The sequence below is a fragment of the Neltuma alba genome, unplaced genomic scaffold, assembly GCF_004799145.2.
Source record: "Neltuma alba isolate B1F8T4 unplaced genomic scaffold, ASM479914v2 tig00000609_pilon, whole genome shotgun sequence".
NCBI classification, from domain to species: Eukaryota; Viridiplantae; Streptophyta; class Magnoliopsida; order Fabales; family Fabaceae; genus Neltuma; species Neltuma alba.
In genome coordinates, this window is record NW_021632112.1 from 227,176 (window position 1) to 299,264 (window position 72,089).

Genomic DNA, 72,089 nt, shown 5'->3' on the forward strand with positions numbered 1-72,089 from the left:
TTTCACTATATATGCGACAATTTTGTTAATAAACATTATATAATAAACGTCTTCTGGGTTGAAGACTTCGATGAATTTTCGGAACTCATCCATTTTATTTTTTCACAATTTTTTTGAAAACCATTATGTTTAAAATGACCATATAAGGATACAAATATGGTATTTAATTTAATAAGACATGTAATTCAATTTCTTTTGTTTGTCTTTTATTAATAAATAAATAAATAAGGTTTGAGTAGAAGATGCTATATCTTTTTGACCGAAAGTAGAAGATGCCATATTGCTACCTATAGGTGACGTTATGTTCACCACCTGAATTAAACTTGGATGGCTTAATCTAATCTAGTTAGCTATACTTGGCTTGGTCTTAAATAGGATGGAAACAGACCAAATCAGGTCAGGTTTTGTTTTTAACAGGCCAGGTTTGTTTAGTAACATACTGGCTTGAATCTGGCTTGTGACCTATAATAGGCCTTTTTTTTTTTCTAATCTAAGGCTCGCCTGTGTAAAGGCCTAGTCTACCTGAACCTATTAAAAGTGCTTGTGATTTTAAAATTTTTAAAATACATAAGCTAATAAAAAAAATATAAAATATACAAACTGCATAATAATTATTTTTTATTATTATCTTTTATTTGAATTTTAATGTCATAAGTAATATTTTAAATATTAATTACAGTTAATATTATTAAAAACAAATTATAATTATATATTAAAATTTAAAATAAGACTATATGTAAGTATAAAATTAAAACTAAAATTAAGATAAAAAAAAATAGGTCCGGCCAACCCTGACAGACCTAACAGGCTTTAAAAAGAAAAAGGCCTGAGCCTTTTTCTATTTTGAAAAAAACCAGGCCAAGTTAAATACAGGTCAGGACACAAACCTTTGACAGGCCGCCTGGCCTATTTTGACCCCTAGTCTTAAATAACCAAGCCAAGATCCAAATATTTTCATCCAAAATTATATTAATATTGGGGTAAAGCGTGATTTGATATTCACCTATGTGTTATTTTCTTTTGATTTTAAATATAACAACTTAATTTATTTTATCCTATATGTATATGCATGTATATATATTATTTTTTCAAAAATTAACTATTTACCTAATTTATAAACTGATACTAGTTCTGATCTTTAATATAACAGCTAGTTTAACATTTAATTTAGTGCTAAATATAAAATCCCAATAGTCTTTATAATAGTTGCACACGCTATTAAAAAAAGGGCTTATTACTGACGAATTAGCGAAGAAAAATTATTTCGTCATTAATTTTTGACGAATTACATATAGAAATTTAGTCACTAAATTTAGTGACCAAATTTTTTTGTCGCTAATGAGCCAAATTTCATTGCTAATTTGTTTAAAAATCTGTTGATAAATATTTAATGACGGAGTTAAAGATGAAATTTTTCCTTTAGAAATTTTTGTTACTAATTCTATCACTAATTTTAATTATAAAATTTTGAATAAAATATTCTGATGACCCTTCTATTTTGTTTTAATTACACAGATCTTTCTTCTATTTTGATAACATATATGTTAGTCCAAATTATTAACATCGTCAAAGAATATTCTGACAACATTCTTTAAAGTATTTTTTAAAATTAAAAACATAATAGAATAAATCTTGTTTACTACTTTTCCCCATTATATTAAATATCTACTTTACTTTTTTAACATTTTATTTATTAATAATCTATTTAATATTTTTACTAAATTTATTAAATTAGGACGTAACTTTATAATTTAATTGAAAACACATATATACAATTACAAAATATTTTCAGCTAATATATATTTAAAAAATTACATGACAAGTAAGTTTTAATAAATAGTCAAGGTTAAATATTTAAATTTACTGTAAAATAAAAATTTGAATTTATACAATTAATTAAATTTATGATATGGGAATCGATTTAATAGTATAACAAAAAATATTAAAATATGTATTAAAATTATTTTTAATTTCAAATAAAGATATATCATATGTAATTAAATAATAATAATTAAGTAATATTTGCATTAAGGAGGGCCATTTTGATCAAAATCATGAGTCAACCCTATGACTTATCAGTCAATGAATGGTTACATAGATGGAAGTTGAATTTTAAAACTAGAAAGAAAATTTGTACAACATATATTTTGATTTTAAGAGAGGTCTATATATGTTTTCAAAATAAAAGCAATGTCTCTATAATTTAAGTCAAATAAAGGGGAGGTTGACCTATTTTACCCTAAAATTTTTAGTGATGGAATTAGTTGCTAAATTGTTTGCTACTGAAATTTCCGTCACTAAGTCTATTTCATTGTAATTACGTGGCTAATTTTAAATTTTATTATTTTATATTATAATCTTACAAAAATTTATATAATAATATATTTAAAAATATAACAATTTAAATATATTTTGAATTATAAAATGAATTAATATATTTGTGGAGTTGGTGTTAATCAAGGTATCATCATCATTTATCTCATTATCAGATACATACTAAGACAGGAAAACAATTTCCGCTTATATTTCATTGAAATCTATTCCTCTTGATTATTGATAATAATTAAAATATGATAAGAATATTAATAACTTTCCTATGCAAATTGATATAAGAAAAAATAATTCTATTATATATACAGTATATTGAAAGATATAATTTATGACAAAAATTCAAACCAAAAAATAAATTTATATAAACACCTCAATTTATGATTATAGATCAAACTAATGTTGAAGTGAATTTTGAATTTTAATCATTAAAATGAAATTTAATCATGATGTAATTAATAACTCATAATATAGATTGATTTCAATCTTGAACACAAAAACAAATAGTATATACAAAACTTTTTAAGAAAAAAAATTATATAGATACACATATAAGTAGATGAGTATATTGTTTATTATAATCTATTTAAATCTTTTAATTTTTTTAATATAGAATAATTCATTAGATTTTATTATAATAGTTTTTTTTGAACAACTACAATTTTTTAAATAAGTATGAATTATTTTCATCAAATATATAAAATATATATATAACATAACATAATATATATAATTAAATTATATATCTTATCAGTTTTTGTTAAAAATATTAAATTAAAAATTTATATTTGTGAAAAAAATTATTTAAGATTTATAGTTCAAAATTAGTTTTCATTGAAAATTAATATTATAATAAAAATATTTTTTAAAATAATAAAACATTATAAATTAAATAGTTAAAATTAAAATTATCATATAATTTTTTTTAGTTTTTAATAATATATATGTGTATGTGTAATTGTTTGGATAAAAGAATATTATATATATATATATATAAAATTTTGGATAAAGGTTTAGTTAGTTCATTGCATCTCAATTAATAAATATGCACACAGGAGTACATGAGATTCCTGATTCGAGCTTTGAAGAAGTCATTTTAAAGAGGAATTATGTAGTGGCATAGGTGAGAAAAGACAATACTTATTTATTTACAAATAATCAACTTAATATATTTATTTAATCTATTTGAATTACTTAACTAATTCTTATATTAATGACTGGAAATAATAGATATAATCTATTGGTAGATATATAAATTTTTGGTAGATTATGTCACAACTATTATAATTAACTAGATTTTTTGTTTTTTTAATTTCTCCAAATTAATTAAGCCACTTTTATATTAAGAATAAGAAGTACTATAATGATAAAGTGGAGCCCTACTACTATATGCATGTATAATTATTCAAACTGTGATGATGACAAGCACGCACATATATGCATGTATTTGTACTATTAAAAGTTAATGGATTCAGTAATTAGTAATTTTGCTAACAAACTTTCACCAAAACATGTTATCAGGTGAGCTTTGCATTTTGGGGATGGATGTAGTGACGTACCAAACAAATATTGATTTTAGACTTTAGAATTTATGGTTCATTATCCTGCTCATATATTAACAAACAAAAAGAGTAATGATATTTATACATAAGTGTCTAAAACTGATTAGCTTGCTGTTTTGGTGATAAAATATCATATGATTAGCAGTTTACCAAAATTTGAAGCTATAATGATGTTCCTCTAGCAAGTCTTTCATCAAATTAAAAATTACTGCATAAGATAAGCACACTATTTCACCTAACAAATTGTCACATTTTTCTCACCAGAAAAAAGTCACATTTTCATGATGATTTGAAATTGTCAAATTAAAATTTTTTATTTTCTTTTGCGAAACATTACAATTTTGCTGTATAAATTAAGTAAGGTGTTTTGTTTAAATTATATGGTTGAATTACGATGTGTTTAAGTATGAATTCTGTTTTATTTTAATTTAGAATATGAAGAAAGTAATGAAATTTAAAATGGAAGCAAAATTCTTCTTTTTCATAGCCCCTTTGTCATAGAAATTTAAAAGAAGACAAATGTACTGGAAAAGTAACGATGAAAAATTGAACAAAGGCAACCCAATTGCCAATGAAATAACATGAAATAAATATACTTCACTTCACTCAAAATAAAAGAAAGCTAAAAAAATTATACTACCTCCGATCTTAAATATAAGAATAAGTTGATTAATTTGAATAGATTAATAAAATAAGTTAAATTAGTTATTTTTAATAAATAAGTGTTATTTTTTCTAAAATATCCTTACTAATCAGGTTTATTGGCTAGAACTATCATTATTAGAAGACTAGTTTAGAAAAAATAGATAAATATGAGAGATAAAAGTAGATTGAGGTTTTATATTTAGGACCAAAATAAAAATCAAATGAGTTCTTATATTAAGAATTGGAGGTAATATATTTTCTTCAAACATAAAAATATTTTTTAATTTAAAAATAATATTCGTCATCAATTTTTTATTCATGTCTAACTAACTTGGCCTAAGTCTTTTTTTTTTCCAATTAAATTAGTTTTTAGGTTCATTTTTAGTTTTGATGTCCGAATACTTTAAGTCAATATACTTCAGGAAAGAAACCATAAAAAGGAAAAACACATATGCATGTAATTTTGAATGCAGAACTACTAATCATTTTATCTAATGATTTTATATCTGAAGTCCTTGCAGATATTACATATTTTGTAGAAATTTCCAGTGTCAATCTATTAGAAGGCCAAAATGCTAATCACAAAAATTAAAACAAATGCAGAGAGAAGGACAAATAAAGAGAGCAGAAATTACAAAATTTCACATCAGCATTTGTTACAATATTTTTACAGGTTTTTGACAACAATTGACTTACAAATAATAATGTGAAAATACCTGATTTGAGATTTTGTGATTTTTACGGTCTATTTTGTCATTTTACCACAAATATATTATGAATCAATAAAATAAAAGTTTGAAAAGGCAATGAGGTAGACAAAAGAAATGGAAAATGATAAATAGTGACCATGTCAGGCTCACAATGACGATTTTGGCCTTCAAATAGGAAAATTCAATTTAATGATCAGGATCTTTAATTGTAATTTGAAAATGTTCCCGCTATCAATAATATATTAATGTGATCGACGGAGACTTCCCAGCGATGATCGAATCGTCACCGGAGACTTAGCCCACCATCGCCGGCCGAATTTTAGTAGCTGGCTGCTGAAAACCTATTGACAACAAACTACTTCTTTTAGATAAAAAATACTTTTTGTTTTTATGTTTTTTAAATAATTTAGTTATGAATGCTAAAAAAGTCTAATATACGGGTGAAATTCTTTAGCTTCACTTGGAAATTGAATTACTTCAGATTTAGACTAAATTGTTGGTAAATAAAAATAGGACTACTGAAAAAACTTAAGATGAGTTCAAAATTTTCTTCACCGTTGAAAAGTTTTAACCTCAATGAAAAATTGATTGATTCTGAAGAGGGACTAGATTGTTGCGAACTGAAAGTACACCTACTGAAAATGTTTAAGATGAATATGAATTTTTCGATCAACCAAAAAAAAAAAAAGATTATGTATTTTTCTTAACTTCGCTATTGAAAATCTGTAACATTACTTGGAAATTGACTTGTTTGAAAATGTGAAAAAAATTTTACAAACTAAAAAGTTAAGACTATTAATCTATTTCTAAGTGAGGTTAGAACTTTTCACCAGCGTGGTTAACCAAATTTTATTCTTATCCTAGACATTTTCAGTAGTCATAATTTTAGGTACCAACATCTTGCCAAAATCTAAGGTAGGTTAATTGTCACAGGATGTGAAAGCTTTAAACTAGTTAATTTAAGAAAATTTCATACCTATTTTAAACATTTTTAATAGTCGTTTTTTCTCAATTATCAACCATCTAGTTTAGGTCTAAAATAGATCAATTTTAAAAGTTAAGCTTTTTATTAGTGAAGCTGTGGAGTTTCTTTTAGATTTTCTTTTCATAAAACATGGCTTGTCCCTAGCCGGTTTTTTTGACAACCGACCATTAAATTTTAGTAGTTAGATAGCCGTCAAACATACTCATCTGGTCCTATTTATAAAATAGAAAGACAAAATATTTTTTGGTTCTATTTATAGGACATTGAGAGAAATTTTTTGTGTGAATATACAATTTTACCCCTTATTTATTATTATGTTAACTTTGTTTATATGAGATATAATGTATATTAAATAGGGATAAAGTCAGAAAGTTATTAAAATTTAAATGAGAATTAATAAAATTTAAAATTTTTTTGGTATTTGTGAAACATATTGAAAGTGTCTTATAAATAGAATTATAGGAATAGTGACTATCGATTGATCCGTGGGTATGTGGTGAGGGTATTTTTGACCAATAAAAAATTTTAAATTACAATAAAATACCTTATTTTTAAAATTGAATTTAACTATTTTGAGAGTTTAAATTGTAATTTTCAGCCTTCCATGGTCTTGCTTATCATTTTCTCCAAAAGAAAGCCTTTACCCACGCAAGTGTGAAGATGTAAGACCATGGACGAGATCCCAAAAGAAAATAGAGAGAAACTTCAATGATAAAAGGTAAAATTTTTAATATAATTTTAGAATAAAAAGTTGAAGATAAAATGTTATTTTGTGCAATTTAAAAGTTTTAATATAATGATTTAAAAAATTTATTAGAAATATTATAAATTTAAAATTTATATTATACTACCTCCGGTTCTTAATATAAGACTTTATTTATTTTTATTTTGGTTCTAAATATAAGATTTCAATCTACTTTATCTATCATATTTATGCATTTTTTTTCAAGATAACCCTTTTAATAATAATAGTTCTAATCAATATACTTGATTAGTAAGGATATTTTAGAAAAGACAACGCCTATTTATTATAAATAACTTACTTAACTTATTTTCTTAATCTCTTTAAATTAGTTAACTAACTCTTACAATTAGGACGGGGGTAGTATATTTTTAAAATAGGCATATTATACATGATTCACAAAAGCGGGATTTATTAAAATTTTTTTATGTTGCTACATGTCTAGATTATACTTTTTTTTTTTGGCCAAAAATGTCTAGATTATACTTAACAAACAGTGTTTCTATCATAATTTTATATTAAGAAAAATTGCTGAAAAGATTTTCTCATTGTAAAATTTATTACTCAAAGCATCTAAAATTTGTTTAAGAATTGCGGTGCAACTCATTTATGTATAATTTATTTTCAGCTGTGTACCAAACCGAAAATATTTTGCCTATAGCTGAAAAAAATATTGCATAGAAATAAAAAAGATTTGCATTCAATCAAAATAACTAAGCTACACCAATTTAAGGACTTAAGTCGTTGCATGTATTTGAGCAATAAATTTTATAATAGGAGATTTTTCTCCTTATATTATTATATATTTTTTAAAACATAAATAAACAATAAAATACAAAAATAGTGCAAAAATCACGAAACTTGATCTGCGTATGCCAAAACGAATGCCCATGGGCGTGCGTGCAAACCACTTTCCAATCAACAGGAGGTGACGACCATCCTCGTCTTCTGCGTTCTTACGTGGGACTGACTTCCCGTGTTACCTCGTTGTACCTCTTCACTTCTACATCCCTGACAAATGTCCCCCACGCGCAGATCTCCATCCCGTAAAAGCGCGTCAACTTTCTCAGCCTAGTGCACCTTCCTGGCTCTCAAAGTCACTCTCTCATGGAGTCATAGTCATAGACTCATACTTTCCTCGGTTCATGTTCATACTACAATCACACCGCACTACTCCCATTCTTCTTTCTCCTCCACATTCCCAAAATCTGTTTCAAATTTGCGGAGAATCCTTATCAGATCAACCATCTCCGCCATGGAAACCCACCGGAAATTCAAATTCCGGCCGTCGCCACCTGTGTTTCCCGGTTAATGCACCATGTTCGTCCCCGTTTCGATATAAGCATTGAATCCTGGAGGGACCATGACGATGGCGAATATGTTATCAAATCGTTCCTAAACTTAAAAAAGAAAAAAAGAAAATCAGAAGTTTCCATTTGGGTATTTAGCAAATATAAATAGCAATGGCTGCCACCACAAACACGACGACTACTACTCCGGCCATGGACTCCCCCTCGGCCGACGAGCTTGCCGCAAAAGCAGCAAACAAGCGTTATGAAGGTCTGGTCATGGTTCGAGCCAAAGCAATGAAAGGTAAAGGGGCTTGGTATTGGACGCACCTTGAACCCATGCTGGTTCACAACACTGAAACTGGGCTTCCCAAGGCGGTCAAGCTGAGATGTGCTCTCTGCGACGCCGTTTTCTCAGCCTCCAATCCTTCTCGGACTGCTTCAGAGCATCTCAAGCGTGGAACTTGCCCCAATTTCAATTCTGTAGCAAAACCCATCTCCTCCATTTCACCCACGTCTCCCGTTTTGTCTTCTTCGCCTTCTTCTTCCGTTCATCACCACAACCACCGTAAGAGAACTTCCGCTTCTTCTGCTGCGACGTCGTATCAAGTTCAGCCGCTCGCCATCGTGAATCCGCCGAGGTTCCTCGGTGGTGACCTCCCGACGACGTACCCGTCAGCAACACCGTCTGCTGCCACGCCAACATCGTTGGTCACGGCTAGACAGCAGCAACAGCATTTGATGTTGTCGGGTGGGAAGGATGATTTGGGAGCTTTGGCCATGTTGGAAGATAGTGTTAAGAAGCTGAAAAGTCCTAAAACTTCTCAAGCACCATCTCTTTCCAGAACCCAAATCGACAGTGCGATTGATTATCTCGCTGATTGGGTTTACGAGTCTTGCGGGTCGGTGTCGTTGTCCAGTTTGGAGCATCCAAAGTTTAAAGCTTTCCTTAACCAGGTGGGGTTGCCTGCGATTTCTCGCAGAGAATTCACTGGTTCTAGATTGGAAGCGAAATATAGAGAACTAAAGGCAGAGTCTGAAGCAAGAATCAGAGATGCTATGTTCTTTCAAATAGCGTCTGATGGATGGAAAGGTAATCCCAAGAACTATTCTGAAGAAAATGTGGTGAATTTGAGCGTGAATCTCCCCAATGGGGCAAGTTTGTACAGAAAGGCTGTGTTCTTCACTGGTTCTTCTGCTCCTTCTAAGTATGCAGAGGAAGTTTTGTGGGAGACAATCACTGGTATTTGTGGCAGCGCCCCACAGCAGTGTGTAGGGATAGTTGCAGACAAGTTCAAGTCCAAGGCTTTGAAGAATTTAGAGGATCAGAATCATTGGATGGTTAATCTTCCTTGTCAGTACCAAGGTTTCAATTCTTTGATTAAGGATTTCAACAGGGAGCTTCACTTGTCTAGGACTGTCACAGGGAATTGCGTAAAGCTCGCGAGTTTTGTTAATCACAAGTCTCAGATTCGGAATAGTTTTCAGAAGTATCAAATGCAAGAGTACGGCCACGCCTGGTTGCTACGAGCACCATCAAGAGAGTTCGAAGATTTCAACTTCAGGCATGTATATACAATGATGGAGGATATATTGAGTTCCAACCGTGCGTTACAGTTAATTCTGTTAGATGAATCGTTCAAGTTGTTATCCATTGAAGACCCCACTGTGAGAGAGATTGGAAATATGATTCGTGATGTGAATTTCTGGAATGAATTGGAGGCAATGCACGCGTTGGCGAAGTTGGTGAAGGACATGGCTCATGAGATTGAAACAGAAAGGCCACTGGTTGGGCAATGCCTTCCACTTTGGGACGAACTAAGAGCCAAAGTTAAAACCTGGTCCTCCAAATTCCATATTGCAGAAGAAGAATCAGTGAACAACGTGATTGAGAAACGTTTCAACAAGAACTATCACCCTGCTTGGGCTGCGGCCTATATTCTGGACCCTCTTTATCTGGTAAGAGACACAAGTGGAAAGTACCTTCCACCGTTCAAATGCTTGACGCCAGAGCAAGAGAAAGATGTGGACAAGCTCATAACCAGACTTGTTTCTGGGGATGAAGCTCACATTGCATTAATGGAGCTCATGAAATGGAGAACGGAAGGGCTCGATCCGGTTTATGCCCGAGCTGTACAGATGAAGGAGAGGGATCCTATCACTGGGAAGATGAGGATTGCCAATCCACAAAGCAGTAGGCTTGTGTGGGAGACTTATCTGACAGAGTTTAAGTCTCTGGGGAAAATTGCAGTGAGGTTAATATTCCTTCATGCAACTTCATGTGGGATCAAATGCAATAATGTTTCTTTGTTGAGATGGGTTTGTGGTGGCCATGGACGTTCTCGGATTGGATTGGACAGAGCACAGAAGATTATATTCATTGCTGCTCATTCCAAACTAGAAAGGAGGGATTTTTCCAGTGACGAAGACAAAGAGGCTGAGGTATTCAGTTCGCAAAATGGTGAGGATGATGTGTTGAACGAGGTTCTTGTAGATACATCCTCAGCGTAACATCTTTTGTCTCTTTTTTCTTCTTTCCTTCCTTTCTTTTTCTGGTTCAATCAGTTAGGGATTTTAATCTTAGGATTGATCGAATTCTTTCCACTACCCCTTTCCCCTCTTCTTCTTCTTGGCTTTGGTCCTAATATTTTCTTCTTTTTTTGTGTTTGTCCTCCTTCTGTATTTGTTCACTGGGAGGATTTTGGGACACTGGTGGAGATAGAATTCCTCAGCCTCATGATTTGACCATGGAATGGTTTTAAGGTTTTTAAAGGGCATATCTATATCCATATATATTATATACATATATACATACATATATATATATATATATATCTCTGTGTCTCTGTAAAGTTAGAACAGAGAGATTGTGGGAAAAAGAAAGGTACTTGTGAATTGACTTGTTGAATGGCTAAAGCTGCATCAGTTAATCTTTTATGCAAGAAAACCTCAGATAGGGGAAAGCTTTGCTTTGGCTTATGAGAAATTTAAAATCTTGGTCCATTTTGTGATGCAGATACCTACCTACCTTGTTTTAGAATGTTTGAAACACACACACACACACACACACATCTGTGTCTGTGTGTGTCTCCGTGAAACTGTCCTCACATGATTCTACTCCGTTAAGGTTGACCAAGTCTTCTCTCTCTCTCTCTCTCTCTTTCCTTCTCCAAAGGCAATCAGCTTTCTGTTTCATGTCAATGTCGTCTTCTTCTTCTTCTTCAGTTTCCTTCTCAACTCACAGATTAATGCATAACATATATATTTCAGTTTATTAGTCATGTTAATTAGTGACTTTAACTTGAACCCCACCACGAAACCAAGTGAAAATGATGCGGATAAAGATGAAAGAGTTTTGTTCAATCAAATCAGCTTTTTAGGCAGAGAGCTTTCCTTGTCTCTGGAAAAAAAAAAAAGGAAAAAAAAGGGAGAAAAAAGAAAAAAGTCCTGGAGCTGGTCTACGTTATTCTTCATGCAGACTCATTTAAAATTGCTGGTAATGAAATTGTAAGAAGAACTTAAAATTGCTTCATGTGAGTTCAGAAAAAGAATATGTAAAACAAAATATATACACTTCTTGTGATTCTTTAATTATGACCAGATTTTAAATTCAAATGGTTTTTATTTTTTGAATGATAGTAGCAAATATAGGGGAATTGATAGGGCACTTATGATCCTCATGAGGTAATTATATTTAGGTATTGAGATGGACCCTCCTCTTCTTTTTCTTTTCTTTTTTTTTTTTCCTTTTTTTTTCGCTCTTTAATTTAATTGGAAGATGCTTCAGCCCTCAGCCTCCAAGTCAGTCAGTCACCCGCCATTTTCTTCTCCAGAGCAAAACAGAGCTTGCCAATTATGGAAACCATGTCTCTCTTTTATTTCCCTCATATATGTCCTTAATAATAATTTCCTTGACATCCCAACATTTTCTACTTATTTTTAAACTACATAAAGTATCCTTCCAGTCTTTTTCATAAAGCTTGAATTAATTATTTTATATAAATTAAGAAAATTAGTTATTTCATGTAAAATATCAAAATTATCTTCAATGTAAGTCATTAATTAGAGTAGTTAGGTTGATTAGTTAGAAAGTTCTAGAGTTGGTTAAGATTACCAGATAAAAAAATTAATATTTTAAACAAAACATGATATGTTATGAAACATGCAAGAGACTTTTATAATATTACCTCCATTTCTGAATATAAGGGCTAATTTCTAGTGCAATAACTTTTATATTTAGGGCACCGGATAAAGTACATATAAAAATAAATAGAAGCAAAAAAAAAAATGTAACCCTAAATCGAAGGATACATATCGAGGAAGGTGAGGGAAAGAAGAATATATGCTGCTTGTGATGAACATGGGTTTCAGATTGAGAGAGACCCACCAAAATGCATTTTGTAAACAGTGAAAAGGTTAAAGATTAAATTAAGTGGAGGGTGTTTGGCTTTTTGGGTAGAAAAGTAGAGAGAGAAAGAGAGAGAGAGTATTATTATTTATTATTATTATTAAGATGAACAGACTGGTAATTTATAATAATAGTATTAAGAGACAGAGAAATCATTGTCGGTGAGGGCTCAACAAAGCTGACTGCTCACCAACTGGGGACCCCATCATCATCTTCTTCTTCTCTCTCTCTCTCACACTAGCTTTCTCTGTATATTTCTTTCTGTTTGTCTCTCTCTCTCTCTCTCTCTCTCTACAGGTTAATGTTAATAAGCTCTTTCTTTTTCACCAGTATGGTATGGAGTCCACCTCTACACCTTGATAGGGTTAAAGGCAAAAAAAGGGAAAGGCAATTATAATGATTAGTATAGGACGACACTTTCTTCTTTATACAACCAGAACAAGAATCTTCACCTCTTCCTATGCTCTCTCTGTTTCAAAATTCTTCTTCTTCTTCTTCTCTACTCTAACAAACTTTCCTACCTCCTGTTTCAACTTCAAAATCTTCTGGCTCCTCTCTCTCTCTCTCTCTAAACACACACACACACACGCTTATTTGATTATTCATTCATGTTGTTTTTTCTTTAATTTTCCGTACACTCAAAAAGATTAGAAATCATTTAAATATTAAGTTTGGAATAAGCATTGAACTATAGGAAGGCTAAATTTCATAGAATTCTTTTCTAAACTTAGATCATGCACAGATAATCTCCTTAAACTTTAAAATTTTTAATAATAAAAAACCCCATTAACTTTTAAGTCTATGCAGCTAACTTCCTACCAATCAATTTTATACCCTCTAAACTTTATTTTTGTGTGCATATAGCCCCTTCAGATTTTGAGGTACTTGCAGATAAACTCTATAAATTTCACGTCATTTACATTAATAATTTATTTATTATTATAAATGTAAAACTTCATAGAGATTTATTGTAAGTTTTAAATATTAGAGAAATTGTTTAGATACGATATAGAGTTCGAGGAGTTTTGTATAAATTAATCATGGTAGAAAGATAAGAATATTTACTCTTATCATGAACTAGGAACTTAGTTTTGGTGTATGCATCACAATAATGACTATCATGATGCTTATAAGTACAGTAAAATCTACACTATTAAGATACAATTTTAATAGCCTAAATTTAAAACTTTTAATTACTAATTTTTAAATATATTTTTAAAAATTACCATTAAGAAGTTACATTTAGTTTAGATTATGTACCTATTTAAGAAAAATATTAAAAATATAAAAATATAAAAAATTAAAGCTCAGTTGTCTATGTTAAATCATGATACTTATCACTGTGATAAGCATTGAAGTTGATTTCTCATGAATTATGGGCGAATTTACTACAAAAAGACATTTTTTTTATTGATTTGAATGGATTTAAGGTGCAAGTTTGTCGCGGAAGTTTTCACTCATAAGCACCGGATATCTAAAAGTTTTCTGAGTTCAGTATTGCCCCAAAAGTTTTAAATTGTGGTAATTTTGCCTCTACTAGTAAAAATATTAATGGTCAATGTCGATATTTTAACGATTATATTAGCTTTTTGATTTTAGGAAGAAAAATTACTATGATTTTAAACTTTTGGGGTAATATTGAATCCCAAAAGATTTTCAAGGTGCCCGGTATAATACTTATAAGTGAAAACTTTTAGAACAAATTTTTATAATAACCCATTTGAATTTGAATTTGAATGTCGTTTTCTGTAAGCAGGAGCTAGCAGGCTAGCACATTGAGTCATTGATGCTTCACAAAAACAAGAATAATGGCTTGTTTCAACCTAAGTAATGTTAGTAGTACGTAATGATTCACTCATTCCATGTCATGTTCTGTTATTTTCACAAAATTTAATGATATTCTCTCAATCCTCAGACTGTGTCTCTGCCTCCTCCTTTTGCCCTTTTCTCCTCTTTTCAAAATTATGTCTTCTCTGTTCATTTGCTGATTTCAAGCTTTGGAATGTTGCCCTTATCAAGCAACCACCATGTGCCTTTCCTTAATTTAACTGTTAACATTAATCAAATCCATTAATATAAGGACTTTCCATTACTTTATATATGTGTGTGTGTGTTCATTAATCATTAATTAAATCCTCAACAACTTAGTATTTTAATGACTATTGTTGACTATTTATTTCTTACCCTAGAAATTGAAGTGTGTTTCAAGTTTTTTACTACTACTTTTTTTTTACTATTACGGAAATAGTGATTTACTATGTAATGATGATGAAGTACATGAAAGTTGTTGATTGGGAGCAAGTAGGACAGGAACTTATGAAAGTTTAATTTCTTCACAATTTACCCAAAATTTTGAATTTTGAAAACATCATACACTTCAAAGATCAAAATATGATATCTTTAGTGTTCATGTGAGATTATATTTAGACGGTATTAATCGTATTTATATTAATTAATTTCATTTGTTTTCTTTTCTAGAGCACATAATATAGAATTAAAATAATTTTCTAACCGTCAATTAGTCAACTATTTGCATAAATAATGATGAACATAATTGTTGGCTACTATTTAAATATTGAAGAGACCACTGCATGTCAGAGATCAATGATCTCAGCTACCTAAACCAAAATAGTTTAGAAGTTTGTGAGAATTTGAGTTTCATTGCCACCATCCCTCCTTAAATGTTAACCAGAATGAAAACGATACAACAATATATATATTGAATGGGAATTCTTCCCCCCCTAATTTTAGAGAGGCAGATACTAACTATCTGATGTTAGAAGCAAGGTCAATCCTGTGATTACCTTTCACTTATGTGGGAGCTTTTACGCCATTAGGATGGTTATTGGCATTCAGTTCAAACCTGTTGAACTAAACTAGATATGACCTAAAGCCAAATATGACCTAAAGCCGGATATGACCTAAAGCTTGTGAATGCCGGTGAACTAAACTAGATATGACCTAAAGATAAATATAAAAATATGACGATTTAGAAAGATTCTACTTCTGATGATAACTTTGGGATGTTGAGTTATGCAAGATTGATTGTGTAATTAGGTACAGTACATTTGTCATGAGATTGACTTGTTGATTGGTTTGTGTCTACTCTTAAGCTAATTGGAATTTTTTTTTGGGGGAATTTCACTGTAGGACCGCAGAAGACAATTAATATCAAAGAGCCCCAAAACTTTCTAAACCTCACTGCAGGATCAAGGGACCAATCTGATATTAATTTTTAGAGTGAGATTACAATAATACCCCTCCCTTTTTATTTTATTAAAAAATAAATATTTACCGGAGCTACTGTTCCGGCCACCGGCGCTCAGGTGGCCGCCGTCGGGGTCCGGTCACCGGTGGCCGGAACAGTAACTCGGCGGGACCTCCGGTGGCCGGAGTTTTTTTGTTTAAAACAAAGTGGCCAAGGGAGGGTTTGAACCCAGGACCTCTTGGCACACCAAAAGGCTTGAAACCACCAAGCCAAGCAACCCATTCAATCATAAAATGCAAATAAAACTATATATAACAAAATAAACGCAACAGTCCAAATGTAAGTGAACAAGTGAAATTAGACGATTTACAAGTGGAATTCAGAAATTTGCAACAAAAATTAGGCAATTTACAAATAACATAATAGAAGTCATAACCCAAAATGCAAGTATTTAAGTGCAAATGAGCAAGTAAAATTTGAAGATTTACAATAAAAGTTTATGGATTTACAACCCAAATTTGGTAAACACAAGAGAATTCACAACCCAAAATGTAAGTGTTTGAGTGTAAGTGAACAAGTGAAATTAGACGATTTACAAGTGGAATTCAGCAATTTACAACAAAAATTAGGCAATTTACAAATAACATAATGGAACTCACAATCCCAGATACAAGTGTTTAAGTGTAAATGAGCAAATAAAATTTAAAGATTTACAACAAAAGTTTATAGATTTGCAAGTGAAATTCGACAATTTCACTTGCTCATTTGCACTTAAACACTTGCATTTGGGGTTATGACTTCTATTATGTTATTTGTAAATTACCTAATTTTTGTTGTAAATTGCTGAATTCCACTTGTAAATCGTCTAATTTCATTTATTTACTTACACTCAAACACTTACATTTTGGGTTGTGAATTCTCTTGTGTTTACCAAATTTGGGTTGTAAATCCATAAAATTTTATTGTAAATCTTCAAATTTCACTTGCTCATTTGCACCTAAACACTTGCATTTGGGGTTATGACTTCTATTATGTTATTTGTAAATTGTCTAATTTTTGTTGTAAATTGCTGAATTACACTTGTAAATCGTCTAATTTCACTTGTTCACTTACACTCAAACACTTACATTTTGGGTTGTGAACTCTCTTGTGTTTGCCAAATTTGGGTTGTAAATCCATAAACTTTTATTGTAAATCTTCAAATTTTACTTGCTTATTTGCATTTAAATACTTGCATTTTGAGTTATGACTTCCATTATGTTATTTGTAAATTGCCTAATTTTTGTTGTAAATTGCTGAATTCCACTTGTAAATCGTCTAATTTCACTTGTTCACTTACACTCAAACACTTACATTTTGGGTTGTGAATTCTCTTGTGTTTGCCAAATTTAGGGTTGTAAATCCATAAAATTTTATTGTAAATCTTCAAATTTTACTTGCTCATTTGCACTTAAATACTTGCATTTTGGGTTATGACTTCTATTATGTTATTTGTAAATTGTCTAATTTTTGTTGCAAATTTCTGAATTTCACTTGTAAATCGTCTAATTTCACTTATTCACTTACATTTGGACTGTTGCGTTTATTTTGTTATATATAGTTTTATTTGCATTTTATGATTGAATGGGTTACTTGGCTTGGTGGTTTCAAGCCTTTTGGTGTGTCAAGGGATCCTGGGTTCAAACCCTCCCTTGGCCACTTTGTTTTAAACAAAAAAACTCCGGCCACCGGAGGTCCCGCCGGAGTTACTGCTCCGGCCATCGGTGACCGGACCCCGACGGCGGCCACCTGAGCGCTGGTGGCCGGACCTCCGACCTCCGGTGGCCGGAACAGTAGCTCTGGTAAATATTTATTTTTTAATAAAATAAAAAGGGAGGGATATTATTGTAATCTCACTCTAAAAATTAATATCAGATTGATCCTTTGGTCCTGCAGTGAGATTTCAGAAAGTTTTGGGGGCTCTTTGATATTAATTGTCTTCTGCGGTCCTACAGTGAAATTCCCCCCCTTTTTTTTTTGTTGAGGATTATAAGCAAAATCAAATCCACAACCTCTATTAACTTGTAAGAGAGTTTTATGTTGTTAAGCTATAAGATCGTTGAGTAGAATCCTCTTTTAGAGTTATCTCACAAATATCTTCCACAGCACATGACATGTGTTTTTTTGCAAAACATCCAACTAAACTTGCTTGTCTTATGGTTTCACATGCTGTCACCAATTTAATGTGCCTTTTTTGTTGAGAAATTTAACTACTTTTAAAAACATGAAGACAGGGGGGAAAAAAAGCTCTTCTTTTATTTAATTATGTGTTTTCCAATTTCCACTACCACAAATTGACTTTAATAGCACACTATTGTCACTTTGTCCATATAGAGGAAATTAATATATGCCCTATATATATAGACGAAATTATATTATTGTATAGTTTCAACTTCTATAGTTAGAATCATTGTTCCTTTTAACACTTTTTAACGAAATTCAAGTTCACAGCAGAAAAGTGTTACATACTGATATACTCCTCCGGTCCTAATTATAAGACCCAATTGACTTATTTGAGGAGATTAAGGAAGTAAGTTAAGTTGGTTATTTATAATAAATAAGTGTTGTTATTCCTAAAATATCCTTGCTAATTAAATCTATTAGCTAAAACTATCATTATTAGAAGGATTATCTTGGAAAAAAATGCATAAATATAAGAGAGAAAATAGATTGGGTCTTATAATTAGGACCAAATAAAAAGTCAAATTGGGTCTTATAATAAGGACCGGAGGAGTATTATTTTAATTATATTTCAAAGCTTACATTATGCGTGGTTCCTCAAACTTAATCAATAAATTATCTTCATTAAACTACTTGTTATAATATGTGTACCTTTCTTTCTTTATTTTTTTTTAATGTCTTGGTTGAGGAATTTTTTAAGATCTAGTTGAGTACATTTGAAAGCAGTTTGACCATTTATAAGAAAAGATTTTCCTGTCTCTCTCACGTGCTGGGTGCATATATAATAGTAGTAATCAATAATTTAATGCCTGCTTTGTTAAGAATTTAATTGAATGAATTAAACATGTAAATATAGACACTTTTACATATTAGTAATTAATTATAAGAAGTTTAATTAAATAAATAAGTTTAGTGTCTACCCACACACACAAAAAACCTTTTGTTTTGGTTTGACTGAAATTAAAACTATGTAATGATGTAAAGGTTGTATGACAATCACAACAATTTCGTATGAAAACTAAACGGTAAAATGTTATTCTTCATGCTTTACCATTAGTTACCTCACTATATTATAAAAAGAATATTTTTAGTAGCATTTCTTCTTCTTTGTTTTTTTTAATTAAGAAAAAGTATCCAATTATTTCTTTCTTTACCAAACCATTTATTTCTTTCTTTATATGTTCGGATAATGGTATATATTCACTTGTTAACTAGAATCTTCTGATAAAAATAGTGCATGTCAAGCTCCAATACAAAATTATCATTTCATTTTTAAAATGACAATAAAAACATGTTGAGTAACAAATACTTTTGAATAAAAAAATGATAAAAACCAATTTTTTTTTTTAAAAAATAAAATGTGTGAAATCTCAATGAACTTTTGAAGGATACATCCACACACACACAAATGCAATTGATTGAGGGCAGAAAGGGACAAAATTAAAATAATAAACAAGAGAATGATGAATTAGGATAAGTGCAAGCTTTCATGCATATATTTTATTAGTTTAATCATTCTTAATTACGATTCAAGTCATGAGATGAAATGAAATTAATGAAAGCTACTCCTACACCATATATGTGCTCTTCTTCTGAATGAATTAATCATGAAGATGATGATGTTGACTTTCAAAAATGGCTCTTTCTCGTCCAATTATTGCTTATATATATAGTGAGAAGGAAGACTAGGAAATTTATAACAATTTTTTTTTATAAATAAATCAATGGCACATAATTATATGGGGTTTCTGAGTCATAAAATGGTCTTGTTAGCTTTGAAATAATTACATGGTACCCATTTGAACTCGGTTTCAAACATCATTTATTTTAATCATATTTTAAAATATCTTTTAACTAATTTATGCAAAATTATTTCTTGAAACTTTCAGATATGAGCTATGAGCAAACAACACGTTTAAAACATGTTAAAAAACAAGCTTCTAAATTTATGTAAATGGGTGTTTATTTCAGCTTCTCAGAAATATTTTCATGCAAGTTAAGACAAAGTCCCTATCTATAGTATAAAATTACTTCTGAAAAGCTAATTCAAAGACCCGTTAAATAACTCTTCTATATATTGTAAGTTATTATATTATTTACTAATGGAATATTGTATATCATTGACTTTATATCTTCTTGAACATTATTTTTTAATAGATCACCCTTTTAACTTTAAGTCACATGCAAATAATAATCTTCTTAATTAATTCGAAGTTATAATTTTTCTAGTTGCCTATGCAATTTAAAAGGCTTCCGAGATTTCTAGCTTTTTAAGACCTACATGCCAAAATCAAATATAAAATTGAAAAGTTATAGGTACATAATTTATTTTGGCATGTATTACATGTTAAGATAGTTTTTGACCCAAAAAAAAAAAAGTTAGGATATATGAACCTAATTTAAAGTTGATTCAAAAAGGAATTTTATTTTCTGGATGGCTCTTATAATCAATTATAAGTGTCAAAACTATGGGTTTTTTAAGTATGGGTGCTTCAATATTTTTTAAGAAAATCATTATTTTGGCTCTTCATTAATTATAATTAGAATCCAATTTACTATCTTTTTCCCCTTCAACTTTTTAGTTATATACTCAAAATCAATTTTATAAATTATAATTCAAGAAAATAATTTCATTCCTAACTTTTAATGGTATCCATGGATAAAATTGTAGCGTTCTATTTTCAACCACTTAAAATTTTGCTTCTAAAACTTGTATCATATGGAACTAGTTTGAAAAGTTGAGCAATTTTCAAAAGCTTCGTTACTTCAGAGTTCGATAAAGTTCGTGATCCTTCACTTAATATTAGTGTAATTATTAGAATTTGTTGGCCACTAATAATGACAAAGATTAGTCAATGCCGAACATCAAAGGGGGGAAAAATAGACAATGGATTGAAGATGAATCACACGCACATCACATGTTCATATATGTTGCAAACAGAAATTTATCTGGGAGACCAAGCCATTAATATCTGCTATCTTAGGTCATTAATATAAGACCTAGTTGACTAATAATTTGAAGAGATTAAGAAAGTTAAAAAATTACTTAATTATAGCATACGTTACTTAATCTCTTAGAAATACTTATATGTATCATTAGATTATATATCAGTTTATAACTTAGGTAAAGTAGTTTGAAAAAAATGATAAATATAAATACTTTAAAAGAGTTCTTTAACTTTCTTAATCTCTCCAAATTAGTTAACTAAAGCTTATATTAAGGACAAGAGGTAGTATTACTGGGTTAAGATGCAAATTTGTCCCTGAAGTCTCACTTATGAGTTTTGAGCATCCAAAAGTTTTTTTGAGAGCAAATTTGCCTTAAAAGTTTAAAATCGTAGCAACATCACCTCCTATAATAAAAAAACTAACATTGACTGTTAAAATAGTACTGTTAATGGTTAACATTTTCAACAGTAGGGGGCAATATTACTATGATTTTGAACTTTCAGAGTAAATTTTGTTCCAATTTTTTTTTTTCAAAGATACCTAGTGCTTTTGAGTGAAAACTTCTGGGCCAATTTATACGTTAACCCTATATATTATTTGTAAACCATCAACAAAATTAATTATTTCTGATAATTTATGCACCAGAACACTAGTAACTAAATGGCACATTCTTAAGTAGTGATCTCATGTTTTTCTTGTTTCTAAATGGGCATATATATATATTATCGAGGAATTAGTGAAGATCATTCTTCTAAATTACTGAAATCAAGTGATCTAAATTCTAATATCTGGTATTTCATTTATAATGGAGGCTGATTCTGGCAAAGAACAAAGTTGTGTGGTTGTTTTAATTTGACAATTTATTTTGTGCTAGTCAGATCTGGTAAATTTTGTAGCTTGAGGGATGCTTTCATCTGGAATTCATTGCCCTTAATGATTAAAAAGCCTCTGAGAAAAGGACTTGCAATCCTATACAGAATGATTTGTGGGGCTTCTCATTTTTTTTTGTAATGGGAGGCAGTGGATTGTGTTTTTGAGTTTTGCTTTTGGTGGTTTTGTGGGGGCGAACATAGCATAATTGATCAACCACTTTCTTTCTTCCTTTCTTTATATTATTATCTTTATATTATTACACACACACACACACACACAATTGCTTCCTATTGCTATTTCCCAGAAGTTGACAGAGTTATGAACAGGAGTGTTTGGTGCAGAATGCGGGGAAATCAACCATGGAGTTTATTAAATAAGTAAGTTTCTGATATATATTATACATGTCTTATTGACAGATCATTCTGGTTTTTATTGGCTAGGTGGCTGTTAAAATTTGTGGTTTAACTGAAATATGTGAAAATCTCCAATAGTTAAGGCACTAATCGTGCCACTGACAGTGTTTGTAAACAGAACTTGCGGAAAGCCTGAGCATCTTCTGTCTATTATTGAAGCTCTGCCAAAGGGACAGAAACCACTACAGACAAAAACAAAACAACTTTTGACTGTTTTCTTGTTCAAGTTTCTATTCACGAGCTTATTTGGAATGGTTCCAAGTTAGAAATTCATGATTCTTCTTTCTGGGTATTTCTATATTTTATCAATGGAATGGTACCACAGGAATAGCCAGAAATGGAACAAACTGAATGAAGGACACTGTTGCATAAATGTGAAGAAAGTTGTCATACAAGTGATCAAGTTACACTGAAGTGGAGAAGTTTGTTTAGCATTTGCTAACATATTTTGTAATGAATTAGAGGCTATAATTAGAGTTAAAAAAAAGTGCACAAGATTTAGAGAAATATGATAAATCCTTAAAGTGGGTATTCAAGTTTGAATCATTTTATTATCTCAGTTAAGCCTGCAATGGTTTTCAAGAACAGTTCCCTTTTTTTGTTTTTTTTAAGTTTCATCTCATGTCTAACAATGGTTTGATGTGAGATAAGTATCAATTATCTTAACCAGTTCAGAATCATGTCAACATGAAAAAAAAAGTGTTTTAATTAGTAATAACTGCTCATATTAAAAACAAGATCTCAGAACCACACTTTTCATGGCTTTCATTAATTTATATATGTAATGATATACTGATTACGCTGGAATTTTAATGAAAAAAGGATTGAAGATACAAGATTCAGACCTTAAGCGATTTTTCAGCTGTACAAATTACAAAATGAGGTCTTAGCATACAAACTACACTGGATTTGAATTAAAATGGCTCTAATTGCTGGATTAAGATTCAGTGGTTTGGCTGAACCATAGGTTCATGATAGATATCATTGAGCTTATCTTCCAATTCCCAAGTCAGCAACATCATATCTCAAGATCATCTACTGAGAGTTCTGATCGGGTCTTTAATTTCTACACAAGGAAATTAGCATGTACGGATGATTATGACACATTGCAATTCCTTGTTTAGCAAAACGCGATCAACTTTAAAAAAGAAAGTTGAAATCTTTAATACCATAATGAACTGCGCGGGATCATCAATACTTGACGACCCCAGAACAACTTCCCGCTGCAGCTTACCAGTAAGCTTGTGGCAAGCCCTAAGCTGGAGATTAAAACAATGGCTTAGGCCAGAGTAACTGAAACAAGGTAGAGATTGTAAACTGGTCAGGAAAATCACAGGTCAAACCTCGGATCTTGTGGCTCCACCAACAATGAATACAAAAATACGCTGCCCCATTTTGCTGAAATCGCTGGATAAACGCCTGAGTGCTGAATCGCTGGCCACAAATGAAGATTAAATGAATAAGAGGTGCGCCGCCAAAGCAGGCTTGTGTGACAGAGCGTGGCAAGCAAGAAGCGAGGAAAGTTGAAGCGGAAAGAAGAAACTAAAACTGGTGTAATTAGAAGTAATTATCACATTACTTGGAATATGCAAAATATAGGAAAAAGGAATAGAACCTTGAATATCCATCGTCAGAGCCTCGAGATCGACCCCAAGATGGTGTGCGTCTTGATCTCATAGAGTGTGCAGGTTGGTCTTGGCTAAAAGGTGTATTGTGGAATGTTGGACTTGGCTCATTCAGACACGGATAATCTTCTTTTGACAACTCATTTTTGCTTAGCTTTTCTACAAGCACCTGAGTGATGACATCAAATCAGCTCGTAAATGATTCATCTACTTATCAAATATGAGGCTCTAAAAGTCAATATTAGCTCCAACTGGATCATAACAATCATATTTGCAAAAGTAAGAGTTAAATATACCGATGTGTTAATGCTATATGATAGTAAATCAACTTGATTTTTACCTCTACTATGGGGTAAAACCGTGATAGCTGCCACGTCTCTGTTTCACCAGGTCGGTCTATCCTAGCTGCACGCTTCTTCTTCTTCTGACAACTTAAATAGATAACTTTCAGAGATAAACGTGATATTGAGAAAATTACATATATATAAACTAGAAAGTACCTTTGCCCTGTGGATATCAAACTTGAAAGAGAAAGAACCAGTTGAACTTTCTGTGGCTTCCAGTTGTGTCCCTAGCAATTTCAAATTATTCACAGCAGTCATATCCTCACTTGTTAATCCTGCGACCTAAAAGGAAACGCATTTGAAAGGGTTAACATTGCATAATACCAGCAACGGTGTCACATCAGTAACAGCAAATTCATTCCTTGTCATCATAAATGAACAATGCTTTATTGGAGTGGAAATGGCATGTGGCTAGATTTAGTGCATGTTCTTTATTGCAATAAAAAAACCACGTTAACGCGCCCCAAACACACACCTAGTTGCTTATTAATACAGTTTCTCATTTTTCACCTGCGCATTTACGCCATTACCAACCATATCATTAGTTTTTGCACACAGTAGCAGAGAAACCACACCTTCATCAGATTAAGACCCTTTTCACCTTCAAATTTCTCAGGATAGATGACTGCAAGAATCATTAACAAGCGCAACTTATTTTCGCAAGTCCTATCCTGCATAAAGATAGTACTTACTTTTCATATAAATGATATGCAGAAGTTGTCTTTCGCAACTTGTATCTCGTCTTTAATAGCTATAAGGATCTTTCATTTTTTCTTACCTGGTTTTCAGCTAAAAATTTAATGACATCTTTTGTTCCAGCATCTCCAAAAACTAGATCTTGCTCCATCTGCCCAAGTTCCCGAAGTCCCAATGCCCTAATAATTCTGTTGATTTTTCCTGCAATCTGCATCCACAAAAGAAAAACCCGTTATTTTGTAAAGCTGCGGTCCCATAATACGCTGCTTCAGTCATTCTTACAATTCTTCGACATGCTCTTAAACATGTCCAAAATCAATTCCTTAAAAGAGAAGCAACAAACTTACTGAATTTAATCTAAGCCCCAATGCTCTATTTATCTGGTCATGAATCAGCATGAATCATAATTTTTCAGTACATGAAATAGCAATAGGTTTCAGCTGCTCACTTGTTATTGGGATTTTTTTGTGAATATGTTTTTCCATGGGACATTATTGCAGTTCTTCCCATATATTTGTACAAAGTGTATCACACAATCATTAAAAAAAAAAAGGTTTTCAATGTGACCCACTAACTTCTACGTGGAGGGAAAGTTTGTCCACTTGTTCACTGTATTTCGGAAGTGCTTCAACCATCTTCTGTAAGTCATGCAATGACATGTCACCAGTATCTCTGTAAATGAAATACCATTTAAGTCAATCTCTCATAATATTATCTCTGTAAATAAATAAATCAACATTTGCATCATTTCCAGATCTGGGCCTAAATAATTGAGAAATTACCTAATAATCTAAATGAGAGAACGTGCATGCCTTTGCAAATCAAAGACTCAGTCATATTATGCAGCAGCACAAGTGACTTCATTATTAATTATTAAATACTTCATGGTTACTAAACAGTGACAAGTAAGTACTATCTGCCTTTCCAAAATGGCCCATATCCTTGAATAATAGAGCTCTAAAAGAAATTTGAAGAAAAGGCCCTCTTTCTGATGTTGACTAACGTTATTGCTCAGCATCAATGTCCCATTGATAACTTACCTGGAACCATGTTGGATTTGTGCAGCTTTATTCTTTGAAACGAAGTTGGTCATTTTCTCGTGCAAACGTTCACTAGCCTGACAAGGCCATATATCAAAAGGTATTATTCATGATGGTTAAGTTAGAAACAGAACAACTCTACATACATCTGCAATATGTGCATGGCGAAGCTCAAGCCATATGGGATCATGGTCTTCCAAAAGAACCTCTTTCTTCTCGGGTGCACCTCCATTCTTACCAGGAACCTAGTAAAGTGCATTCCATCTTTATATCCCAAAAAGAAAAAGAAAAACGAGTACAAAAGTTCTGAGAAAAATGCAATAGGATGAGTATAATACTACCTCATGAACATACTTATTTCCGTCCAAATTCAGTAAATCATGGCAAAGGGCATCATACGTCCATTCATGTATTACAGGAGCAATCTACAAGCCCAGAGTATTATACTCGTTATGAGATGATAGCATTGGAAGAATATAACGAGTCTTTCATCAACTTGTGGATTTCAGAAACCTGATCAATTGATCTGTCAAGGATGAGTAACTGGCAAGTCTCCGTCTGAGGGAAGTTAGGTATAGTTTTTTTATATTTCACCACGCCATCCCAGACACCAGCAGCAAGCTTTGTGGGAATCAGATCACGGAAAGTAGTCATTGTGGTTGCATCTAGGGACTTGGCAGCGCGGTAGCGAACGAAAGGGAATTCCTAGAAAAATATTTTTATGTGCTTCAGAAAACTTCTCTATTACATGCTTCGACTTTTAATGAGCATTGAGTACAATTATTATTTATATTTGTTATTTTTTTCTTACCCAAAAAAAAAAAAAAAAATACTAACTACGTACTCTTAATGAAGCAAAAACTGTAGAAATCCGAGTAGCCATCTCATTCAGACATGCATCACCTCTATGATTATTCTCCTCATTTCCAAACAGATCCTCTAAGGCTCTATCATTGTTTGTGACGAAACCCTGCATTAACATATCAAAATCACACACCTCAAAGTGAGGACAATAGAGTAATGGTAAATAAAGGGGGAACAAAAATTTATATTCATATTATACAAACGTGAAGTGTATGACATGCAAAAAGAAAAATAAAGAACACTCAAGTACCTGGCTATCTATGGCAAAATACTCCAAATTCATCTGTTTAATGTCATCCAAAAGAGAGAAATTTCACCATAAGAAAAATATGGAATTTTTTTTTTTTGGAAAACATGATCAGTGCAAGGGAAATTGAGCTTGTAAATTGTAAACAAATAATCCTAACCTCTCTCAGGGCACTTATGCGAGGCAACACCATTGTATCTTTCTTAATGTTCATTATCAAGTCTTTTGAAATAGGTGAACTGAAGAAAACAAATGCCCTACAAGAACCCAGAATAAAACACAGCTTGAAATCGATAGATTGAAGATTCAAGATGATAAATTGGTCATCACTTACTTCCTGTATAAGGGTGCCTTTCCAGACATGTCTGACAAAAATATAATAACACTGCGAACAGAGAAAATCAAGAATTTATCCACCAGTTCTGTAAAAATGACAGCTAAATGAGCTACTCCTTCAAAACTAAATGAAAATCTAAGCCATAAGAGTTTAGCATATTTTCCATCTCTAACAATTGACATGTTCACATATATTTAGAAGAGAGACAGGTGGACAATGTGTGAAAGGATAATATACAAGAAAAATCAAAATAAAACAATTCCTACTAAATAAAAGAAGTGAATGTATTTCACAATGACTTTTTTTGGTAGAAAAATAAGGTTTTTTTTTTCATTTTTGAAAAAAATATGTTCTTGAAAATAAAATGATAAGGAAATTATTTGGGAAAGAAGCTATGCAATAAAACTTAGAACAAATCATAGCTCTCAAAATAAAATTGAAAAACAAAAAAAAAAATCTGATTTGTAAATTTTTTGTTTATAGATACCTCTATGCATGCGTAATACGAAATTTTGTCAAACAGCCAAACCATGTCTCTGGGCCCCACTATTTTAATTGTACCGGCAGAACTAAATGAAGCATGCAAAAGCAACCAAGAAAGACTACCAGATATTACAATTTTTTATTTTGGCCTGAAGTTATAACACAGTTTACAACTTGGTCAAAAGTTAATCATAATTAATAATGCATGCATCTCTATGCGTGTGTTTTAAAAATACACAACACACAGACATACGACCAAGAGAAGAGGGAGGATAAATTACTTCTCTTTGGTTGGCTGCATGAAATATATTGCATCCATGGTTGGGAATGACTGCCTTCGTTTGTACAAATCTTCAACCACTACAGAAGAACAGCAAAACTATATATTGTAATATAGTAGAAGCAGAATTATTTGTGCACCTGAATATGTTGACATCCATGGTTAACAGACATATTATATTTTGTTGTATATATCCATGTGAACTTTTTAAGAGTATAAATCACTTCACTTTTTTGTTTGAACATTACAGAATAAATTAAAGTCAAACATTATGACACAGAAATAACAAAAATCAGGGAAAGAATTCAATGGCATGAATTTGATTTCCTGGGATATAAAGAGAACTCCTCAGAAATCAATTTGGTGATTCTTACATGAAACACCTTCATCTGTGATATCAGCCATCTTGCATGAGTGAGACATTATCTTTACAGTGAGTTTGTCCATGATTAGTACCTGCAAACAGGAAACCGTTGGACATTTAGGATTATAATAATCAAAACAAATTTCAACTTTACGCTTACTCGTGTTTTTATTACCTTCCACCCCTCATTGAGATGTACAGTATATTTATGCTCAGTTCCAATTCAGTTTGCTTTAACATTATCTAGCGATTTCTTATGCTATACCCCCATGAGCGTTATGTAACAGTTTGCGTTTACATGCTAAGATATATCTCCAATTCGAAGCACATAAGAAAAGACCCTTAAAGATCTGTACAAACTAATTTTTAGTACCATACATATAAAAAAATCTCTAGTGATCCAAGGTGAAGAGTCCTGACTTCCAAGGAGATCAAGCTCTCCATAGCGAAATCCTTATTTAAAGAATATTCCTAGCATCTCGCTCCAACCAAATGACACGAAGGAGTGAATGAACTGCCCACCACCATGACCTTGTCGAATTTCCAAAAACTTTCACAAAGGTTAATGACGTATCAATCTCCTGATCTATCGGCCAATTTGTTTCCATATCCAGGGGTTCTTGATCGTTATTTTTCTTTCAACTTTACCAGTATCCTCAAGCATTCATCAATTATATATATCCGAGATTCCAAATATATAAATACGCCGGACTTAATGAACTGGGCTCTGCCTTAATATTTTATAAACAACTGGAGACAAATCACAGAAATCCCATAACAATCTCATCCAAAATGAAAGCTAACGCTCTGTGACATGCAGTGGATAGTGGTTAGATCCCATGATTGAAAAGAGCTCTTCACACAGAAATTATCTGCTAAAATAATCGTTAAATCTGTCTCGTGTATGTCCAAGGAACTTGGTATAATGTGCTATACTTCCTAGAATAGTAGCTGCAAATAATCTGAACAGACGGCCAGAAAAAATTTACAAACATCAAGGCTGAATTCCTTAAGAAAACAAGTGGCATCAAATACCTTCCATGTTGATTCTGAATCTCCCTTCTTTGATGACCTGAGCATTTCATATAACAATCCTGGAGAGAATTTCAGTTTAAAGAGAAATCAAATAAAGTATCTGATGAGAAAGTATATGGTCAAGGCCTAATATTTTCTACAATCACAGGCTATTAAAATTTTGAAACGGCACAAAAGAAAGGATGCTATACCTGAAAAAGCTAACATATTAACAGCTTACCAGAGGTAAACACTCAAGTATTTAAAATTTATTTGAATGAGGGGAGGGATATACTTGTAGTAAAGAAATACACGTGTCAAACAGGAATAGATTTGGCTCCAAATTGTCTAAAGAACATATAATGACACTTTGAATTATGTTCTGTCAGCTTCTATTTTCCTTCTTTATATTCATTTATATGGGTTTTTCGTAAAGGAAAAAGTAGCATGAGAGAAGAAAAGCGAAGAAGCACCAGAGAGGAGGAAAGAGATCCCCCTAAAAGAAACCCAAAAAAAAAAAAAAAGGAATGTAAAAGAACAGAAAAGCCCAAGCGAACAAGGAAGACTTATAAATTAATGAACCCGTGGACCCCTCTACTAAATAATTCGGTGAAGTCCATAAAGAGATTGGAAGCCCAATTTGTCCATTAAAGAGGCCACAGCAAGAAGAAATCCGTGAAAGGTCCAGCATTTTTTCTCCAAGCATTAGCAGCAAATAATAACATATATTGCATATCACGAAAGAGCCTTTGCCTTTTATAATCCTCCTAAAATCGAAGAATTGACATTTGGGGAAGTGCCCCAAAACAACTGCAAGATTCAACATTCACCAGAAAAGTACTAAGACAGCCCACCTAAGGTATCGAGTAACAAAATCAAGACTTCGGAAAGCATGAAACGATAATGATTATTTGCTTGCAGAATCCAAATGACCATTTGTACTAGAGTGTTCGGCCCTAGAAGGAGGGATCAACAAGCATCAAATAGTCACAAATGAGAACTATATATACACAACTAAAATTTTAAGCAGTTCTTGATGATTGCAATTCCTTAACCTTACTAACATGGGTTCAGCAGGTCCAACGTTTAGTTACTCAAATTCTAGGCCTTTTTGATAGTCTTACTATTCTAGGAAATCTTTCGACAGTGTTTGGCATAACCCAGGTTGGAGGGTCACATTCCCAAAGGGCCCTGTTTTTCATCTTCTTCGCTTCTAAGGTTACTTGGATGACACCCTGAATGCATCCTATGGTTCAGAATATTTGGCATGATTAACTCTAGATTTTGCCATCAATGAATGAATTTAGTTCGAGAGTTTCCTGGAACATTTTTGTATGCATTTGTGCTAAGAAGAGAAGAAAGAATAACAATTCTTAGCCACATTCTAGATATTCAAAATCGTGGGGCTTCCAAATTGATCAGAGACAAACGTATGAATCAAAAATTATCATGACAATTAGAATGAGACGAAGAAAAAATAATGCGGCAAGGGGCTTACGTTCACGAGTGACTTGTCTGAAATTTTTGTAGTCGCGGCCATAAGACGAGGATTCGGAATCCGACATAGACATGATGCTTCCCTTTGCCTCTCCGTCGACCACAACCAATTTTTGCTTTGAAGACAAGAAACACACAGAGATTGTGAACTAATCCTTGGCCTGATTATGCGAGACGGAAAGGGTCTCTGGAAGAGAAAATATAAACGAAACAAAAAACAGAACTCGTTCAGTCATATAAAGTTAAATTGATTTAAGACGAAAAAGAAGGGAGAAATGGAGAAATGATAATGACGTGAAAATGTGCTATCTGATTTTTTAGGAGGAAGCATGTCTCGTTGAAACGTGCAAAAGGAATGAGTGATTCAACGTTCAAAGGGATCGGAGGGGCGAGAACCAGAAGAAAAATTTTTTTGAGAAAAACTGGTGGGCCCCCCCACCAATATCCCAGTGCTCGTTAACGACCTTTTCCCTTCAACTGTCTCTGGATTTCTGTTGTTGACGTCCGCACAAAGATCAAAACGCAGGAAGAAGGAGGGGGGAAAAAACAAAAAACAAAAAGACAAAAATTCAAATGAAATAATCATCAGAACGTTAAATTTTGGCAAACATTCTCACAAAGCTCTGGTATTATTTCACGCAAATTAACGGGTTCATCAAAACCTGAGCTCGCTTCCCGGCCTACGGCGATCATGTTAGTCCCAGATCTTCTGATTACAATGGAAATTAGAGACATCAGCCACGTTTCTGATTACAACGGCGATCATTGTAAAAAGATTAATTTCTGTGGAATCAAATATGTTAATTTCAGAGTATTGTTAGTGATGATGCGCACTAAAACTCCTCCACGTTTGTGTCGCAAAGAAAGTAGTACTAGTACAATACGAAACAGAATCAGATCCCCTTTTGTTTCTCTTTCCCGTGCTATCTCCGATCCTTAATATAAGATCCTGTTTAACTTTTATTTTGGTCTTAAATATAATACCCTAATCCACTTTGTCTCTCATATTTACACATTTTTTTTCCAAAGTAGCCCTTCTAATTATGATAGTTCTAGTCAATACACTTGACTAGCAAGGATATTTTAGGAAAGATAATACCTATTTAGAACAAATAACTAACTCAACTCACTTCCTTAATCTCCTCAAATTAGTCAACTGGCTCTTATAATTAGGACCGGAGGTAGTAATTATTTTATTGATTTGTCAATCTATACACACACACGTACACATGAGTATTCTACTATACATAGGTTTAATTTCTTCCCTTCAAAATGCATAGAAATATACTACTTCTAGTTCTAATTATAAAACCTCATTTGTAAACTATAAACGATATCTTATAATTAGGATTGGAGGTAGTATTATCCATCCAATCTTAAACCTATGAACTAAATAAATAATTTATAAAAATTAAAATATTATTTAAGTTAGTTATTTATAGAAAAAAATGTATGTTGATTTTTCTCATGTACATATTTTTGTTGATTTTTCTTAGGTACATATTTTTGTTGATTTTCCTCATGTACATATTTTAAGCATTTGTATTTAAAAATTGATAATACTTGCATCAAGTTTTTGTGTTTATTATGTTAAATTCTTGATTTAAAACAGGAAGAGAGAATAAGAAAGAGAAGAGATCTGACGAAGAAAAGAAGAGATAGGGGGAGAAAATAGAGCAGGGAAAGGGAAAATTGGGAAAGAAAAGGGGAAAATAATGATAACTATCAATCTGATTTAATGATTCAATTCTTCTATATTGTGCCTTTTATTTTATAACACATTATCACTACGAGACTCTACCAAAGGTACAATGCTTTATCATCTTCTTATTTCATGATTCTCTATCTCCTCTTCTTTCTTTTAATTTATTTTCTCTTCATGATTCTCATAAGTCATTACCTTTATATATATATATATATATTATTTTAAATTATATATGAAGTCTATATATGATGTATTCAGTTTTTCCCTAATATTAATTTCTTTTTATGATAGTATTATTATGTCAAATCTTGCTAAGCTTGAGTTTGTGGCTCTTGATATTTCTAGAAAGAATTACTTATCTTAGATACTAGATATGAAAATTCATTCGAATGCCAATAGCCTCAGAGACACAATCAAAGATTGCAATCAAACATCCACTCAAGATAAAGCTAAAGCCATGATATTTTTATGTCACCACTTACATGAGGCACTAAAAACAAAATATTTGATTATAAAAGACCCTGAAAAAGAGATATGACCACTAGAAAATAGTTATTCTACCAAAAGCTTATTATGACTAGATGCACTTACGTTCGCAAGATTTTAAATCTGTCAGTGAGTATAACTTTGCAATATTTAGAATCAGTTCTCAACTGAAATTATGTGAAGAAAAAGCTACTGATGAAGATATGTTAGAGAAAATATTCCCCATATTTCATGCATCTAATATGTTACTACAACAATAGTCCTATGAAAAACGGTTTAAGAGATATTCTCAATTAATTTCTTGTCTTCTTGTGGTCGAGCAAAATAACAAACTCTTAAAGAAAAATCATGAATCTCATCCAACTAGTTCTACTCAATTCCCAGAAGTGAATGTGGTAGCAAATGAATATACAAGGGGTCGTAGTCATACACGTGGACATGGATATAGACATGGTCATGGTCATGATGGCCTAGCCATAGTTGTGGACCTAGCCATGAACATAGATGTGATTAAATTCAGGGTTCAAATCTCCACTTGAAGAGAACAAAGAATAATGAGAATTACAAAAAAAAAAAACTAGTGGGAACGTTAATCATGTTGAAAATTCATGTTATCACTATAGTGGCAATGATCATTGGGAATGTACGTGTTATACGCCAAAACATTTGGTTGACATTTATCAAGAATTTCTTAAAAATAAAATAAGAATAATGGCAAAATGCTAAAGATAGAAACAAATTTTGTCGATGAAGAGGGTAATTCTGATTACGGCAACATAGATATCACTCATTTAGATATTGCTAATCCTAATAGAAGAACTGACCACCTAATTGGTGATGGGAATATCGTTTAGGAATAAATCTATCTTAGTAGAGTTCAATTTATATGATGAAGTGTGTTTGTTAAATTTTTATGCTTTAGTGTGTTTTCATTTCTCGTATCTTAATAAAGTTTCTACTTTCAATGTTGTTATTTTCTCAAATTAATAAAAGTTATAAGTATTTTCTTTTCATCAATTTTATATATTTTCCTTCTTCTCTCTTCTTCTTTTGCTTTAATATTTTCTCTAAAAAAAAAAAAAGAGCATCAATCCATAGTTTTAGCCAAAATTTCTCAAAAAAAGGACAGACAGCCATACTGTGGTTGCATGTTTGAGCTAATCCAATCATTTTGACTTGATTTTATTATTTCAGCCTCAGTAGAGTTTATTAAATGATTAATTAGTCACACACACTTGTTCTTACCAAATTAATACTAAATGATTAATCTTTTTCTTTTCTTCTTTTGCCAATTGCTATGTTTTCTTTGATGAAAAATGGTCCTATTCACATCAATCATGAAGATTTGTCTCGGTGATAGTGTAACAATGCACACAATACTTAGGAATGAGAAATATTTCTCTTATTTGGTAATGCAAGATGCCAATATTCATACTGTATTTGGATGTTCAAAAACAACAATTAAGAAAAATAAAAAATATCTTAATATCACAAAGTCAATCTCTAGTAAAAAATGCATACTAGAAAGATTGCCTGCATTTTTTTTAGCTTATACTATATGTTTATTAGTACAATTTTTTTGGCCAAAGTTTATTACTATAATTGAAGTACATGCCATTGTAAACCAGGGGTTTACAAATGATAACAAATTTAATGTTTGGCACAACCAATTAGGCTATTTCGAGACAATTATGATGCAAAAGATAATTGAGAATTCATGTAGAGATTCATTGAAAAGTCAACAAATACCATAATCAAATGTTTTCTCATGTGATGCATGCTTCAAGGGAAAGTTAATTATTTAGCCATCACCAAGAAAACTAGAAAGTGAGCCTCTCACTTTTCTAGAACACACACTGGGAGATATTTGCGGACTGATACACTTACCATGCAGACCATTTTGATATTTTATAGTTTTGATTGATGCATCAACAAGATGGTTACATGTCTGTTTATTATCTTTGCCCAACTTGGCATTCCCAAGATTATTGGCTCAATTAATTAGATTAAAAGCGCCTTTTCCTGATTTTTCCATCACAAAACTATGTCTTGATAATACTGATAAATTTACTTCCCAAGCTTTCAATGATTATTGTATGTTTCTTAGAATTGGTGTTGAACATCCCATGGCTCATGTGCATGCACAAAATGGACTTGCAGAATCATTGATCAAACTTTTAAAATTAATTGCGAGACTATTATTTATGAGATCAAATCTCTCAGTTTTTGCTTTGGGATATACAATTTTGCATGCAGCAATGTTAATTTGCATTACGCCAATAAGCTATCTCAAATCCCTGGCTTTACAATTAGTTTTTGGTAAGGAACCTAATATTTCCTATCTAAGAACCTTTAGATGTGATGTATATATTCTAATTGCTCCACTACAACATACCAAGACGGGTCTTCAAAGAAGGATGAGAATACATGTTGGATATGAATCTTCTACTATAATAAAGTGTCTAGAATTGCCACCAGGAGATTTGTTCACGACTTGATTTGCTGATTATCATTTTGATGAGTTAGTTATCTTAACAATAAGGGGAGAAAATAAGCAGTTAATTATCAGTATCTCATCTTGATCCTCAGACAAAAGCATGTGAACTAGAAGTTCAAAAGATAATTTATTTACAAAGTTTAGTTAATCAATTGCCAGACTTATTCATTGACCCTAAGAAAGTAATAAAGTCACATATTCCAACTGCTAATGCTCCTATCAAAATTCATTTCCTTAATAGACAACCAATTGTGAATGATTTTAAATCACACATGAAGCATGGCAGGCCTATCGGTTCTAAAAATAAAAATCCTCGAAAGAAAAAAGAAGTTAAAAGTATAGATGTCCTAGTCCCAGAAAAGTTAGCAACTCCAGAAGAGTCATTAGACAATACTAATGTCCCAATTCTTAAGGAAAGTCAAGTACCTAAAATAAGTGAAAATGGTGAGGCCTCAATTAATTATGTTATATGATGGGGCAAAAGAAAGTCGATGTCAATAATATTTGTGCTTGTAATGTAGCACTTGATGTGATGAATGATAATGAGGATCATGAACCAAAGTTAATTAGCGAATGCAGACGAAGATAGCATAGACCAAAATGAAAAGACATGATTGAAGCAAAATTAAAATCGCTGGAATAGTCAAAAGTATTTGGACCAGTAGTCGTTACACCTGAAGATGTAAAACTGGTTAGATACAAATGGCTTTGTATGCAAAAGAGAAATAAAAAAGGTAAAATCATAAGATATAAGACACGATTTGTTGCCCAAGGATTTACACAAAGACCTGATATTGACTTTGAAGAAACTTATTTACTAATGGCTCAATTTGCGTCTAATGGATGTTATTACAACCTATTTATATGGTAGGGTTGAAGTTGCCATAAGCATATAATTTAAACTCTAGAGAATGATAATCAAGTTAAATAAATTACTATATGGATTAAAGCAACTAGGGTGGATGTGGTATAACAGGCTTAGTGAGTATCTGCTAAAGGAAGGATATAAAAGTGATGCAATATACCCATGCATTTTTATGAAAAGATCAGGAAATGAGTTTACTATAATTATCATTTATGTTAATGATATAAATATCATTGAAACTCTTGAAAAGCTTGAAAGGGCAATGAATTGTCTAAAGAAAGAATTTGAAATAAAGTACCTAGGAAGAACAAAATTTTGCCTTAGATTACAAATTGAGTATTTAAAAAACGGAATCTTTGTATACCAAGAAACTTATACAAAAAATGTGCTAGCATATTTTTTGTATAAATAAATCACATTCATTACATATTCCAATGGTTATAGGATTTTTAGAGGTGGACAAGGACCATTTTTGACCTCAAGAAATTGGAAAAAAGGGAGATAAATAGCTATTTAGTCCAGAAATACTATATCTTAGTGCAATTGGACTACTAATGTATCTTGCTAATCATACGTGACTTGATATATCATTTGCTGTTAACTTGTTAGCATGATATAGTTCTTTACCAATATGAAGGCATTAGAATAGAGTTAAGCACATCCTTCTTTACCAATATGAAGGAATTACAATAAACATGGATTATTTTACTCAAATACACCTGAGACTGATCTTGTTGGCTATGCAGATGCTAGATGCATCTTGCTAATCATACGTGACTTGATATATCACTTGCTGTTAACTTGTTAGCATGATATAGTTCTTTACCAATATGAAGGCATTAGAATAGAGTTAAGCACATCCTTCTTTGCCAATATGAAGGCATTACAATAAACATGGATTATTTTACTCAAATACACCTAAGACTGATCTTGTTGGCTATGCAGATGCTAGATTTCTATCTAACTCACATGTTAGTAAATCACAAATAGGCTATCTATTCACATGTAGTGGCACAACCATTTCATGGTAATCTATGAAATAAACTATATCAACCATATCATCTAACCATGGTAGAGATTCTAGCGATACATAAAGCAAGTCTGGGATATGTATGGTTAAGGTCTTGAATACATCACGTACAAACTACTTATGGCTTATGTTCTGGTAAAATTATCCTAGCAATGTTATACAAAGATAATACTACATGTATTACCCAAGCAAAGGAAGGATACATCAAAAGAGATTGAACAAGGCACATCTCACCAAAATTCTTCTTCACTCGTGACCTTCAAAAGGATGGTGAAGTTAATATCCAGTAGATTTATTCCAATGAAGATTTAGTAGATCTACTCACCAAGTCACTTCAATCCACCACGTTCTAGAGGCTTGTTCTTGACATTGGACTTCGCAGACTCAGAGATATCCACTGACATTGTCAAGAAGGGGAGTAAATGCATGTTGTCTCTTTTTTTTCTTTTGTCTATGATTTTTCCCATTGGGTTTTTCTACCAAGGTTTTTAAAAAGGAAGCACTATGAAGTATATCAATAAATGTTGCACTCTTCTTCTACTAAGTTTTTGTCCCATGGGGTTTTTCTTAGTAGAAGTTTTTTAATAAGGCATATGTTACACCTTACTATTAGAATAACTTAGAGCTCAATTAGAACTATTTTAGACCACATTGGATGGTCTTGGGCTCAAAGATTCCATAAAAACGCGGATTTTCAGAGTTTTACTATTCATTTGGTAAAAATCCAGTTTTCTGGTCTAACTTTGAAAAATCATAACTTAATCTAGAAAAATCAAAATGGAGTGGTTCAAAATTTTGTGTAAAGCTCTTTGAATGCTTTTTCAAGAAAAAATAATTTCAGAAATTAATTCATTATGAGAAAGTGTTAGATTTTTGTGAAAATTAACTCTGTCATTTTGGTAAAAATCCTTTTTTTAGATTCTGGACCTTAATTTTGAAAAATCACCAAAAATCACCAATTGATTTGAAGCTCACAATGTGAGGTTTAAGCATACCAAATTTCATGAAGAAATTCATTCAAGAACTTAATAAGAATGTAGCTCCAAGTTAGCATCCAGCTTAGGGTTACAGCACCAAACATACACACTTATACATGACCAAAATATAATTATTTCCTCATGGTTCACCACCACAATTATCCTTGAATTGGCAGTTTCCCTTTTGATGATTCAGCCCTTAAAATGTTAGGTTATATAAATGGGGGATGAGATTTCAATGAAATCCCAGTAGCAAGATCAATCAACCAAAACATTAACATGTATCAATTACAAGCATGCCAACATTTTTCCTATTAATAGAGAACTACTTTACCCCATACATGTAGTACTCTAACATGAAATAGCCAAGGCACTTAGAGCAAGGAGTATAGCTACACAATCATCATCATCATCATCATTTAGCTCAACCACATAATAGCACATGAAATTACATAACAATCAATGCAACCATCAACATTCAAGTTAATTAAATCTTACTACCTTGATCCAAAAGTTTCTATGATTCTTTGATCTTCTTTCTCTCCTCCACAATTAATAAACCTTAACATCAAAACCATGAAAGGGGCAGCAACATTACCAACCAAACCATATCAAAAATCAATAACAAAACTTAATAAATTCTTAAGCCCTTTAAACCTTCCCTCTTTGTTCCTTAATTTTTAGAGCCTGTTTTCTTAACCCTAAAAATTATTTCTTGGTTCATTCTTATATGATTTTTCATGTATAATCCAAATATGGACTTGGTTTTAACAACCTTGGTTGCACTTCAAGATCACTCTTTTCCTCTTCTCCTTCCTCTTGGCCGAACAAGCATATGATTTTAGGGGAGGAAGAGCTCATTTTAATGTTCAAAATATCTCAACTACCAATATTAATGAGATGCCAAGTGTCAATTGCCTACTCTTTCTTGTAACCTCTCTCTTAATTAACTTAGTCCAAATGTAATTAATTTTCAAAAGTCAAATTCTTCTCCACTTAGGGCTTGACACTTGGAAAGTTTAATTACTCTCTAATAGGAACTTGACAATTGGCAACTTGTGGGCCAAGTAAAGTACAAGACTCTAATTTACACTTTATCAGTGCACTTTTACTCCGGGTTTAATTTCTTTTTCTATAATTATAGTACTCTGGCCTTTGTAATTATTTTCTATTAAATCCATAATTTATTATCCTCATTTTACTTTTTCCAAAATTTCCTCTTTAGCTCAACTCAATTTTTCATTAATTAAACAAAAAGAAAAACTATTTTCCTTCTCATTATTGATTTTTCCACTTGTCTAAATAATTAGGAAAAATCTTGGATATCTGAGTGTCTCCTTTTATTCCCATAATCTCTTATAATTTCTTAGGACATCATAGGAATTTTTTTAGGATTTTATTCTCCTTCCAAATATTTATTTTGAATTTTTTCAAGTAAAAGACCTTAAATTAGACTAAATCAACCTTAAATTCCTTGGTAATTTCTCTAAGGGCAATTTGGTCATAAAACTAATTATATAACATCATATAATTTTCAAGAAACATTATTCTTATTTTTTTCTTAATATTCTGAGACTTGAAAATATTTTTCCATAATTTTTTTGACCAATTTTCCTTAATTAGTCAAACTTTACATAATTGACTTGGAAAATCATAATAATTATTTTTCATCATAAATCTTCTATTTCTCCTTATCCCTTTTTTGCCCTTAATTGTCTAGGAATATCCTTATACCTAATTAATATATTACTGGATATGATAGTATATATTTAGTTATAGACAACTAAGAGGGAGTATTATGATTATGAATATAATATATTTGTGGATGTCCATGTATTTATCATTATCTCCTATTATCTTCAATGTCTCCTATTATCTCTATTATCTATAATTATCTCTTATTATTATGAAATTTGTAGATTCTATTGATGATTCAAAGTTATATCTCTAAGCAGAGGGCATGTATCATACGTTCATCACCTTGAATAAAATAAGAAATACTCTTTTGTTTCCCTATTCTCTACTTTTCTTCTATATTATTTTATAACATTATTGTTATTGTTATTGTTATTGTTGTTGTTATTGTTATTATTATTGTTGTGTTGCATTATAATATTTCTATATCATATATTTATATATGTAAAAGTCAGTCCTTGTCTCTTTTGTGTGTTTTTATGATATGTATTTTAGGTCTCATGCACAAGATCTTGGTGATCTTAGTTAACAAGTTTCTTGAAATATTTTATAGGATAACTGAATTACTATGTCGCTTGTCTTTTTATTAATTCACGCAAATGACAATTAGTATGTGTAATAAATGAACTTTGTCTTCCCTAAAATACCATTAGTATGTGCATTGAAACTACCTTTTGATGAAATTCCTTAACATGTGTAATCACTATAGGGATTATTTAGGAAAAATGGATAAATATAGGAGACAAAAAAGATTGAAGTCGTATATTTAGAACCAAATTGATTTTACAACTAGTTCTTATCTTAAGTGTCATAAATAGTAGTTTTGTTCTTTGTTCCATGATTCAATAAGTTCTCATTTTTTTCATCCAAAATTGTATACCTGCATGACACATGTTAAAATACATCTACTATATATATATATATATATATATATGATATATGTGCTTTTGTTCTAATAATTCTTTATTTCATGGTGAAGTGTTAAAGTGTGTTTAGAAAATCAAGGTGACACTAACTATACTCATCTAGATGACCATAAGCAAAGGTTAAAATAGGTCAAGGCTTTGATTCCAACATCAGGCAAATTAATGAACCAACTGGATAATACTTCTCATATTTATCTATTTTTTTGGGTAATCTGTATATAAAATAAAAATCATAGTGTTGAACGTACTTTTGGTGTTGTGAGATAGAAGGCTGAAAATTATTATTGCTTTCATGGAGAATTTGTATAAAATGTTTTCATTTATTTTCTTATTAATCGCTCCACTTTTTAATACTACCCCTGGTCTTTAATATAAGAATTAGTTTGACATTTAACTCGGCTCTAAATATAAGACTTCAATCCTCTCAGTGGCTTTTGTAGTAATTGCACATGTTAAAAATTTCATCAAATGATAGTTATAGCTAATACACATGTTTAGCAAGAAAATTTTAAGAAAGAGAACACTTATTTATTAGTAATAACTAATTTAACTAATTTCTTTATCCTATTTAAATTAATTAATGAGCTCTTATATTAAGGACTAGAGATAGTATATGATATAAATAACTAATTTGCAAAAAATTAGGAAAATTAGTTATTTGTAAAACAAAAAAAAAGGTGTATTGGTTTTCCTAAAACACCCTCTTTAATTTATATGTAGTACAACTATTCTTGATCGAAACTCCTTGTTATGTGCAATAAGGATATGCTTTGAAAAAATATTATAAATTTAAGAGGCAAAACGGATTAAGGTTTTATATTTAGGATCAAAATAAACTCCTTATCTAATTTTTATATTTAGAATTAGAGAAAGTAGTTATTTTAATTTCACATTGTAATTTTATACTTGCTGAATTTGTAATCAAATGAGTTTATTTTTTCCCCTAATAAAACTAGCTTGAAAGTAAAAAAAAACATTTTTTTTGGGTAAGGGACGAGGCCGTAGGCCCAAAATACTAAAGCAAAATCAAGAGGGCATACACATAGAGTCTTCCATTTCCCATCGCGAAGTCTCATCATCTCTAATCTTGTCTTTTTTGACTAAATCCAACAAAGCCGGATGAACTTCTTCCCACATATAATACCCTAACCTAAACCCAAAACCCAGTTTCACTAAAGAATAGGCAAAAATTGTGTGTGGTTGATGCGGCAAAAATTGTGACTTACACCCAAGAAGGAAAAACTGTGAAGGTGTGTGTGAACTAGGCGGCGTGTGTATGCATATGCGTGGCGTGAATCTCCCTATGAATCTATATATATATATATATATATATATATGGTAACCTCATCCTTTGATGCCTTGGGCTTGCGTATCTTGTTTCTCCCTTTTCTTTTCTTCTTTTAAATTCTTTGTCTTTTCCTTTCAGCTTTCCTATTATCTTTATTTCCTTTTCTAAAACTTACAAAAGGTAAATTGAAATACTATCATAAAACATAAAATCAATTATTTAAGAAGAGATAAAAATATGATAAGATTTCCTTTTAAATCTCTAATTTCATGCAATCAGTATTTAATTCAAAATATCCACAATCAATGCAAATTATCCCACTTTAATTAATAAATATCTCCAAAAAGATATCAAATAATATATTAAAATAGGAATTTATCAACTCCCCCACACTTAAACTTTTGCACTATTGGGCAAAACAATCACTCACATGAAAATCCTGTTAGGTTTAAGGTTTTGATGATAACAAAGTGAATAATTTATGATTCAGCATGTTGATCGATCAAGGTTTTATCGATAAGCTGATAGATAATAACTCTGTCTAATTAAGTAAACTTAGCAGAAACTTTGATCGATAACGTGTTAGATAATGTGTTGATCGATCATTCTTAGTTGCATATGAAAATATGGGATAAATTATCGATCACTTGATCGATAATCGGAAATACAAAATTAATAGGTGTTTATTGATCACATGATCGATAAACCGATTATCGATGAGAAGACAGATAAATGGTAATGTACTTTACTCATTCTATGGTTTGTTTTTATCGCCATTTATCAATCACATTATCGATCAACCATTTATCGATAATATGATCGAACATTGCCTCATAACTTTTTGTGCAAGAACTTATTTCAGTGGCTTATCGATCACCTGATCGATAAGAATATTATCGATCACATGATCGATAATCAATATAACTTTGTCACATCATGGCTCTTCGATCACCGGATTGATAATCAGATTATCGATAATCTGATCGATAACCAACCTTCATGTTTACATTGTTTTCACATAACTTGATCGATAAATCAGCTCTTTTGTTTTACAAGAAAAGACCTCTTTATCGATAACATTATCGATCAACCCTTTATCGATCATCTATTCAATCAACTTACAGAGTTTGTGTTTTCACAAAATATACTTCTGTCTACTGTTTATCGATAAGGTTATCCATCATCCATTTATCGATAAAATGTTCGATAATCAGTGTTTCAAAAGTCATTTTTATAACACTCTATTTATCGATAACCTGATCGATCAACAAGTGTTCGATCACTTGTTCGATCATTAGGCAATTTCGGTTTAAACCTTAAGTCTCGATGTTTCTCAAAATTTATCACATATTTCTTTCGAGATTTTCTCAGCCTTCATAAGTGTCTTGTTTCACTATTTAAAGAGTGTCAAAATCAAAAGCAACCTTGATCTTCATTGTTTATGCATCATAGTATGATATCATTATTTCCCTTTATCGATCACCTGATCGATAAACTAATGATCCATAACTTGATCGATAATCTTAGTTTTTTGGTTCAAAGTTTTCACTCAGAATAATCGATAACCTGATCGATCAAGTAATAATCGAACAACACTTCAATTAAACACGTTCAGTTACTACCCAGTGCATCTGACAACTGATTGATTCAAATCATAAGCTATGAATATTCGATTATCAGTTGGTCGAATATACTCTTGATCTTATTCTACGAAGAATAGACTTATTGAATTAATGTATTTTTGTAGATTACGAAGAAAATCCCAACAGCACTCCAACGGTTGTCCAAGTAGTCTGTAACCTACCTTGTCAGAAGCATTAATGGCGAAAACCGTTGCAACTGGAAAAACACGCAACCAGACTTACAACGGCTAGAAGCTCTTCCGTTTAACGGTTACTAAACGACCTCAACTATAAAAGGCGCGAAGAACGATTAATGAACAGGTTGAATACCCGAGCTACCCTCTGTTGATTTTTACTGTTGCATTCAATACTCTGTTCCTTCATAACTCCGAGCGTAAGTGATTATCATTTATTCACTCTGTAAGAGAGTTAATTTACTACTCATTAATCACGTTTGTGTAATACTCAAGGGTGTGGACTCTTGAGTGGGGCTGTAACCTTACGGGAAGTAAGGGGGAGTGATTGAGAGCTTCAATTACTGTACAGAGGCGCCAAGAGCCCGATCAATCTGGGAACATAGTGAAATACTCAGAGGTGTTCTGAGGATTGGACGTAGGTCAAGTGGTTGAGATCGAACCAGTATAAATCTTGTGTCTTCCTTTCTACGGTAAAATCATTCTAAACTCACACTCTCTGTTTCTGATAGTTCTTTGTTTTAATTTCATAAATTTTTATAACTCACCCAATTCACCCCCTCTCTTAAGTGAGACTGCCACTAACAAATCCATGACTAACACCAAGAGCAATTGAAGAGTAATACAAATTCATGGAAAAAAATATAATAGTCTGATGAATAATATCTAACAGGCTAACAAAATTGATAGTTAAAACCAATGCAAAGGATTAGTCAAGTATGCAATCAACCTTTAAAGTGAACAAATGAGAGAAAGCACTCAAAAGATAACAGTGTTTCAATCAACTTGCCTCATTGGGATAGCTTTCACTCAATCCACTTAATCCACATTCTATCATAAGTTTTTAACAACTCTGCTGTCTTAATTACTATCACAATTATATAATATAATTATAAGGACTTTAAAGGGTTATAATGATGGAATTAGACCACATGGAATGAATGAGAAAAGTAACAACAACTATGTAAGCACAATGAATGATGAGCATCCTAAATGCCATTAGATATTCAATAAAATCATGCCTCACAAAGATACTTTTACTACTTCATAGAACCCAAAGGAATACCTTACTTCCTTCTTTCTTTTCCCTTCTCTCCTTTTTTTCCTTTGCTCATATTCAAATTTTTTTTCATTTTCATTTTTTCGCTTTTCACTCTTTTTTCTCGTACTTTTTTTTTCTTTCTTTTTTTGTGAAATTGGCATTCAAAAGCCTTCATAAAAGACTATAACAACATTCTATGATATGACAAGTCATAAGTATGTTAAGATGCTTTGACAATGCAATTAAGATGCATATGCATTGTCTCATGTTCAAACTGAGAATGAAAAGAAAGTGAATGCTTAAAAAGGGGTATGCAATGGGCATAGATGATAATGGTTTGTGTTAGGGATAATAAGGTTATAAATATAAATGTCTCAAGCATCTTCACCATGTAATCACAATGGAATTAGACTAGGAAAACAAGTTCTGCAGAATCAAAGACTAAGTGGATAATCACATAAGAAAAGGAATTTAAGCCCAAACCTCTTCCAACAAGGTTTATTCTCTTATGATCACTCATAATTGACTAATTGGACACCAAACTAACCACAAAGCATTAATCAAACTACTCAAATTGCTAACTGTAGGAGTACCATAAATCAAAACATTACATTCAATCATAGACAAGCATAATTCAAAATTGAACTAGTGAAAGTCTCTGTTTTTTTTTTCAAAACAAAGTGGCAACAGTCAAAGTATAGGGCACAATGAGTAATAGAATCAATAAGATTCAATCAATCAAAAAAATTTTGATACGAAATAGAAAGGCTTACAAAAGTAGAACATGGAGATCCTCCCCCACACTTAGTCAATACGTTGTTCTCAATTTATTTCAAAACACACTATCATTACCAAACTCCTATGTGAAGTGAAAGTTGTGAAGTCCAATTTAAAATTGAAGCACAAAATATCAGCTACAATAGAGAGAGATAAGACATGAGAGTTGAAACATTCTTCCTTAAACCTCTTTTAGTGTATGCTCAAAAGCGTTATGGTTTAAGTAGTTCACAAAACAAGTCAGTAGATTGAAAATTTAAAGTTTGTTTTTTTGGGTTACTATGCACTAGCTAATTCCAGAATTTCGATTTAATTTTGAAAAATCACAACTAATTATTAAAAAAAATTTTTATTGAGGTGGTTTACAATTTTATTTAAAGCCCTTTTAATTATCCATAGGGAAAAAATATCAATCTAGACTTAACCCTTGCCAAATTGTATAGTTTATTCATTAAAAATTATTGTTCATTCCGTCAAAACAGTATTTTTCAGATGCCTCTACCTTAGCTTTGAGTAATCATAACTTTTAGCACACATATATAATTTAAGTAATCAACCACTCATTTGAAATCTTAGAATGTGCTCTAGATGATCACAAAATTACATGGGCAGATTCATTCATTTACCTTCCAATTTGTCTCCATTTCGTGGCTCAATTAGGGGTGACTTATCCCCTTAACTTGCATTAATAATTCATAATTAATTTTTTCTATGCATAATTTCATTCCATCAATGTACTAACCATTTTTATACATCATCGCCGTCAATTATAGATGCTATCATTATCATTCAACATTACATTCATTCATAATAATTACAAGCCATAAAACTCAAGGCACCTATATCCATAGTTCTAATTTATATCTCCATTCCTTTACCTTGCCTCTTGTAATTACAGCCCTTAGATGGTTTATTTAAATATGGAAGGGGTGAGATTATGGAGAAATCTCAGTAGAAAAACTACAACTATTATGCATGGGAGAGAATTACTTGGTGGATGACATGTTTGGTCTTAAAATGACATGTTTCATGCTTGTAAAATGCTATGCTTTCATGCTCAATATTTTATACACATTTGGCCATGGATTATACAAAAAACAGAGCAGCATTTCATCATGTACATACCAAAGCATCATCAAGCAACATCAACACACAAGCAGTTATCTTAACCACACAAATAGGGTAAGTTCACTACATTGTGTCTTTGAGCCTTTTTCTAGCTTTCTTTGCTTCCAACCATTAAGGTTGTTTGCTCAAACTTTTCCATTCCTCTTTCTTGATGTCTCATTTCCCTAAATGCATCAATATATCATTTTAATTTATTCATTAGAGCTATGGTAACTAACAATATCAGCACTTTGTTCTCTTTAAACTATATTAACTTCTAACTTTTGGGCTTAATTTCAACCTTTATAATTAATTTCACATGCTATTCCCATACAATTTTACATGTGAAATTCATTTCCAAGCTCAAAATTATCAACATCAAACTCTTCCCTACTTAAACTGATCTGGCTGAACATAGGATCTTAGAGCTCGAAATTCTATTTTTAATTCCAATGCTTCCACACTTGTTTTCTCACCTTTACCCCACACAATTTTTCATTCTAAACACATTGGAGATATCAAAATCATCAAAATCCAATCCTAGACCCAAGGACTAGTTCTGGCCGAAATATATCCTTAGTTACACAACCATGAAATCTTTAACAAATATGCACTAATCACTTGATTTTTGTTCCTTTTAAGCCTTTAAACAAGATTCTAACATCAATTTCATCTTCTCGTTAACTTATCAATTTAATGCAACCCTTTTACTAAGGGTTTCAAGCTTCTTAAAACCATAAAACCATAACCAAACTCAAAAAGACACAAAGCAAGTGAAACTACATCAAAAATTATGATCTTACCTTGTCTTGGAGCTTGGATTTGTCTTAAATTTCATGAGCTTCTTCTTCTTCGTTTTGCCTTGAGAAATTTTGTGTTCCCCCCTTTGAACTCTCCTCTTGGCAGAAATCCTTGCATAAATGGGAGGGGAGGGGTATTTATAATAAGTAAGCTTAAATCTTAGGCCATGATCTTGTAAATAGGTGGCTTAATCTCTTGGCCATTTATCCCTTCTTCCATCTTGATTAAGCCATGTGTCTAGGCTTCTAGATTGCTTACTCCTTATGACATACATCTCTTACATCATGCCTTGCCATGTGTTTCATGATTAACCCACTTACCTTATGATTTTACTATTTGTAATTTGATTAGGCTATATGTTCCATGATATCACTATTTTTCTCCTTATAATATTTGTACCAATGAGAAGCCTTACATGTGACATAAAAGAGGGGAAGAAAAAAATTGGAAAACTTCTCTAATAAGCTTCCAAGCTATCAGTCTCATTCGCCTCTTATCGGTCCCTTTTCTTTTTCTACATGCCTTATTGAAATTTCTAACCAATAAAGTGACCCACATATGGTGCCATCTTAAAAGAGCATAGAAGAAAATAATTAGCTCCATTGATAGGCTACTTAACCTCACTAAGTCACGTAATAGATATTTCACTATATTAGGTAGACAGAGGACTGTCTAAAACGTACCCATATTGTGTTCTGATTTTTTTGGGATTTTTTTTGGAATTTATTAGCATAATTTCCATCTTTATCCTTTCCGACTCGAAACTTTATAAAATTATAATTTTGCTCTTGATTTGGCTTAACCCTATAATTCACCTCATTTAAGACCTCTAACATAACATTTGCCCTTTATTTATCTTTATTTCTCATTCCTAGGCCTCAAGACTTCACTAGAGTCTCTAACTTTATCAAGATTTTAGTCCATAAAACTTTCTCAATTTACAATTTAGTCCCTGAAAACCCTTTAATGTTCCCTTTACATTTTTGAAACTTCAGCTCATAAGGACTCTGTAGCTTGCCTATTTTGGGTTATTGCTTATATTTTTAGGCCGAAAATCCAAGATGTTGTAAGAGTTAAGTAAAGATAGTATGGATTCATGATCCATAAAATAGTATAGACTAAGTGTTGAGTAGATAAAGCAGAGAGCAAGGAGCATTTATTAACTAACAATAAAGAAAAACTAATCCTAGCTACTACTACTAGAATGGTCCTCCCCCCACACTTATCTCAAACATTCATGTTCAAAACATTTCATGAGAAGATGAATACATTATATGAGAGATAGAGAGAGGAAAGGGACAACCTAGCCTCATAGAGGTTTTATATTGTCATGGTAGAGCTTGAGAAGGTGTCTTTGACTTTGAATTGTGATCTACTAGCCTCATCAAATAGCTCTACCATCCTAAAGTCATACACTTTGGTGACTTTATATGGCCTAATCCGGGTTTGAGTGCAAATTGAGCTTTGAAGAGCAACACTTGGTCACCAATTTGAAAGTGCTTTCACAATATCTTCTGGTAATGTATCTCCTTGGTTTTTATTTGTATATGCGAGAGCTCTCATAAGCATCCAACTGCATCTCCTCCAGTTCTTGTAATTGCAACTTCCTTTCTATACCAGATTTCTCTAGGTCCATGTTGTACATCTTCACTGCTCTAATAGGTCTTATGCACCAATTCAACCGGAATATGACACACTTTCCCATAAACAAGCTGGTATGGAGACATTTCTATTAGTGTTTTGAAGGCAGTTTTGTATGCCCATAGTGCTTCTTCTAACCTTAAGCTCTAATCCTTCCTTGAAGGCTTTACCATCTTTTCTAAGATCTACTTGATTTCTTTGTTGGAAACTTTTGCTTGCCCATTCATCTGTGGATGATAAGCAGTAGATGTTTTGTGGGTAACCCCAAACTTTGCAAACAAACCATCAATAATTTGGTTGCAAAAGTGGGTATCTCTATTACCTATTATAGCAATTCGTACCCTAAAAATTTAGAGACTATTAGGGCATCATCTATCCTCGTAGGGATGGCCTTTACCCACCTAGATAAGTAATCTACTGCTAACAAGATGTAATTAAAATTAGTAGACGACAGAAAAGGGCCCATAAAATCAATTCTCTAAACATTGAATACCTCATAAAATAACATATGGTGTTGTGGCGCTCATGCTTTTTACCTAGCCTCCCAAATCTTTAGCATTTATTACATGCCTTATAGTACAAATAAGCATCCTTAAACAAATTTCGCCAGTAAAATCCAGCATCTAACACTTTCTTAGAGTTCTTTTTAGCAATAAAGTGTCCACTACAACTCAATAAATGGTAGGTAGAAAGGATAGATTGAAATTCTGTCTCTAGTACACATTTTCTTATGATCTAGTCATTATAGATTCTCCACAAGTGTGGTTTATCCCATACATAGTATTAGGCTTCTCTCTTGAGCTTCTTCACCTAAAACAGAGACAAATAATCACAAATCAGTCTAATACCCAAATAATTAACCAAGTCAATAAGCTAGGGTTCTTTCAAACCCATAGTATATAGAGCAACATTAGGAAAATCATCACAGATTAAATTAGAATCATCTATTCCCCTTGTATTGTTAGGAAGTCAAATGAGGTGATCTGTGACATGATTCTCTATTTTGGCTTGATACTTAATTTCATTGTTGAATTCTTGCATAAGTAGAGCCCAAAGGAGCAGTCTAGACTTAGACTATGGCTTTTTAGATAAGAACCCAACAACTGCATGATTTGTGAACACTAACCTTGGAGTTAATCAAATACGGCCTAAATTTATCCAAAGCAAACACAATGGCAAACAACTCTTTCTCAGTGGTTGTATAATTACATTGAGTAACATCTAAAGTTTTTGAAGCATAAGCAATGACCTTAGAGACCTGATCATCTCTTTGGCCAAGCATTGCTCCAATAGCACCATTAAACGCATCACAAGACAGTTCAAAAGCAAGTTCCCAATTAGGGGTTGTCACAATTGGAGTAATTAGTCTATGTCTTAGTTCATCAAATGTATGCTTATAGTTATCATAAAAAACAAAGTCAACATTCTTTTGAAGAAGCTTTGACAAAGGCAAAGATATTTTGCTAAAATCTTTTTTTTAAATCGACGATGGAAACCAACCTGCCCCAGAAAAGATCACATGTTCTTGATTGAAGAAGGGTAGGGCAAGGAACAAATAACCTTAACTTTTGCCTTATCAACCTAAATATCATATTTAGAAATCACATGTCCTAGCATGATGCCCTGAGTTACCATAAAATGGTATTTCTCGTAATTCAAAACAAGTTTTTTTCAATGCATGGGGCTAGGATCTTATCAAGGCTGGATAAGCAAGCATCAAATGACTCACCATGAATACTAAAATTTTCCATAAAAGCATCCATGCAATACTCAAGAAAATTATAAAATATAGACATCATGCAGCACTAAAAAGTACCAAGAACAATACAACGACCAAACGGCATCATCCTGTAGGCAAAAGTACCGAACAGTTTAAAGGTGGTCTTCTCTTGATCCTCAGGAGCTAAAAGGATTTGAAAGTATCTAGAGAACACTAAGAAGTAGTAATGACTCTTTCCCGCTAATCTCTCTAACATCTGATCCATAAAAGGCAATGAAAAATGATCTTTCCTAGTGGCTTTACACTACAACAAAATAAACTTTTTACCTCCCCTATTTATGTCTGTTTTGGAAAACAAAAGAGAAAGAGTTATTTTTCTCATCTGTTTTTCAAATTAGACAAGAATAAAGATTATTCCCCTCTGTTTTTCAAAAACAGACGTGAATATCAACGTATTCTTGTTTGTTTTTCAAAAATAGTGGAGAACTTCGAGATATTCCTGTCTGTTTATAAAAAAACAGAGGAGAATATTTTCTAAAGTTTTTTTATTTCCTTCAGTTTATATTTGTGCCCTAATGTCATGGACTTATGGCCATTTCTCTGTGCCTCTCTTCCTCTTTGTGTGACCTCTCTTTATTACGACATACTTGGCGATTTCTCCCCTTTGGCACATACCCACTTTACGACCTCTCTCTATTCGCACTTTCTTCTCAGCGCACACATTCCAAAGTCGAAAAAGGTGTTGATGGTTCTAGTTTGATCGAATGGGTTCATGAGGTTGATGGGAGGTGAGGATGATTGGTTAGCGGTTCATTCGTGGTTCGCTATTCTACTCTCTTATTTTGTTTTGTACATTTCTCGCCTATCTACTGTCTCTACTTCCACCTGTAAATGTTGTCATTGCTGGTCTTCTTAGTCCAGGTTCTATCATCGTTCATTCCTTTCTCTCTTGTCATTTTTTTTCAGATTCGAATTAAGCTTAAAAAGTATATTGAAATTTCTTTCACCCTTTTATTCCATGAGTTAGTTTGTAATTGTTACATGCTTAATCTTGAACTTTCAACATTTGAATCGAGGTACATCCCTGTGATGCTCATCCCTTGTATAAACTGGGTGAGTGCTTCCTCTGTCAGTTAGCGGGTCTGTATGGCAGCCCAAGTTGATTTAACTTGTGTAAACTGGGTAAATTGCAGAAAGAAGTGGGAATGTGGCATATCAGTGTAATTGAATCTTGCCCTGTTTTCTTCTTTTCTTTTCTTTAAATTGAAGTTGCATACTTTCTTCAAAATTAGTAGGACTAAACATTTGCTTGCTATTTATCTCTCTCCAATTCAACTAAACATGCTTGCTATTTTGGGCTATGTATGAAAGTTTGAATTAATTTCTAAGTTCCTCCGAGCCAAACTAACCTATTTATATATTGTGTAAACAGAATCAAAATGAATAGGCTCTTGCTAATAACGAACAAGCTATTGAGATAGCACTTCTTCTCAATCAGGAACTTAATAAATTGGAGGGTGTAAGAAAGGTAATAGTTTTTTCTTTGCTGCGAGAGACTCAAAATATGATTGTATTATTGTATTTCCATCCTTTTCATCTCAAATTTTGGATTCTATAGCCTCTATATGTGTTGTCTAGGGTTTTAGAGAGGATGATATGTTCCTGTATGCAGTATATTTTCTACTTATATGTTGCTAGAGATTTAGGACCTTTTGAGAATATAGAGACCCCTATATTTATATAGAAACAGTAAACTCTAGAAAATGCATTGAAGCAATTTATACATGTTTTCTGTTTGTATGACATTAGTCATTGGCAGTAGAAATCATGCTTGCTTGACATCTTTGGTTGTTTTCTTCATGCTGATGCATATTTCTTGATATGAGCCTTCTCATGTCCTATGATCAGTTAATTGGGACCATCTAACCATGCAGCTAACCTATGCTTCTAATTTTTTGTCTTGTGCGATGTCACATTTTATTCCTATTCTTGTTGAAATTTTATATTACATGTGAAAACTGTTCCTTATACTATGCCTTTTTTGTTTTTGAAGCTAGAATGTAGAGAATGAATGTGATGGTAACTGTGCTGAGTGAGATTTTTCTATGTGTACTTGTCTAATTTATGTGTACAAAAAAAAGCTCTAATTGCTCTAATGATAAAAATAGATTTCCTACAGGCTATTGAATATTAGAGGGGCTTTGTACTTTGTAAACTTAGTTGACATATGATTTGTTTGTCTATTATTCCCTTGTATTCTATTTATAAGTCAATTGGAGGAGGGGTCTTGTGGTTCTTTACGGAAGGCCACATTTTGATTTGGGAAAGTAAAAGATTTTTTTAAACAAAATGAGTTTAAAGGTCTTTCTTGATTCTAGAGAAAAATATCTGAAGTGACTTGTGAACAAGATCGATGATAATATATATTATACATGAACAAAATTGTCAGTATCTTTGTTTTCAGAAAAATCTGTCCATTTGCCTCTGAAAATAAAAACTAGAGAAGCTAAATGCAAAATTTGCATTTAGGGAGCATCTCTATTATTACTGAATTGGATTCTTTCTCCTTTCATAATATGTAGGATTTTGACGGTGGGTATATAGCTAGTGGCATTTGCTAGACAAAAATATGCTACAAGATCTCTACCTTTGTTTGTTGCAAACAGGACATACATTGTGACAAGTTTTACATTGGTAAGAATGTTAAATCATGGACATGACAATTTGATATTTTGGCTTTTTCATAACCTGTATGAACACCTTGGATTTGTCATATTAATGGAGCCTTAGTTCATTATTAATTCATGGCTTTATGTTTTTGTTAGCCTAATATCTCATGTTGCTAACATATATGAATAGAATTTTTATTATTCATTTGATTTGAAGTGTTCTCATGAATGTAGATATTAGCACCAACAATTTGGTTGCATTGGATCAAAGTATGGAGCTAGAAAATCATGGGTTTAAAAGGAATGCTTTCCTTCATTAAGTATTATTACTATGTTTTATTAAGTATTGAAGATTGATAGTAGTGACTTTTAATATTAATGTTTTATTGTTACTATAGATTATTTAGTATTGAACAAGATGATCATATTGTTTTATTTTATTAGTTGTTTTTTTATATTGTAATTGACATTTGATGATTTTTTGTTGATCATTAGAAAATCGCTTTTTATGTTTGTTTTACCTCTGTTTTGGAACAGACATGAAAAGTGGCATGGCACTTTTCATGTCTGTTGGGCCCAAAACAGACGTAAAATATAGGATTTTTACCTTTGTTTTAGGTAAAAGAGACGTAAAGAGTGGCACTTTTCACGTCTGTTTAAAACAAACATGAAAGTGCTAGTTTTTATGTCTTTTTGAAACAAACATGAAAAGCGGTGTACTTATTATGTCCCTTGTTTTTGTCCCCTTCAAAACATATGTAAAAACACCTCCAAAACAGAGGTAAAAAGCATATGTTGTAGTAGGGTTATTAAGTTTTCTATAATCAATGCATACTCGTCATGAATTCTGAATCCTAATAAGGATTAACTCATCATTGTTATTCTTAACTACGGTCAACCACTCTTCTTAGATACTACCCAAACTAGACTAACCTATTCACTATCAGAAATAGGATATATGACCCCTGCACTCAAGAGTTTGGTGACTTCCTTTCCACACTATCCAGGATTAGCAGGTTAAGACGTCTCTGGGGCTGTCTAATAGGTTTGGAGTCTTAGTAAGTAGCCATCCTATGGGCACAAATGGTTGGAGTTATCGTAGGAATATCAACTAATGTCCACCCAATCACCTCCCTATTTTTCCTAGGCACGCGAAGCAACTTAGCTTCTTCATCAACAGACAAAGCATTTGAAATAATCATAGGCAAGTGCTCATCATGCTTGAGAAATATATATTTAAGATTAGAAGGCAACGACTTCACCTCAAGGGTCGGGGATTAAACAATAAAAGGGATCAACTCTGGGTGTTTGAGAAAATAGAAAGAACTCCCCTTTGTAGCCTCAATTGGAAGGCTTAAATTCTACTCCTTTGAATTACCTTTTGCTCCTCAACCTTTCTAAGTGTTGAGTCAACTTCAGGTTGACCTATAGTAGCAATGAACTTGGGGTTTTCATCCTTTACACCTACATCACAACCTCTATCCTTGGGTTAAGGTTGCTTTGGTTGCATATCAAGGACATATGTAGGGGGAATAGTTAGAATTGGCCTCTCCGTTGAGCCAACATTATCAGTTCTTACTACAATCTTAGGTTTTATGTTAATAAAAGTATCTATGCATTCAAAAGAAGAAAATCCTTTTTCCAAGCCAAGGTCACTTGCAAAAATAGAGTCAATATCACAAAGAGAAGAAGTATAAACCTGTGAAGTAGAGAGGGTACTGCTAATCTCAAAATTAGTATATATCATGTCACTATCACAAGTATCAGAGAGAGAGTATATAGAAGGGACAAAGGAAAAATACTCATCATAAGCAGACATTGCATCATCAAGCTCAGAATAATCATGATTAATTGGCATAAGCAAGTAGTTATCATCATGCAAATTCAATTCAAAATCATCCCTTGCTTTTTTAATCACCAAATCAATAGCATTGACACCAAATAAAAAGTAATCCCCATAGGGGTGTTTCATGGCCTCATATATATTGAAGCATATTTTATGATTCCCAACCTCCATGGTTATGGCATCTTTCTCCATATCGATGATGGTATTTGTTGTTCTAAGGAAGGGCATGCCTAGGATGAGAGTAGACTCACTAGCTTACTTATTGGACACATCTAGGACATAGAAATCAGTTGGGAAGATGAGGTCTTTCACTTTAACCAAGATGTCCTCTAAGATAACATATGGGTGCCTAATAGACTTATCAACTAACTGTAACACAACACTGGTGAGTTTGACTGCTTTGATTCCTAGGGAAGTATAAACAAATTTAGGCATTATGTTAATTACAGCCCCTAAATCTAGTAGTCTAGCAACTATGTTTACCAGTCCAATGATATAGAGAATGGTATAGGAACCTAGATCTTGGCACTTTATGGGAAGTCAGGGCTTAAAGATGGCTAACACATTAGAGCTCAATTGAAGTCCCTCATTAGGTTTAAACTTTCTCTTGTGAGTGTATAAATCCTTTAGAAAATTACAATATACAAGCATGCTTTTAATCGTGTTGAGAAAAGGCATATTTACTTCTAGCTTACTAGAGAATTCAATCATTTCCTTTTGAGTTTGATCATCATGCAGTTTCTTACCTCTAAAGTAAGTATTAGGGAAGGGAATGTCAGAAATCTTTACCTCCTTACCTTTCGACATTAAGGCTCCTTGTATAGTTGATTCACCTTTCTCATGTGTGGTTGGGGCTCTTTTATTGATCTCTTCCAGAAGTGGGTTGACTTGCCACTTGAGATCCTAGCCCATCAGTAGACCTTGCTCTATCTTGAGTAATTTCAGCATTCTTGTTGATCAGTTCTTTCTCTTTAGCATTTTCAAATTGCTTCAAGTTCATAAGAGTTAGTAGAGGGCTATCACATTCAACTTTCTTATCATCCTCATCAGAGAACTTGACTACCCTCCCACTTCTCATATTGATGGCATTAAGGGATTTGGGGTTGATCATAGTGTTTGAGGGTAGTCCACCCTCGTTCTTAGTTTGCAAATCACTCACAGTGTTGGAAACTTGAGTTAGGTGAGATGTCAAGGTGTTATTCTTCATTTCCAATGCTTTAAACGTTTTACAGAGGTTTGTCATTTGAGCACTATCATTCACCCTATCACCCAGCATCTTTTGGAGAATTGAAGTAATGGAGGAGAATTGGCTATCATTTAAGGCCTTATCTCCCTTAATCGGTTATTTATATTATTGAGCTGAGCAGCCATACTCTTCAGAAGTTTATTGGTCTCATCACTCTTTAGTTAAGAAAGTGAACTATCCTAGAGTGGAATGACCATTCTCGAGTTGTCTTGAAACTGGTTAGAAGGAATACCAAATCCAACATTGCCTTGTGAAAAATAATTATTCCCTCTAGCCTCTTTATTCCTTCAACTAAATTTAAGGTTGTCTCTCTACCCCTTGTTATATGTGTTGGAATATGAGTCGCTTTTCTATTTATGAATAAAACTTTGATACATAACTGAAACTTCCTCAATCCCAGATGGGAAAACTCTACTAAGGTGCAAAGGCAAAACATAGAATTTACAACTAGGGGCTACTACAGCTTGAGAAGTACCCATGGGATTACATTATCTTAGGCCCCTTTCATTTTCTAGCCTCTTCAGTCTTCTGTCAATTTTTTTTCATAAATAACTTCAATTCATTACTAGAAGAGGAAGATGCGACTTCCCTCACAAACTGCCTATATCTAGGGCCATACTATTGATCATTTGCAGCGGTTTTCTCAAATAAGTCCCAAGCACCCTGTAGAGTGAGATCAAGTATCAAACTATTAGTAGCAGCATTAATGGTTCTCTGATAAAGTTGTAGAAGACTCTCATAGAAGTAGTGAACCAAATTAGATTTGGAAATCTAATGATTAGGGCAACAAGCCATAATGGCGAGAAACGTAGTCCAATATTCATAAAAAGATTTTCCTTCATCTTGTTATGCACCAAAACTAGCTTTCTTAAGCTTAGAAGACTGGGATGTAGGGAAGAACTTTTCAAGAAATGCAGTCCTAAGTTGTGCCCAAGTAAGTGTAGTATAGTGTTGGGAAAGTATTCTTAACCATTCTTTAATGTTTCCTTCCATGGTGAAATGAAAAGTTCTCCTTAAAACTTCCTTAACGATACTCCTTGTGGCTTCATAGTCAGCACACCATCATCATTGTCTCAATGTGTCCATAAGAATCATCTCTTGAAAGGCCAAAAAATTTAGGCAAAGCATTAATCAAATTATCTTTAATTTCAAAGTTGGTATTAAAATTGTAAAAACATGAGGATCAAAGTTTAAAGTAGAGTTGTTTATGTATCTAAGACTCCTCTGATCTTCACCATTATTCCAAGGCCCATTATTTTCCCTATGACCATTATAATCACTATTGCCCTCATTTCTGTTTCTACCATTTTCATCATTACCTCCATTACTGATATGATTAGCCATGTTTATAATTTGATTAGGCACACTAGGAATGTGCTGCTCTAAAAGAAGTTCCTTATCACTCCTTTAACCATTTTTCTTATTTTTCCTTTTAAGTTGCTTCAAAGATATGTCAAGCTTAGGATCGTCAAATAGGCTTTCTTTATCTTTGGTCACGCAAAAAGAAATTCAGAACAATAATGCGTAAAAACAAATGAAGATTCAAGTGCAAATGCAAGGATGCAAAATGCAAGGAAAGGTATGCGAAAATAAAATAAAATAAAATAAAATAAATAAAAAAAGATTGAAAATTCAGATAAAATCAAGAATTTTTTTTAAAGAAATTTTAATGATATGCCAATGTAATCTAAACTAGCAAAAAATAAATTCAAAGAAAATGCAAAGAAAAAAGGGAAAAAAAAACTGACACCTAGTTTACTGGGGAACCAATTACTTGGCTTCCCGGTAACGGTGCCACTTAATTTTAACCTTTTTAGTTGCCTTGGGTTAAATAAAAAATAAAACCATATTATGTGGTAAAGCACAACTCAGGTTGTGTCTCCTGAGAAGCTTTTTATTAATTCCTAAGTTAACTAAGTGACAAAAACATTAAAAAAAAAAGGGGGTTTGAAAAGGTTTTTTTAATATAAAACTGACTATGAAAATAAAAAAATAAATCTAAACTACTTTTTTTTATTATATTTTTAATACAGAGAGAATGAAAAATACAAATTTGAATTTTAGAAAATCAATGATGAGAACACTACTTAAAAATAGAATGTAACTATCCTTGCTTAGTAAAAATATTAGAATAAAATAATGCACCAAGTTAAAAAAGCAACCCAAACACGGTTTGGGTCAAGTGAACCTAACACTTGACTACTCTAAACACTAGATGGTAATCAAATTATTAAGGCACTTTTAAAAATTACTTGATGTGCAATATAAATTAAGTTAATAAAACTTGTTTCCCTCTCAAAGAATGACCATGGAGACACTCAATTGCAGTACATCTCATTAATGAATGTAAAGGAAATATAATAAATTTAAATCCCAAATCATATAACTCAATTCAAACTAGAAAAATCTAATTAATAGAAATTATAACTCATAATCTTAGTCTCCAAATTAAATAAGAATATTCCTAACATAGGAAAAATCTAATGAAGTCTAAGAGAAAATTAATTAGAAAACTAAATACTCCCCTAGTTGAAGCTCCAAGCTCAAGTTATTCCTCCATCTCTAAGAAGCATAATGGGATTAGCCTTTCACAACTCTAGAAACATCCACAATATGTTTGAAGGAATGAGAATCCTTCAATGCCATAGTGAGAGAGTCGGTGTGAAGGATTTCTGTAAAAAGAAACAAAGAACAATGGAGGCCGAAGGTGATGATGATGGTTGGTTAAAGGAATGGAATCAGGTCATGTGTGGTTGATGCAGCAGAAATTGCAACTTATAGCCAATAAGGAAAAACTGTGATGGTATGTGTGAATTAGGCGGTGTGTGTATGCATATGCGTGGCATGAATCTCCCCATAAATCAATATATATTGTAACCTAATCCTTTGATGCCCTGGGATTGCATCTCTTGTTTCCCCCTTTTTTCTTCTTCTTTTTAAATTCTTTCTTTTTTCCTTTCAGCTTTCCTATTATCTTTATTTCCTTTTCAGAAACCTGCAAAAGATAAATTGAGATAATATCATAAAGCCTAAAACCAATTATCTAAGAAGAGATGAAAATATGATAAAATTTCTTTTTAAATCTCTAATTTCATGCAATTAGTATTGAATTCAAATATCCGCAATCAATGTAAATTATCCCACTTTAATTAACAAACATCCCCAAAAAATATCAATTAACAAACATCCCTAAAAAAATATCAAATAATATATTAAAATAGGAATTTATCACACTCCAATTTCTTTCCAACAACTGAAGAATTTGACAAATCACAGGGGGAATAAAGCTCTCTATTTTCATCTTCCCTCAAAGAGATCCAACCAGACCTTTCAAGTCAGATTCGACAATTACCTGACCAAATCCCTTTTGCCATGTGATTTCCAAACCTCTAAGAATTCCCCTACCTTCAGCCTCCATAACTCCATAAATACCCAACCTTTGCGTGAAGCCACATATTCGCTCCTCGTAGTGATTCCTCAGTAGCCTACCACAGCAAGCAGAGCCCGTATTTCTATGACGAGCCCTATCTGAGTTGATTTTGACCTAGCCTTCATCAAGAGGCTTCCATTGACTGAGGGAAGGTTTCAAAGGTGGGGACTTTGGAGACAAAAGTTTACATAGAACCCACTTTGCCTCAGCAATCTTAAGAGCCATCTGCCAGATCCTTTGAATAATGGATCTACTATCAAGGACAAAACCATGAAAAATTTCTCATCCTAATTTCTCCACAACATTGAACAAGTAACACTAAAAACAATGTTTCAAGGTATGTTTCTTATTCCTCCACTAGAATCTAAATTAGTTTCAATCCATCTTTGTAGTAAAACTAAGAGGAATTCTAAGGTCCGTTGGTTTACTGAACAAACACACCTCCAAACATCCCTAGCAACAAAATAATCCATTGCCATGTGAATCGACATTTCCAGGTGACCACACACATCGCACATCCTATTCTCTTAAGTCTTTTATATGCAGACAATCTAGAAACAATAACCAGAGAAAGCATTGAATCCTTTCAAGACCATTCCATTTCCAAACAAGTTCCCACAAATGCTCCTTCACACCTAACTTCTCTCCTCTTATGCCCCAATAGCCCTCTTTTATAGAATAGATACCATTTCCACCTTTCTAAAGAATTACATCTTGGCCTTCCCCAATAGGCAAATGAAAAGCACTCACTTTCTCCATAATATCTTTACTTATCAGAGATCAAAATCACTACTACAAAATAGGTCATTTTTGTCTCTCATTTTTGTCTTTTTTTAAAACAAAAGAAAAAAGGCCACTATACTCATCTGTTATGACAAAACAAAAGAATATGTACACACATACTTGTTTGTTACATTAAACAGAAAGTATGTAGATATATACTCCTCTGTTAAAACAGATGAAAAACTTTTTACTTTAAATTTTGAATTTTCAGAATGCAGTGCTATTTTTTTATCAGATCAGAACGAATCCTAACAGTAGTTTCACTTTTTCCTCTTCTTCTTTGCCGCAAGCTTCCTCTTCTCCCTCTTCCTCTCTTCGTATGTGATAACTGGTGTTCTTCTATCTTCTCTTCTTAGTCTACTAGCTCCTCCTCTCTTCTCTTTCTTGGCGATGCAACAGCTTGATGATATAGTGAACTCTACGGCCAGCCTCTCTTCTTGATGGCAGATAGCTCCTTTTGTATTCTCTTACGTATTTGATAACACACTACAAAAAAATATGTCAATTGTAGCGGTTAAAGTGACACATTTCTAGCGGTTTTAACCGCAACAAATAACATTTGTAGCGGTTAACAAAACCGCTAGAAAACCAGGCGCAAGAAAAAATTTCTAGCGGTTATGGCAACCGCTACACATCATGGTCAAAACGCAAGAGACTTTCTAGCGGTTTTTAACCGCTAGAAAATGTTTAAAGGAAAAAATTTCTAGCGGTTTTATAACCGCTAGAAAATGTTTAAAGGAAAAAAATTTCTAGCGATTTTATAACCGCTAGAAACATGCTAAACCAAATCTATTTTGCCGGGAATTAATTCATTAGCGCGCCGAAATTTCTAGCGGTTAGAGAACCGCTAGAAATTTTTGGGAAATTAAATTTCCCACCAATTAAATTTTGGAATGGCGCCAAAAAATTTTAGCAGTTTGAACCGCTAGAAATTTGGCACAAAATTTAAATTTCACGAAATATTTGTAATGGTTTGCAACCGCTAGAAATGTTTACCGTGCCAGAAAAAAAAATTTATGGTTTTTCATATTATAATTTTAAAAACCATTAAATAAATTATGTTGAAGAATTTTTGTTAATTTGTATAATTAGTTATATGTTACATTTTATATATTTAAATTTTGTAATAAACAATATGTAATTAAATTATGAGTGTGTCAAAAGAAGTGAATTTAATTTAATAAGATAATTGAATTGAATATTTAATAAGATAGTTGAATTGAAGATGAGATAGTTTGTAATATTGAACCTATAATGTTAGGTTGAGGAGTATTTGAATCAGTTGAGGAGGGCATGACAAGTGTGAAAAAGAAAAATCTGAAAGAAAAGGAGAAATAAATATGTTAGTAAATTTTAAGTAAAAACAAATAAAAGATACAATGAATTATAAAATAAAATTCACTTACCATACAGTAAAGAGAAAGAAACCACCATATGAGATAGTAAAAAAAAAAGAGAGAATTATGAGGAAGAATAGGAGAGGAAAGAAAAGAGATGGAGTAAATGAATGTAGAGAAGATATGATATTTATAGAGATCAGCGACATATTTGTAGCGGTGTTTTTGTAGCGTTTTATTGCATTTTGTAGCTGTTAGTCATTTTCTAGCGTATAACTAATCGCTAGTATTTTGTAGCGGTTATATTTGTAGCGGTTATGTAACCGCTACAAATTTAATTTTTTTATTTTTAAAAATCTGAACGAATTTTAATTTATATTTGTAGCGGTTATTAACCGCTACAAATTACAATTTTGTATAATAAATTTGTAGCGGTTATGTAACCGCTACAAATTTAATTTTTTTTATTTTTTAAAATCGTACGAATTTTAATTTATACATATGTATTTATGGATGGAAAAATTTTTTAATAATAAAATTTTGGATGCTGCTATTCTCCATCATCATCCGGCCTGAAAGGACACATTTTAAAAAAATTTGTTAAATTTATAATGTATTTGGAAAAAATTAGTAATTAGTAGTTAATTATTTAAATAATTTAAGAAAAGACGTGTACCTGATAATTGGCAAATTATCATCTCCTTGAGGAAAGAAGTCTTCAAAATTCGAGGGTTGGAAGGGTTCACTGTCATAAATAATGTCACCATCACCCATATCATAAAGATCCCGTGGCTTGAGGTGAACGACCATATTCCAGTCTTTATGTTTCTCGTCCTCGACATAGTAAATTTGGTGTGCCTCAGAAGCAAGGATATATGGCTCATCATCTTCAGATGCCCCCGTATGAATAAGTCTAGAGAAATTAACTGAGGTGATGCCCAAATGGTCAGTAGCGAGTCCCCGTGACGTTGTCGTATTTGCCCAGGAGCACTTGAACAGTGTCACGGTGAAAAGCTGGTAACTCAACTCAATAATGTCAATTAGCTTTCCATAGTAAGTGACGCCTCCAAAGCGCATATCGCCATCACTACTGCTAGCATAACATCTCGTTCCGAATGTCCCTAAACTCCAGAGTTTTGTGTGAGCAATCCCTGATCACGTCCAACCGTACAGAACTTGAAGCCGTTGACATTGTACGCGGTAAACCTTCGTGCATGGTCTAACGGACCGAGAGAAAGAGCTTTGAATTCATCTGTGTATGGGCTGTTGTCATTACGTATTCGACGTGTAAACCAACTGGGAAACTCTTTGTGGACTCTTTTATCAATGTCAGCAGAACGCGCACGGCCCCGTAGCTGACGCCTGAGATAACTCCTAAACTCACTATAGTAAAGTGTAATTTGTTAGAAGAGTCAGTAAGAAACAAATATAAAGTGTAAAAGCTAGTGAGCTTATATGATATATATACTTACTGCATGAAGGGTTCAACTTGGCTGCAATTTATCAAAACGTGTCTGTGTGCCTGGAGTTTCTCTGTAGGAGTGAGTCTGAAGAATTCATATCCTCCAACTGGTTTCCCAACAGGAGGAAATAAAGTTGACGTGGAAGGACCAGGAGGAGAATCATCTACGCGACGCGGGCGGTTAAAAGATGTCTCCATGTCATCAAAGTACCTCGAACAGAAAGTTAGGACCTCATCTCCGGAATAACCTTCTGCTATTGACCCCTCAGGCCATGCCTTATTCCTAACATATGATTTTAATTTTCCCAAGTACCTGTAAGTTAAAATTGCATTAATAATTACGAGTAAATGAAAGAACAATGTGAAATTTAAAGAGGCGGGAATAAAAGATAATCTAGTACCTCTCTATAAGGTACATCCATCGATAGTGAACTGGGCCAGCAACCTTTGCTTCTCGAACAAGGTGGACAGTCAAGTGAACCATAACAGTAAAGAATGATGGAGGAAATATCATCTCCAAGTGACAAAGTGTAAGAATAATTTTATTTTGCAGCTGATCAAGCTCTTCCGCTATCAAGACCTTCGCACACAACTTCTTGAAAAATGAACATAATTCTACTAAAACCACTGATACATCAGAAGGAAGTGTGTTTTTCAAGGCCAATGGAAGTAACTGTTGCATAAGAACATGAGAGTCATGACTTTTCAACCCAGTAACCTTTCGAGCCTGCAGATCGATACACCTTGAGATGTTGCTAGAATATCCATCTGGTACTTTTATGTTCTTCAACGTCGAGAGGAAGATATCCTTGTTCTGCTTTGTCAAGGTGAATTTAGCTGGTTGAAACTTGTCGTTTTCATCAGGCCAAGCCTCTTCACGAATTCCCCAGGCCCGTAAATCTTTTCTAGCTGCGAGATGGTCTTTGGACTTTCCAGCTTCATTGAGCAACGTATATAGCACATTATCGCACACATTTTTTTCAATGTGCATAACATCCAAACTGTGTCGTAGCAAATTAGATTCCCAATAAGGAAGAGTGAAAAATATGCTTCTCTTCCGCCATTGCATAGGTTGCGTATCAGATGTCCCACGAGATCGTCGTCCCAATCGTTCGGGATCCACACTCTTACCAAACTCGACATTAACATCTTCTAACTGCCGCAAAATATCCATACCAGACAAAGTAACAGGAGGATCTCTCTTCTCCTGTTTCCCATCAAAGCGAATCCGTTGCAATCTAAGTCTGTGCTTGGAATCAAGGAACCGTCGATGTCCTATGAAGCACCACTTGCGACTGTGTGGAAGGCGACATGGCACAGAATCAAAATTGCACTCAGGACAGGCCAACCCAGTATGCACATTCCAGCCAGACAAAGTTTCCAAACCGGGAAAATCACTTATTGTCCACATCAAGGCTGCACGGAGATTGAATAGTTGCTTGTCATGTGAGTCATATGCCTCAACACCATTCGTCCATAGGTCGATCAATTCGTGCATCAACGATTGCAGGTATACGTCAATATCATTTCCTGGTGCTTTCTTGCCAGGAATGATCATGGAAAGCAAAAAGGAGCTCTGCTTCATGCACATCCAAGGTGGTAGATTGTATGGAATTAACACCACCGGCCAGATACTGTAACTTGTGCTCATGTTTCCGAAGGGATTGAAACCATCGGTTGCCAATGCAAGACGTACATTTCTAGGATCATTGGCAAAGTCTGGAAATTTCGCATCAAATGCTTTCCACGCCTCCGAGTCTCGTGGGTGCCTTAACCTACCATCTAGATTTTCCTCAGTCGCGTGCCACCTCATGTGCTGAGCCATTTTTGATGACATATACATTTTTTGCAACCGTGGTTTCAAAGGAAAGTATCTAAGAAAATAATATATTAAAAATTTAAAATACCAATATTTAAATACTAAATATCGACTCAATTTAAAAAAATTGATGACATAATCAATTGTTTTAAGAATTTCAAATATCGAATATTTAGAGACGGAACAAGTAACACACTGTAATAATTTGTACCTGAGAATTTTGGCCGGTTTCTTCTTTTGCTTCTTGCCCTTCCGTACCGACTTATAGCGTGACGTCTTGCATCTCGTACAAATCTCTTTGTTGGCATCATCTCCCCAGTATAGCATACAGTCGTTTGGGCATGCATCTATCTTCTTATAGTTCAAGCCAAGCTTGTTAATAATCTTTTTTGCTTCATAAAAAGATGGAGGGAATTCAGCTTGGGGGAAAGCATCTCCCAGTAATTCCAGCAACATGGACATCGCCTTGTCAGTCATACCGCACAAGCATTTGATGTGATACAGCCTCACCAAGAATGACAACTTCGAATACTTTGTGCACCCAGAATAAAGAGGCTTGTCAGCTTCGGTCATGAGGTCAAAAAATTCCCGAGCAGTTTCGTTTCTTAGAAACTCCGGTTGAGGTCCCTCTACTTCATCTTGTTGGGATTCAGGCTTTCGTGAACACCAAAAGCATCACGCACAGCATCATTCACGGCATCGGCTTCATCCACTCGAACTCCCATCGTGAATTACTGGAACTGACTCAGCACCCATATCTAGCCGTTCCCCATGTAGTTGCCAAAATACGTACTCTCGCGGAAAGGGCTTAAAGATTAAATGTTCTCTAACAATATCTTTGGGATGCCACTTTTTGAAATTACATTTAGGACAGGGACACTGAATCTTACCATTTACGGCAGCATTGGCGAAAGCAAAATCCAAGAAATAGTTTAGACCAGCCAAGTATTGCGGAGTCGACCGGTGCAAGTTGATCCACGACCTATCCATCACTAATATTGCTCAAATTTCGTGAAAATATGACACAGGAATCTCAAAGAGAAGTTAAAATGGAATTCAGTTGGAGTGCTTCAGCTTATAAAGGAGGCTGTCAACGAAGTGGAATGGTCATTTTTTTGTAGCGGTTACAAAACCGCTACAAATTTGTAGTTGTTTTAATAGAAATTTTCATTTTCCAGCGGTTATTAACCGCAAGAAATTCAAAATATCGGTTACAAACCGATAGAAATTTCTAGCAGTTTTAACGAGAATTTTGTTTCCAACGGTTTTGAAATTTCTAGCGGTTACAAAACCGCTAGAAATTATGTAATTTTATAGCGGTTTTTGAATTTTCTAGCGGTTACAAACCGCTAGATGAATTTTCTAGCGGTTACAAAACCGCTAGAAAAGTTTCATTTTCTAACGGTTTTAGAACCCTAGAAATATTTCGCCTTGATTTTCTTGCGGTTTATTAACCGCTAGAAATGATATTATTTTTAAATATTAAATATAAATACTGCGCAATAATTTATAACATTACAAAAATAAATATTTATTAAATTAATAAATGATTATAGAATTATTTTGATTAATTAACATGTTTAACGTGTTTAATAAATTGTAATGTTCATGTTGTAATAAATAAATAAATATTTCAATATTAATTAATACTTGACATAAATAAAATTATAGAAATAAATAAATAAAGTAAACAAATAAATATAAAATTTAAATAAATATCTAAATATGTATAAAATCATAAAATCAAAATTCTAATAAAATCCTATACAATGAAAGCAAGATAAATCATGAGGGGGGTAGAAGCAGCATCATCGTGATCATCCTCTGCTGGATCCTCTGGCTGGGGGTGGGCAGGCCGCTCAACCTGCTGGGACTGGACTGGCGGATGGGGGGGTAGGGGCAGGACTGGTGGCAGGCGTAGGTCGGGGATCTCAGGAATCGAGATGTTTGGAGCTATACTGACCACCACATGACGCATAGCCGTAGCAGCTGCCAAGAGCTGGTCAAGCTACGCCTGGAGCTGACGATCACGCTCCTCGATCCTGGCCTCCACCCTAGCCTCGATGCTGGCCTCTAACTCTTGTCTGAGCTCCTCTCGCAACTCCTCTGAGGATGAGGAACCCGGCCGCTTCGCTCTCGCACTCGCCTGAGAGCTCCCAGCAGTATATGAAGGGCCAGCGCCACTTGAGCGGGGCAACCTAGTCGGTGTAGGTCCAAGTCCAAGCCCGCTAACTCGACCAGGGTGCTGCGGCCGGCCACGACCCGCTAAAAGTGAGGCGGTGGGATCCAAGGCAGACCCCTGAGACTCACGTAACTCGGTATCGACCTGAGTCATCCGTGCCTACCAAAGTTAATATAAAGAAGTTAATTATAATATAATGATATTTATAGTGTGATATTATATTAATATTTAATTTATTACTTACCGCTATCTCCTCAACCTCATCCGACGCACGCCCGTCTCGAGGTCTATACACCATCGGCCACATCTCGCCATAAGTGGCCGTGTATCCCCGCTCCTGCCGTATCTTTTCCCTCTGTAAATGAAATCAAAGAAATAATTAGTTACAAATTAAATACATATACATATTTAATAAATTTATTTCAAGTACTCACAATCTCGTCATAAGTGATCGCAAAGCTCCTGGATCCAGCTATATGACGTATCGTCTGATGCCTGACGCTCCCAGCATTTCTCCTAGAAAGAGCCTGAAGCAAAATGTAAAAAATTAAATTAAATTAGTCAAGTCGGATAAAAAATAAAAAAATTATAATTAATACAATATTATCATACCATCTGGTCAGCCATCATCCTAAAATAGACGTAACTGGACCAGTCTTGCTCCGAGACTCCACCAGGTACATCTGCCAGTATCTCTGGAGGGGCCTCGTCCCGTCACCTTTCTTCTCCCTCCATAGGTCGGCCCTCCTATTCTTCCATGCCATCCCAAGCCTCTTGATCGTGTCAGCCCTCAACTCCTCCCCCAGAATAAATTTACTCTATGATTAAAATAATAAATTAACTAAATAACAAATGATAAACAAACAATTAAGCAATTTCAATAAAATATTTAGTTTTTAACTAATTTAAAATATTATAAATAAAATATAAATTATATCAAAAACAAATAATAATTAAACAATTAAGTAATTTAAATGAAAAAATATTTTTACTCAACTAAATTCAAAATTATTATAAGTAATAAATTAATGAAATCAATAACAAATTATTTTCATTTAACTACTTTTAAATAATTTAAATAAAAATATATATTCATTTAACTACTTTTAAAAATATTATAAATAACAAACAAATTAAATAAATAAAAAAATATAATCAAACAATTAAATTATTGAAAACAAATATATAATCATTTATTTAAATTAAAAAAATCATAAATAACAATTTTATATTACCTTCGTCATTTCCCAACCTTGCTGCTTCTTCTCTGAGGTGATCTTCTTCCAGTCCTGCACGTAGATGGGGAACAGCGTCCACTGCTGACCAAGGAGGCGCACGTACTTGTTGTACAACTGGCCACCTTTCTTCGTCGGTTGGCCCAACTCATTGAGTGGCACAACACTCGTCCGCTCGTCATCATCATCATCGACACTCTCTGGCTGTCAGCCTCCTATAGGACCTGTTCCCGTCAGTGTCTGCAAAATTTAATTAAGAAATAAATTATATATCAATGAATTAATACAATTTCTATATAATTAAAATTATAAAACTTAAAATTTTAAAAATTTAAATAAATACTTACCGACAAATTCCACCTTAAAACCAGCCTGATCTGGGAGCAGGACGCTGCGCAGCCTGGGGATTCTCATTCCCCTGATCCTGTTCTGTTAGGATTATAGTTTTGATGATAACAAGTCAGAATATCAGGTTAAGTATTTTGATCGATCAACTGATCGAGCAATCAGTTATCGCTAAGGTTTCAGATAAATGATCAAGTGTAAATCGGGTCTATAGTAGTCTTTTTGATCGAAGAACTATTCGATGAATAATTTATCGATAAAGTGATCGATAATCGCTAGCGTAAAATCACATAAGAGTATGGGAAATTATCGATAACTGATCGATAATATCAGGTAAACAATCGAGTTACTGATAAGAGACCCAAATCTGAAGTGTATTTATCGATCAAGTTATCGATAAATCAGTCATCAATAACGACTTCGATAAAAGGTAACACCCTCTACTTGTTCTGCACATTAGTTCTGTTACAAGTTTATCGATCATATTTTCGATCATTTGTTTATCGATTACGTACTCGAACTTTATGCTCTAACTCTCTGAATGCAGGTGATCAAATTCGATAATTTTATTGATCACAAATTATCGATCACATGATCGAAAATCAATGTCCTTATCTACTCTTACTCAGTTTTGCTACAGCTAAATTATCGATAACATTATCGATAACTTTAACTTGTTTGCTTAAAGAAGTTTTCACATAACGTGATCGATAAAGAGTCTGAGAATTGACATATTCGCATTAAGTTATGGTGAACCAATTTTCGATCAAGTTATCGATCACTGGTTTTTCGATAATATGATCGATCATTCAATTCCCCGGAATTCATGTTTTCACAAAACGTGATCGATAATCTTTTCCTTTACCTTACAGGATTAAACTTCTTTCTTCACTATTATCGATCACTTGTTCGAATAGTTAATGATCGATCAACTGTTCGATCATTTCAAATAGCCTGTGTCTTTCTTTGATTATTACATAACCATGTTTATCGATAATATTATCCATCATACATTTATCGATAAGATGTTCGATCATCAATGACTGAAGCTTCATTTCAATAACATTTAAATTATCGATAATCTGTTCGATCACTTGTTCGATCATGCAATGATTTCCTCTTCCTATGATAATTCTTAAAGTCAATGATCCAACACTTGATCGATAATTTTAGTGATCTACTTCGAAAAGTCTTCATTCTGGTTATCGATAACTTGATCTATCATCAAGTAATCGATCACTTTTTCGATCAAACTAAACCAGAATGACATTTTGTTCTTCTTACTGATAAATGATTTCGTCACAAATCCTTGAATGATAGATTAGCTTTCTTTCTGTATTCAAGATTAAAGCACTCACCACAAAACTCTCATTTGTTCTAAGTTTGAAATATGCAGATTAATGAAAACGAGTGCAACGGCTCTTCAACGGGATTACGTAGACTGCGACCTACAGTGTCAGAAACTCAGACGCATTAATGGCGGAGCCGTTAAAACCAGTGAAACACGCAAACGAAGTCACAACGGCTAGAAGCCCTTCCGTCTAACGGCTATTTAACGATATCAACTATAAAAGGCGCGAAGAGGCATTAATGAAGAGATTGAATACCTGAACTACCACCTGCGATTATTCAGTTACGCATTCAATACTCTGTTTTTCACATTACTACTGAGCATCAGTGTTTATCATTGAATTCACTCTGTAAGAGAGCCATTCACTACGTTTATTAAAAACTTGAGAGACACTCAAGAGTGTGGACTCTTGAGAGGGGTTGTATCCTTACGGGAGTAAGGGGGAGTGATTGAGCGATTCAATTACTGTACCGAGGCACCAAGAGCCCTGTCGATCTTGGAAAATAGTGAAATACTCAGAGGTGTTCTGGGGACTGGAAGTAGGTCACGTGGTTTAGACCGAACCAGTATAAATCTTGTGTCTCCTCTCTGCGGTTAAAATTTTCCTTACTCTGACTCTCTGTTTTTTTCATACTTGCACGCTTTTAATTTTAAATTTTTGTAACTCACCCAATTCACCCCCCTCTTGGGTGAGATTGTTTCTAACATTTGGTATCAGAGCAGGTCTCTTCACTAAGGATTTAACAGTCCGAAGAGAGATCAAATGGCAGGATTTGGAGATAGCGTGCTACCTGAAGGATGCTCAACATCTAAGCCGCCAGGCTTCAGTGGAGAAAATTATACCTTCTGGAAAATGAGGATGAAAATCTTCATTAAGGCTACAGAGTA

The 72,089-nt window shown here is 32.9% G+C and overlaps 2 protein-coding genes across 6 annotated transcripts; one reads left to right on the top strand and one right to left on the bottom strand.

Annotated features, from left to right (window-relative positions):
* Positions 1 to 8,343: 8,343 nt before the first annotated feature.
* Positions 8,344 to 11,033, top strand: LOC114741224 (uncharacterized). Its single transcript, XM_028929478.1, has one exon. The coding sequence runs from the start codon at positions 8,436 to 8,438 to the stop codon at positions 10,770 to 10,772; it is 2,337 nt and encodes a 778-aa protein (XP_028785311.1). The 5' UTR covers positions 8,344 to 8,435; the 3' UTR covers positions 10,773 to 11,033.
* A 12,149-nt stretch (positions 11,034 to 23,182) lies between these two features.
* On the bottom strand, positions 23,183 to 31,197 carry LOC114741170 (SNARE-interacting protein KEULE-like). 5 transcript variants are annotated; one of them, XM_028929446.1, is made up of 21 exons: positions 31,125 to 31,197; positions 29,648 to 29,706; positions 28,623 to 28,704; positions 28,250 to 28,328; positions 27,483 to 27,533; positions 27,309 to 27,405; positions 27,152 to 27,184; positions 26,882 to 27,007; positions 26,551 to 26,742; positions 26,379 to 26,462; positions 26,184 to 26,282; positions 26,038 to 26,114; positions 25,573 to 25,669; positions 25,080 to 25,205; positions 24,877 to 24,972; positions 24,464 to 24,583; positions 24,298 to 24,375; positions 23,948 to 24,126; positions 23,676 to 23,766; positions 23,502 to 23,591; positions 23,183 to 23,398 (listed from the first exon to the last, which is right to left on the bottom strand). In XM_028929446.1, exons 1-21 carry the CDS (start codon positions 31,195 to 31,197, stop codon positions 23,351 to 23,353), a joined length of 1,977 nt encoding a protein of 658 aa, XP_028785279.1. In that variant the 3' UTR covers positions 23,183 to 23,350. The 5 variants fall into 5 exon arrangements, with proteins under 5 accessions (XP_028785279.1, XP_028785271.1, XP_028785285.1 ...); XM_028929438.1 differs by having other exon boundaries at positions 23,183 to 23,591; XM_028929452.1 differs by having other exon boundaries at positions 23,183 to 23,591; positions 23,676 to 23,758; positions 23,982 to 24,126; positions 24,298 to 24,369; positions 24,458 to 24,583.
* Between the last annotated feature and the right edge of the window lie 40,892 nt (positions 31,198 to 72,089).

Coding starts and splice junctions, on each gene's coding strand:
- LOC114741224 (XM_028929478.1), top strand. CDS start 8,436: ATGGCTGCCACCACAAACACGACGACTACTACTCCGGCCATGGACTCC.
- LOC114741170 (XM_028929428.1), bottom strand. CDS start 31,197: ATGTCTATGTCGGATTCCGAATCCTCGTCTTATGGCCGCGACTACAAA. Junction 26,463..26,550: donor TTGACAGATCAATTGATCAG/GTTTCTGAAATC, acceptor CTGGGCTTGTAG/ATTGCTCCTGTAATACATGA. Junction 26,283..26,378: donor GAAATAAGTATGTTCATGAG/GTAGTATTATAC, acceptor GCACTTTACTAG/GTTCCTGGTAAGAATGGAGG.